General features: G+C 45.2%; 4 protein-coding genes across 5 annotated transcripts; 1 reads left to right on the plus strand and 3 right to left on the minus strand.

The window, feature by feature from the left end:
* Positions 1 to 447: 447 nt before the first annotated feature.
* On the minus strand, positions 448 to 38,281 carry hs2st1a (heparan sulfate 2-O-sulfotransferase 1a). Of its 2 annotated transcripts, none has more exons than XM_083659305.1 (7): positions 37,831 to 38,281; positions 8,725 to 8,987; positions 7,461 to 7,546; positions 6,978 to 7,116; positions 6,586 to 6,683; positions 2,604 to 2,761; positions 448 to 2,205 (listed from the first exon to the last, which is right to left on the minus strand). In XM_083659305.1, the coding sequence occupies exons 1-7, from the start codon at positions 37,952 to 37,954 to the stop codon at positions 1,982 to 1,984; spliced, it is 1,092 nt and encodes a 363-aa protein (XP_083515431.1). In that variant the 5' UTR covers positions 37,955 to 38,281; the 3' UTR covers positions 448 to 1,981. The 2 variants fall into 2 exon arrangements, with proteins under 2 accessions (XP_083515431.1, XP_083515432.1); XM_083659306.1 differs by having other exon boundaries at positions 1,959 to 2,200.
* Positions 38,282 to 38,788: 507 nt separating this feature from the next.
* Positions 38,789 to 47,924, plus strand: selenof (selenoprotein F). Its single transcript, XM_083659328.1, has 5 exons — positions 38,789 to 38,848; positions 39,993 to 40,163; positions 46,235 to 46,298; positions 46,847 to 46,896; positions 47,141 to 47,924. Exons 1-5 carry the CDS (start codon positions 38,801 to 38,803, stop codon positions 47,270 to 47,272), a joined length of 465 nt encoding a protein of 154 aa, XP_083515454.1. The 5' UTR covers positions 38,789 to 38,800; the 3' UTR covers positions 47,273 to 47,924.
* Positions 47,925 to 49,508: 1,584 nt separating this feature from the next.
* cldn18 (claudin 18) lies at positions 49,509 to 52,754 on the minus strand (the record flags this gene model as incomplete). Its single annotated transcript, XM_083659317.1, has 5 exons — positions 49,509 to 49,645; positions 49,808 to 49,921; positions 50,313 to 50,469; positions 50,763 to 50,927; positions 52,535 to 52,754. The coding sequence occupies 5 exons, from the start codon at positions 52,752 to 52,754 to the stop codon at positions 49,555 to 49,557; spliced, it is 747 nt and encodes a 248-aa protein (XP_083515443.1). The 3' UTR covers positions 49,509 to 49,554.
* A 1,721-nt stretch (positions 52,755 to 54,475) lies between these two features.
* Positions 54,476 to 55,168, minus strand: LOC310797041 (transcription factor Sox-14; the record flags this gene model as incomplete). The annotated part of the gene is made up of 1 exon (XM_083659316.1): positions 54,476 to 55,168. One exon carries the CDS (start codon positions 55,166 to 55,168, stop codon positions 54,476 to 54,478), a length of 693 nt encoding a protein of 230 aa, XP_083515442.1.
* Between the last annotated feature and the right edge of the window lie 1,585 nt (positions 55,169 to 56,753).

The raw sequence follows: 56,753 nt of genomic DNA on the forward strand, positions 1-56,753 counted from the left end.
CTAAGAATTACATTTACCACCCCCCCCCCCCCCCAGCCACCACTACAGCAAATACTAAGAAAACACTGGACAATGGCTGTTCTTCCATAAAGTATCTGAACGAAACGTTTTTCATCTTAACGGAAAGGACAGCACACACGCACACACACACACACACACACACACACACACACACACACACACACACACACAGTCAGTGGCAGGACAAAACCTGGCAGCTCTTTATCTCCCTCTGCAGGATGCAAGCCTTGAAATAATCCATCTTTAATTTCCACAGTACCAACTTTATCTCTCCTCACCACTCCGCGCCCTGCTGTAGCTAATGATGCATACACATTTGTACTGATTTAAAAAGCTAACCTACACAAAACAAAACACATGCATACATTGCAGTTTTCTTGAGTTTATGTATATTTTTGGCAATCAAAAGATGAAAAAGTTGTGACAAACATGTTTATGTTCCAGCCAACAAATCTGCAACACAGGGGCGAACCGGGTGGAGAGAAGGCACATAGAAACCGAGCCTTCAGTTACAGCCTCTGACTTTTTGGAAAATCTGGACCAGTTCATCTTTATATTCAAATTCAGCAGGAAGTTGTAGATGAGCGAAGTGTCCTTCAACAGATTTGATCGTAACACTCAAAAAGCTGTAACAAAAAACACTAATCTCAAATCTCAGTGAGTAAAAAGATCTTCTGCAACTCTTCGTCTTTTTGATTCCATCTTTCATACGAGAGCACCATCTTGGATAAAACAGAACTTAATTAGTTGAGTGGGTCACTTCATGTCATTGTGAGCGCTTTTCTGACTTGAGTCTGTGTTAGTCAGCAATTTAACAAGGGATGCAGTCTAGAATTTTAATTGGCTATCGAGAACTACATAAAACTAGCTTCAGGAAAACAGAGGAGCTGAAAAAAAGAGAAATTAGCAAACGTCTCATCAACTACATTATATATCTTATTATTTTGTGTGGACAATTGCAAAGAAAACAGCAGAGTTTTTAGCAGCAGTTTCACTGTGGCTCATCAATAGAAAAGAAAAGGCAAACATGTTCATTAAGAAATGAAAGAGTTGAAAGAAACACGCAAACTGATAAATGCACACACTTGTTATTTTACCAAGGGGTTTTTACACCAATGTCAATACGCTAATTGTATAACCAGCTTGCTGAAAATGAAAATGGACTGAAATTAGTAAATATTTACAGCAGCATCGTCATCACCACCATTGTTTTCCTCCACAGTTTATGTGTAAACACTTCCTCCATGATCAAGGAAACCCCCTGGGCAAGGATGCATTTACGTGAATCATAAAACAAAGACATCGAGTACCGTATAAAACACACGCTTGCCCCAGTAAATAGTCGATGGTCATAGGATTTTTATTTCATAAAAACCTCAAAAGTTCTCGTTCAAGTCCAATAATATAGCACAGTAGTCAGATTCTCACACTTCAAATGTCTTTAAGTTAGTAGTAGTGGCGAGGCGTGGGGATGGCATTTCACCATGAAAAATGTCACCGTCTTCACGTAAAAAAAAAAAGAGACCAGAATAGTAAGATTTAAAATACAACCAAAACACAACCAAACAGAAGAAGACAGCTGATGAAAATGCTTTGTCTGGATTGGAGGACAGCGGTCGCGTCCCAATCAGGGGCGGCGGTCCCAGAGGTTCCGGCTCGGCCGCCTCCGGCCGCGTGCTGGCCGTAGCCCCTCTGCGCCCCGGGAGGAAGAGCGGGAGACACGACCTCCAGACGAATACGCACGTTTTAACAGTCACATTCACAATCTGACGAGATCGCTCCGCAGGTCCACCTCTCAATCGCACAACGCAAACCAGTCGCACAGTCAACAGTAGTCTATTCCTTTGAAGTCGCACATCGCTCCCTCTGTCCTTCTCCTTTTCCTCCCCAGTGTGCACAACTGTGTCTGTACAAAGCCTTCGGCAAACACGCCCAAACTCTTTGATGGGTGTGCGTCTTTTTAATTTTTGGGGTAGATCTTCTCGTAGAAGAAGTTTTGTGCCAGCAGGTAGAGCTCCCCGTCCTTTTCCCTGACAGCGTGGGCCCTGACGAACTGGAACTGCTCCAGGGCAAACTCATAGAACTCGTTCTCCATCTTCCAGATGGCCGACTGCTGCAGCTTGGCGATGGACTCCTTGGTGGGCGGCTTCTTCTCGCTGGTCTTCCTCAGATGGGATTTCTTACCTATGCCAAGGGAAGAGGAGGTTTAAAGAGGCCCTAATCGAGGAATTCAAATTCCCCTTTATTTACATATGATCAAAGATGTTTAATGAAAAAAAAAAAAGATTTAGTTTGAGTCGTTTAATGTGAAGTTTGTCCGTTTTGTACTGTACAGGTAGTACATCATGAACAGTTTTCAGCATTTTTCCTTGCTAATAGGTCACTAGAAGGGAAATCAAATCATTGCAAAGTTTAGTTTTTGAAGATGTATGTTCCATAAAGTAACGTCGCGTTTAAATATGGAAATGACAAAAATGTACATTTGATTCCACTTTATGATAGTTAGAATTGAATTCCTCTATACTTTTCAGGCGAGAGGCAACAAACACAAACACACGTTTGGGCTGCTCCAGACAGCGTACCCGTTTTGTACAGCTCCGTGGCTCCTTTGAAGAAGCGTGGCAGCGCCGCCTCCAGCATCATCACAAAGTCCTCCAGCTCCTCCGTCACGCCCACCAGCAGGTACTCATTCACCAGGTTGTACTTGGCCTGCTCCAGCGCCCAGTGGCTGCCCACGTTCCTACAGAGACATCACCTTGCTTTTGTTATGTGGCTACTACTGTGACTTACTGTCTCGTGTGTTTCTCCCGGGAAAGACAGAGAGGAAGGGTGATGGAGGAGGAGAGAGGAGGGATGGAGCCCAGGAAAGGGATAAGGCGTGATAGAGCGGGAAGGACAAGAGAGAGAGAGAGATAGAGAGCAAACAGCAGAGGAGTGGGAGAGTTGAACAGTACAAGGAGGGAGGGAGGGAGGGATGGAGGGAGGGAGGGAGGGAGGGAGGGAGGGAGGGAGGGAGGGAGGGAGGGAGAGAGGAGTATGATTAAGCTTTGTGAACCGAGTCCAGACAAGGTTGAGGCGACAGAAGGAGCGGAGCGAGATACAGACGGAGGGAGGTAATGGAAAAAATAACAAAGGGAGCCGAGTAGGAATTAAAGGTGGCAGCCGGAGTGGTCATGGGCAGGAAATTAAATGATAAGGGGAAAGGAGGAGCGGGACAGAAGTAGTTTAAAGATATACAGCGACTTTCTTGGCAAAAGAGCGGTTTGTTTGCTCAGCGTTAGTAGCAGTGTCCCCACTTTGTGCCCAGCATTCATTTAATTTGCTATGTGCTGCTTTCTAATTAGGGCCGGGGCGATATGGACCAAAAAATAAGTTTTAGACTGAACGGCGATAAACGATATGCCGGTATATCTCGGTATTTTCTACGAAGTGGGCTAAATGTTGGTGCTTTCACAAAATATTTACACAATGAGATTCTTTTTTTATGTTTTTACCGGGGGGGTTCCTATCTGGAGGAAGCCCCAGTAAGGCACGGGGAGAACATGCAAACTCCACACAGAAAGGCCCTTTTTGACGAGCCCACCTGGGCAGTAGGCACTGAAGACATGGGGATGGGGACACACCCTCAGTGCTCACAGCGTCCCAGGCGGGAATCGAACCTAGGACCTTCTTCTTCTTGATATATTGTCCAGCCCTACTTCTAAGGCTTTAACATGTGTGCTTAGCGAAGGGCACAAGCGGGTTTAGTATAATCTCAAAAGCACTAGAATATCGTCTCAGTTGAAAAGCTCATACCTTGATGTAAAGAGCTACGAAACGTAGCCTTGCTTTTATCTTGACCACCATGTATTTGAGATATTCCAGTGGGGTTTGAAAGGATTTTTAAAAGCCTGAGGATTTTAGCGTTCTTCCCCCCTCAACCCCCAGAAGATGGAATCCCTCGATTGAAGTGAAAACATGAAGACCCCCAAAACTGGACTTCATGGTTTTCGCATTCAAGCAGCGTTACGCTCCACAGCCCATCTTCCATTTGCACAAATGGAACCACTAAACTATTTCAAAAGGGTCCCTTGACTTCCCACCTCGAGATATCTGAATGAAAATGGGTTCACCGGGTCCCCATGAGTCTCCCCTTTACAGATAACCTACCATTTTTCACAGCCTAACATTGGCAGGTAGCAGGTAAATAGAAAGTATGCATTTGAGTACCTATCGCCTGATCTCCGCCTAATGTCAATTTATGGACTTGTGAGAGTGAGCGCAATCAATGATCCCACAGAAAAACAGTAATATCAAATGTGTGTCCCCATGGAGACATTTAAATAGCATTACTAGTTTATGCAATGTTTTCTCCCCCCTGTTGTTGCTCATCACAGTTTGTCTCAACAAATGTGTTATGCACACAAATACTTCTGATGAGTAAGGGGGAAGAAACTGTTGCCAATCTAATCTAGCTTTTAGATATTTTGCCTCCATTTTTGTATGTGGGTGGATTATTAATTTGTTCTGCATTGCCGTATAGCCAAGTTCACATACTTGGTTTATGGAATAAAAAATATATAGGGAAATAATTCATCTTAGTCTCGAGTGTTGATCAGAGTTGTGAAGGGTTGGGTGGGCCCAGGAAGATTTTCAGATTTCAAAGAGGGCCATGGTTTAGTTCAGTGTGCTTATTTGCCAAAATGTCAATAAACCCCTTTAAAAAGGGTAGGCGGCGGTTAGAAGATCGATGAGACAGTGAAGGAGTGATTAAGGAGGGCGAGAGGAGGAAACAAAGGGATGAGGGAGGACAGAGAGAGAGAGATTGATACAGATCATCGTGTAGCGAGAAGGTATCAAGGCTAGAAGAGCCATTAGAGACCTTGAGAAGATGGGAGTAGCAGAAGTGATAGCAAAGCACTAGAAGGCTTAATGTAGCGTGCTATGAAAGTGAAAGCTCCTTGAGTTGGAGAGTCTCCCCTGAACTGTCTGAACTACCCGAGGTGTGCTCTCCATTCAATTTGCCACTTAAACACTTGAAGAGCAAGAAAAGTGGAAACATTACTTGAAGATGAGATAAACCAAGCATTCCCCCTGTTATTTCTATTCAGCTTCTACTATGACCTGCAGTGATGTCACCGCCATATTGGACTGCCCGAACAAAGGATCAGTCAGTGAGAGAGAATGTGCCGACCATCCCAAATATCACACTTGACTTGTTGAGTACCAATTACAATTCCTGTCACATGTTGTGCCTGCCGCTGTAATAATTGCCTTGGGATGGAGGTGGAGGTGGTGAAATATCACGTAACGTTACCTTAGCTTAGCCGCCCAGCAATAAGTCATTACTTTTTTTAAATTTGAGGATGAAGTACTTCATCAACCCTGAAGTGAAATACCGAAATGCATTGGCACATTGTATGTTTTTCTAAGGCAGGAATAGAGAGGCAAAGTGGAACGTCACTTCCTGCTTCAGCACTGTACCAGAGATTTTCATCCGGCATTTATTTTCCCATAGACATTTCGTAAAATGCGTATAAAATAGTTGTACTTCGTTGAACCAACCGGTTCAGCCAACGCTATAATCGGGAGAGACCATAGAACATTTCACTCGGACCAAAACTAAAAAAAACAACATCGAAAAAATATTTTTCTTTAAACCAGCATTTTTTTTTTTACGTTTTGGTCCCAGTGAAATGTTATGCGATCTCTCCTGTTTCGAAATATATCTGTACCGTTTGGTTTGAACCAGTAAAACTATTTTTATACGCATTTTACGAAAAAATAAATGGCGGATAGAAATCTCTGATACAGTGCTGAAGCAGGAAGTGACGTTCCACTTTGGCTCTCTATTCATTCCCACCAAACTATACACCAATATGATGATATGTTGTTGTGAATGAGATATACACAGTATATCATGACAAAGAGACACTGCATGAAATAGGCCACGCCCATCACGGGGGAAAGCTCTCCGTTCACTTCCATACACCAGCGTCAATTTCTTTGAAACATAGCTAAAAGCTGTTGTGTGGTGGGCTGCGCAGACAACAAATGTAAAAAATCGCCAATTAGGAGACGACATAGGAGAACGCCAGGATTGGGGGGGAGTTTTTGTTTCCCCCCGTTTTGGGCGTGGTTTCTGAATGATGACGCGCTCTGCAGTGTCTCTATGAAGCGAAAGAGAGAGTTCACTGAGAAGACTTTACCGGTGGCAGTCATGTTGGTAGGAGACAGTCGGGTCACAATCTCCAAGGACGTGAAGGACTTTTTATTTTAAATATCTTTCCTTTTCTTCTGAAGTCATGTGACACATTTTGCTTGTTGATGGCTGTCTGTTGTTTAGTCTGTGGTTCTAATGGAAGGCTGTTTTCAGAGACCGTTTGGGAGTCAACATGGCGGCGTTAAACAAAACACTAACACCACCGCAGGTCATGGATAGCAGCACCTACACGATGATCAGAAGCCCTACTGTAACTGTGGGATCATTTCCAACTCCACGTTGTCTGAATGGGGGGGGGGGGTCGGTGTTCTGGTTGTTGTACATGAAACCAGATAGTCCATTAAGGAGAAATGAATACATACCAGCATTCGGAGTAGTGACCACAGAAAAAGGGAATCTGTAGCCAGAGTTTCTCGGGGGCGCAGTCTGAGCCGCCGGCCGAAACACATTCATCAAATGTCTGAAACAGAGATACCCCGTTTAACGTTACTAGTCAGCGGCTTTTCATTGTCCTCACTATCAACATGTTCTCTGTACATTCTTAACAGAAATGACTTCTTGTTCGAGAAAAAGACGTGTTGTTAACTCATTGATACCTGATGCAGCATTTGCGTGTATACCCCTCATTTGTGTGTGTATCCCTTTAAGGTCTTAAAGGGATACACACACAAATGCTGCATCAGGTATCAATGGGTTAAACAGAGGAATCTAGGCCATGAATATGAGATCGACTGCAGGATGTTGGGATTAGGACCTTCTTGTCTCCTTGTTTCCTGCGCCTCAGGCCGGGCCGGTAGTCGTCCCCGAAACGCAGGAAGTAATAGTAGGACACCAGCCTTTCGATGGGGTCCCGGATCACGTTGATATAAATAGGCTTCCTCTTCACCCCAAACCTGAGGAGCAGATATAAAAAAAAACACTTGAGTTAGAAAACTCAATCAAACAGTTAAACTTCAATTAAACAGCAGTGATTAAGCTCATTCATATAATAACGATATAATAATTTCACATCATCGTCAGATTTAACCTTTATAATTTGCACCGTGTGCATCACAGTTCAAGAGGACCAAAATACATTCAGATCACTAGACTCCGCTGTGGGAATGATCAGTGTCAAGTGACCACAAGGTGGAGTCGACTGCTCAGAGCCACAGCAGGGTGTGTGAGTGAAGTGGTTTTTTACAGCGGTGACGCCTGCCGTCATGCACGTGCTACAAGAGGAGACTATGATCTTTACTTGGTGAAGTCGAGGAAGGAGACGTGTCCGTGGTAGAAGGCCGGTTTCATTTCCCTCCATTCGGTCACATTCTTCACAAACCGCACCTGAGGCCAAACCATACCAGAATTAATACAGCGGTTCCTCCAGAAGAACACACAGCTCATCAGTCTGCCAGTCAATCTGCACAGTCGACGACAGCGCATTTAGCATCAATGCTTTCAAACACAGAGCAGCTACTGTCAAAAATGACTTGAACGAGTTGAACGAATAAAGTTCAGTGAATAGAATAACACTACTCATTATGAACTACACGTGTCAAGATGATGGCGCGGCCTAGATAGGGATGTGGTGGAGACAATTGCATTAGAAATGAAAAGGGGGGAGTGTCTGGGTAATGCAGCGGTAGATTCCCTGCCTACCAACACGAGGGACGCAGGTTCGAACCCTCGTGTTACCGCCGACTTGGTCGGACATCCATGGAGGCACAATTGGCCTCGTCTGCGGGTGGGAAGCCGGATTAAGGGTATGTGTCCAGGTCGCTGCACGAGTGCCTCCTTTGGTCGGCCTCCCCTCTGTTCGGTGGGGAGGGGAACTGGGGGGAGGTCAAGTTATCCTTTATGTATCCCCATGGGGAAATGTATCCTCTGCATTTGACCCATCCTCTACTAGGAACCATCCTAGAACTAGGAGCAGTTGTCAGCCGCAGTGCTGCGCCCGGGGACCAACTCCAGTTCTTTTGCCAGTGCCTTGGTCAGGTGCACTGACAGGAGTAATTACCCTAGCATACATGTCTTTTGGTGGTGGGAGGAAACCGGAGCACCCGGAAAAAACCCACACGAACACGGGGAGCACATGCAAACTCCACACAGAAAGGACCTGGGACGGACCAGGGTTCAGACGTTCTTGCTGTGAGGCAACAGTGCTAACCACTGAGCCACCGTGCCGGAATATCATGATCCTTCCACACGCTACGTCCTGCCGGTGAACTAACTCCTCACTGTCAAAAGAAGTGACAAGAAACGGCTGGCGGCTGCTCATGTATCACATGTGCTAGTCTACAACTCTGCCCAGATCGGCAAAGGGGGTGGAGCAATGACTGGGGACAGCAGGGGGAATTGGCCAAGTAAAATTCGGGAGAAAAACGGGGTAAAAATCTGAAAACAAATATTTATATTTTTTTATTGAGAAATGAAAAGGGTTTGCGTGTCCCCCCAAAAGTGAAGCCCTGCTAAACATGATGGAAGAAGACTGCAGCGCCACATGTATCCTTGATGCGACTGACCTGGTCCTGTATGGACATGACGGGGTTGTTCTTGGTGGTGTTGATGTGCAGGACATGGTAGTGGTTCTTCCCGCACAGGTCGTAGGCGATGTTGGTGAAGGAGGTGCTGGCCGTCTTGGGCACGCGGTTGTAGATGATCACCACGTCGTCCTGCTCCGGCAGCGGCGCCCCCGCAGCAGACGCCGGCGCCTCGCGCTCCCGCAGCCCGTCCTGCGTGTGCCGCTGCTCGATCTCACGCACCTCGTGTCTGGCGATGGCCCGCTCTGCCAAGACGGAAGAGGGGGATTCGTTAAAAGGCGAGTTCAGAACGTACAAATCAATGATTGTGTTAGTTGACCCTGACCAGAGCACATGAAAACCTTCCCGATAGGCATCAAGAAAGCATGAAATTATTATCGTTATTATTATTATTATTATTATAGTGTAGACAGGCAACAAGAGGGGAACTTTCAAACTCAGCTTAGGTGTAACAACACATGAACACAATGATTTCCCATACAAGATCACTAGCATGGGACGTTATTCTCTTGGCTCCCAGGACTCATTCCTCCTAACTGTCCCTAAAGTCAGTTGCAAAATGACCTGAATCTTCAGGAGTTGGTCTCATTAGATGCGTGTGTTTTTCAATGACTTGGAAGCAAGCACATCTGGCTGTAGTAGATGTTTGCAATGTTGAATGTTTTATTGATATCTTAATTAATCCGTCATTTGTTCTTTGTTTTAATTTTAAATTGTATACTGTATGTTAGTCTTATGCCTGCAACCATGTTGTGCTGCTGCCTGTCTTGGCTAGGAGGATTCTCTTGAAAAAGAGATTTTTAATCTCAATGAGACTCCACTCCTCCAGGTAATATAAATAAATAAATGCATCTCCAAGCTCAAAGTCTGGACACTGGTTAGTGGTTAATGGTTAACATAACACATAACTATGCTCATATACATAAGAGGTTTGAAATATCTGCTACTAATTCAGAGTCAAATTAACTAAATGCGGTGAGCCTGGCCTTTATAATAATAATAATTGATTGGATTTATATAGCACCTTTCAAGACACTCAAAGCGCTTCACATATCAGGGGAGGGAACTCAACTCATCCACTCTACTCTACTCATCCTTTAAAGTGAGTAGCCTGTTAATGTAATAGATATATAAATATGTGCTAAAACTAATTTAAAAAGATAAATATGCTAAACAATAAACAATAAATAGGTTTAAAATTGATATCAATGCTAAATTCATGGGTTAAAATACACTCTTAATACGTTAATGTGCACTGAATATAAGAAAGATAAATGCAGTAGCCTATGTGTTGAAGTGCAATCATCAGTTTATCGGTAATCCATTGCTTTGGTATTCAGATGTGTTTTCATTGCTTTCTGGCATTTCAGCTAAAAGATAACAGTAGCTCACTGTAGCCTATGTGTCACTAATGCACTTTGGGTTGGTTTATTTCATGTTTAACACATTCACTGCCAACAACGTGTAAACACGTTTTCAGAATCCAGCTGTTGACTGCCAACAACGTGTTAACACGTTTTCAGAATCGATTTTTTTTTTTTGACGGTGGATCGTTGATCTGGCCCTTTTGCATCTTCTATTATACTGTTAGAGCCGCCGGGCGTGTGCAATCCATTCCGCCGACCCACTGAGTGGCGACGGTGCTCAGACTATTGAGTGTTGTTTGGCCAGAAACGCACGCATTCCAGCTGAGCTCAACCGAGGACCCAGAAGCGAACGAGCCTCATTCTCATACTGTAGGCGAAAACCTTTCACACGGGCGCACGGCGGTGGGGGGTTCCAAAGGTGGACTGGGTGGAAAGCACACTTTGAAGCGCGCAGCATAAAGCCTAGAGTCACACAAGGCTTCGTCAAAGCTCTCAACCGAAAATCCAAGAACGGATTAAGCCACATCCACGCTCGCCGACGAGGGGCCGCCAGAGAGGAAGGGGGCTGCTCACTGCTCAGACAGGCAGGAGAGACTGGCTTGTGACTGACAAACGCTGCTGAAATCCACCAGACACGCCCACGGAGGGAGGAGTTGTAAGGAGAGGGGGTGCGGGTGCTGCTATGGAGGAAATTACTGTTCAGAACTATATTGTTTATGTCTGATGTCTCACTGATGCCAAAAATAAATGGTTAAAGTGACTATTTGATTGAATTTCACAAAACTGCGATTATCTCAGCTTTTTGTCTCAGACGCTGAAACCATGCTGTACTCAACGGCTAATATCTACATAACTACTAACTCTACAAACTAACTCTTTTAGACAGAGAAAGCACACATTCTATTAGTACTTTTGTGAACTTTCTGTTCACAAAGTCCAAGCAGAAAATTATCCTTGGCTCTTGTAAAATGAGCCAGAATCCTCAAAAAAACCCTCTGGCAAAAGCTACCTACAGTAAAAAAAAAAAGCTGGCAGTGAATGTGTTAAGACAATGCATGTTGAATGGCATTTGACAATGTTTCTTTATTCACCCAAGTTCGGTTATCAGTTGATATTTCTCATCTAAAGATTTGGTTCCATTGCTTTGGTCTTGGTTCTGTCTGTAGGGGTAACTTGTCTTTGCTCGGCCATGACAACCGAGACTTGAGACCAACAAACAACGTGTCCTGTTCTCATTTAACTATTTCCCCTTTACAGGTGAGAATAATGTCTGTAACGTGGTGTATGCACAGTGTTTCATGCTTTCTGTATCACAAGGAACATGTTGGTGCTAAAATGTTCGTCTCTAAAGTGATTTTAGCAACTGTTTAAACATCAAAAGGCTTTGCCGACAGCAGTGTGCTCGCTAGCTTAACTCACGTAGACAGAGCGTGGTGAAGACGTTATGTGATATCGCCGTGCAGTAGAGAAGCAGGGTTTGACTGTGGTTGATAGTATGTGTGTTTATATGGTTAAATAGTGATGTCAGTATGTTTCAGTTCAAGAGATATAGTGGTGTTTAATGTATGTGTGTAGCTAATGTATGTATGTATGTATGTATGGCAAAGCTAAAGTAAGGGTTAAAGTCGAACTGAACCCGTATAGTCACGTGCATCGCAGTCCGGTCATAGACCAGAACTGCACATCCAAAGCGTCAAGGCCGCGCCCCTTTTTGGGGGATAGAAATAATGAATAGCGTTGTTGTGATGGTATTTTTGCCGTGTTTTTAGCTAGCATAGACAAAATACCAATTCATTAATTTCAGGTTCAAGTGTTTTTTTGGTTTGATAAACATGTCTACTAATTATTTTGCGACCTTGCCCGAACCTGAACGGTCGAGATATATGAATAAATTAAGGTTGACTGGACTGTCGTCATGTCCGTTCAGCCTGAGTCAAAGAGGATTTCCGCATTCCCCCAAAAAGGGGCGCGGTGCAGTGCGATGACGCGTTGCAGTTCTGGTCTATAGTATCATGTCGATGATTTGATTTGACAATTCTGTCGACTGGCTTTGGCATTGGTCAATCATGGCGTGTTCCACCGCTGCTTCGTGCGGGAGCGGACAATCCGATGAATGGGTGCTGCCCGCCCGCCTGGAATCTCCGAGGGCAGACCCCTGACAACCACGCTCTCAAATGCTCTCAAGCGCGCGCCTTTTACGCTATTTCTGTAAATACGATATCCCTGGAATGCGCGTTTTAACGAGCCAGTTACATTTCTTTGCATTCTTAGAGATTATAGTTTTTGTTTTGTGTTCATGTTTCTAACAATTGGCCAAGTTAGTAGTTAGTTTATGGGATAGGAATTCTGCCAGATGACAGGCACTAGGCGCCATTTTCGACTTCATTTGGAAGAGAAAATTATCCTGAAATGAAGATTTGATTGACAGCTGCATGTCGTGATATGATTGGTTGAAATGGGGTAGAAATTTGATAGTACTGGGTGACGTCAGCAAACTGTACATTACTGTTATCAATGAAATCTTGAAAAATTAACTTTTGATGTGAAAAAGTGTGAAAAACTAAAGAAATTAGACTTTTGTGATTTTGTTTGGATACATTATTAGATAGGTGCACTGCATACCCAGGCATTTGAACTAAAAGAAAAGAAAAGTACCGGTATATGAGTTATGAGTTCAGCTCGACTTTAAGTATATTTTAGTTATTTCAAAGGAACAACAGTATTGGAGAATGCATGCCCATTATATTATTTTAGTTAAGGAGACAATACATTATACGTTATTTTTCATAAAAGAGGTAATTTGGTAAAAGAATAATATTTTGTTTAGCTGTTTAAAGGGACAGTGCAACCTGTTTTGTTGTATGTTGTGTTAAGTGGAATTGAGACAAGGTTTATTGTGATTTGTGTGAGTGAACATGTTATGTATGTACCTGCTACTTACCTGCCTAATGAGCCATTACAACCGAGACTTGAGACCAGCAAACAACGTGTCCCGTTCTCATTTAACTATTTCCCCTTTACAGGGGCGTAACATTAACACAGGTTAACCCCCTTACAATTCCCACAATGCCTTGCTTGTCCGAGGCAACGCGTTGTGTAGAGAGTAGACCATACAGTAAGTTTATTATAGGTAACTTTATTATAGGTGGGTGAACAGCCTCTTTGGATAGTAGATGGCAAAACGTCTTCTGCTTCACACCAAGGAAGCAGAATAATGTGAATGAAGAATAGCAGTTACTCATTTCCTGCTTCATTTCACAGCGTAGTGCCTCGCCTCGTTCCCTAATCAGATTTGACTTCAATACCAGTCTCCTACCTTTACTTTCACTCTGCTCATTTCACTACTGGATGTAAAGACACAGAGTTGACAGAGATACATTTAACAAATTAACTGCTATTTACAATAACTACACATCTTGCACGTTGCTCAGGAGGGATGAGGAGCGGAGGGACATGAGACAGGGCGCAACAGTCAAGATTGAGGAGGTGTGAGAAACACCGGAAACTTGAAAGAAGATTAGGGATGCACCGATATGAAAATTTTGGCCGATGCCGATATCCGATATTAACATTGCTGTTATGGCCGATAACCGATATTTACCGATGTCGATATGATCTGTATAAAAACACATTTCTATGATAATAAAATTTTGTAGATACTGAAAAACACATGTAAAGACTGAATTTGAAAAAGTAATGCATTTCTTTATTTCCAAAACATTTGTAAAAGCCCATAAATCATAGATTTACTGCATTATTTCATCTCAATGTGAAGAATTTGGCTGATACCGATAACCGATATTAACATTGCAACATCGAACCGATACCGATATGTTAAAAAATGACTAACATCGGCCGATACCGATATGATTGCCGATATATCGTGCATCCCTAAAGAAGAAGAAGAAGAAGAAGCAGGGCCGTTTCTCAATAAGGGTTCATGTGTGTTCTTGCATTCTTGTGTCCCTGTGAAACGTCATCAGTCGCAGCCCAAGTACTGTTCCAATGCAAAGATCACATTTTGCCAAGAACGCTTAAAATTCCCGGATGCATTCTCGACATGCCCACTTTACTGAGGATGCTCTGCGTGGTGACTTGTGTCAACTTGGCAAGGCACATATCCCAGCATTCATTTCGGCATAAGTGGAGGCAGAACGCAGCAGAGAAGACGCCATAAGCTCCGGGAAGTTTTTTTTACAATTTTAAGTTTTATTTCATCACTAAATTAATTTCTGATGACTTTTGATGCCTACAAGCAGGGTAGTAGGTTTCAATAAGTGCCACTTTACGAACATTTATGGCGAAAAATGGCAAAAAGTTCCAGAGCACAATTGGCTGCATCTACATCAGCTGAGCTTTTTATTTGTGTAGTACTGCAGGCGGCCTCTGCGCTGGTATTGCGCAATACCCTCAAGAACGCATCGTCTCAAACTGCCAACAGCGTCATGTGTGCTTGTGACCTCGCAAGTTCATTCTTCCAAGAACGACTAGCAAGAACGTTCTCCCCAAGAACACAAGGACAAGAATGCATTCTTGGTATTGAGAAACGGCTCAGGTCTAGAGTGAGACCATCCGAGTGAGACCATCCAACTGAGAGAGGCAGCGATGTGCCACAAGGCATTCAGTCTGCCGGAAAGCCATTAGAAGAAGAAGAAGTAGCCCCCCGTGGGCGGATCCCCCCCCCCCCCCCCCCCAGAACCTGAAAGGTGTTTGGGCGAATCTGAGGCGATCGGAACAACAGCTGGGGAGATGTGCTCAAATGGACAGACATTTCCTCATTATAGTAAAGATAGGTGTGATGTAAATTGTCTATTATAAATATGTATATACAAAAACTATATATACATTATATATATATACCATATATATATATATATATATATATATATATATATATATATATATATATATATATATATATATATATATATACACATACACACACACACACACACACACACACACACACACACACACACACACACACACACACACACACACATAAAATGTGTATGATCATGAAGTAAGATGAAATATATTATAGGCAGGTATAAGCTCCAGAGTCAATAGCCAGCTTAGTGTGATGTAAATTGTCTATTATAAATATGTATATACAAAAACTATATATACATTATATATATACCATATATATATATATATATATATATATATATATATATATATATATATATATATATATATACACATACACACACATACACACACACACACACACACACACACACACACACACACACATAAAATGTGTATGATCATGAAGTAAGATGAAATATATTATAGGCAGGTATAAGCTCCAGAGTCAATAGCCAGCTTACATGTATATGGGCCTGTTGATACTGATTTATGATAATTATTCATCCGACCAAGCATCCTCTGCTGCTGAGAAATGCAACAGGTCATGAGGGTAAAGGTCAAAGGTGACAGGTTAGGCGTTGGAGCTGGGTAGCGAGGCGGTGTGAGTGTGGGGACGAGGGTCACTCCACACAGCTTACTGAACATTTACAGGACATCAATAATGTGGAGGAGGCGGGCGACGTCTCAATCTAAACAAAGCATGAGAACGAAAGCGCGGCCGGGCTACATTATGAATAAATTCACCGCAAAGAAGCCCCAGCCTTGGTTTCCCTCTGCTTCCTTTTCTGCGTCTCTGAATCCGTTTTCAGATTGACTGGTGCTGACAATGCCTCCGAGCGCTGCGCATGAAGGATGGAGAGAGAGAAGGGGCGAGTGGGTGGAGAGGGTGGAGGGGAGGGGAGGGGGGGTGCACACATCACTGGAGCACCTAATACCCGTGGGAGCTCTCTGTGGAGCCAGCGGGCTCCTAAAGCCCTGCCTGGCTACGCAGACGTAGCCGCGGCCCGGCTGAAAGCCCGGGCATCTGGCACCAAGCGCCAATTAAGATGTCATCTGTGATCCCCCCCCCCTCCTCCTCCTCCATCAGCTCCTTCAAGCAAGCACACACACCTACATCCACTCACACTCACACTCACACACACACACGCATTCCACTCACACACACATCCACTCCCACCTACACACACACACACACACACACAGACACACACACACACACACACACACACACACACACATCCATTCCCACAACTACACACACATCCACTCCCACCTACACACACACACTCCCACAACTACACACACACACACATCCACTTCCCCTCCGCCCCACACACACACACACACACACACACACACACACTCCCACAACTACACACACATCCACTCCCACCTACACACACACACACACACACATCCACTCCCCCACACACACACACACACACACACACACACACACACACACACACACACACAACTACACACACATCCACTCCCACTTACACACACACACCCTCCCACACAAATCCTCTCAGTGCCTCCTCTCTTACGCCCTCCTGGCGTCCCGTGCAGCTGTTAATGTTCCACTGATCAAAGGACGGATCCCGTTACAAACAGAGCCACGCCGCTTCCGCACGCTCGCCTCGCCACTGCTGCTGCTGCTGCCAGCTGTAACGGCCCGGAGACGGAGGCGTGCCAGGTGGAGACGGAGGCGTGCCAGGTGGAGACGGAGGCGTGCCAGGTGGAGACGGAGGCGTGCCAGGTGGAGACGGAGGCGTGCCAGGTGGAGACGGAGGCGTGCCAGGTGGAGACGGAGGCGTGCCAGGTGGCCGCGGCCCGTCAGGCTTCGCTGTGGAGAACAACTGTAACGGAGACACGTTCCCATGGCCATCCGAGACGTGCATTAGCCAAAAACAACAGCAATAACAGTTGCTATGTTGGAACTTTACCGCCGCGGATCCAATGTCCACAGTCCGCTTAGGATTATTTTTACGACAGCGCGCCGTGCAGAGTGACAGCAGCTCGGGGAGAGAAAAGGCATGATGATGACGAGCGGAAAATAGAGATTGGATGCGAGTCAGAGGGACAATGTGCTGAGCCATCATGACATGACTATCAGACGTCTGAGAAGACCGTGCAGGACCGTGTGAGACCTGACTCCCTGTCCTTCATTCAGTGCTGCTGACCGAGGAGTCGAGTGTTTTTCCTCCCCCCCCCCCCTTCTCTGTAGCTTGAGAACATCACATCTTCAGCGCCTATAGAGAGGTAGTCTCTTAAAACAGACTGTCTCATCTACATCCGGCGAATGCAGCTATACAGTCTGTACATTACACCCCCAGAACATGCACAAGGAAGTTGGGAAAAAAACCTTCAGACTGGAAGGAAGTTCTACGGAATCCGACCAATCACGACACGCGAATGCGGCATATTGGATTCTGTTTGGACTAATGAGCGGAAGACCCGCCTTTCTGCCGGCATATTGGATTCTGATTGGACTAATGAGCGGAAGACCCGCCTTTCTGCTTCCCATTCCGGTTGGTGCATGATTCTCCCCCATGAAGTACAGACGGTATGGCGGAAGCATTAGAAAATTGCGGAAGCCAACTCGTCTGTTCTAAGAGACTAATAGAGAGGCAAAGTGACCGCCTACTTCCTGCTTCAGCACTGTACCAGAGATTTTCACTGGGATCAAAACGTAAAAAGAATGCAGGTTTAAAGAAAATATTTTTCAGATGTTTTTTGTTTTGGTCCGAGTGAAATGTTCTATGGTCTCTCCCGATTATAGCGTTAGCTGAACCGTTTGGTTCGACGAAGTACAACTATTTTATAAGCATTTTACGAAACGTCTATGGGAAAATAAATGGCGGATGAAAATCTGAAGCAGGAAGTGACGTTCCACTTTGCCTCTCTATTTAGAAGAGGATGTGCATCGTCGTGTCAGCTTGAACTTCCTGTGTGGTTTTTGCTTCCTGTGTCCGGCGTGAACGTGAACGCACTTCAACGCCACACTGAGCTTTTTAGCGAGGAGGCCCCCCGGCTCGCAAAAGTAGCTTGTTGTGGGTCTGTCCCTCTTTGCTTATAGGGGTGGGAGAGAGAGAATGTGAAAGGACCGGGTGCGGGGGTCCCCTCCCCTCCCCCCCCTGTACCCCGACAACAACAACGGGCTCAAGTATGCGAAGGGGCCCAGAAAGCACTTGTTAAAGACACGGTGCTGCTCGCTGCCAAATTTCCCCAACAGTCAACAAGGAGGCGATGCGGGCGAGGAGAGGGCTTCTGAGGGCTTTGTCGTATAGAGACGCCCTATTCATTTGGCCCCACTGAACATGCTTGGCACAAACCATTGTATCGGAGGAGGGCGCCACACACACGCACGCGCACGCACACACACACACACACACACACACACACGCACGCACACACACACACACACACACAAACCTAAGCTTAGCGCTCCCTTCCCTTCTGAGGTCATTTAATTAGAGAACAAAAGCGTGAGTTTACTATGGCCACACAGCAGGCCTCCTTTCAGCGCACATTTCCGTCGCCGCCCCCCCCCCCCGGCCGTCTCTATGCATTAAAAGCTAATTATGAACCGTGACGCCAACACGGGTCTTAAACATTGTGACAACTACAAGCCTATTACTCTGAGTTTCATTCAAAGTGAGAGACGAGGGTGGGGGGGGGGGGGGGTGTGGGTGGGTGTGGGTGCTGCGACGGGACGGCGTCGGTGGAGGTTGCTGGAACATATTTACTGAAGCAATTTCGCGGCTGATTAGACGCAAAACCGTTTCGAAATCATCATTCATATTCGCCGCCAGATCCGCGGGACGTGACGGGCCGTCGTGTATTATGACTATCTCGTCAGATCTGATGGGATAATAAAAGCCTGTGTGTGTGTGTGTGTGTGTGTGCGTGCGTGCGTGCGCGTATACGTGTGTGTGCGTGTGTGTGTGTGCGTGCGTGTGCGTGTGTGTGTGTGTGTGTGTGTGGGGTGATCCTTTCTCAGAGCAGCTCATAAATCCATCATCGCTCCAATCCGGCAGTTGGGAGCCGGGTGTCTCTCCCTCCCTCCCCCGCGTCGCCTGAGAGGGTCAGAGCCCTCGAACCGAAGCCTAGGGCATGCTGGGTAATAGAGATTGGCTATCAGCGGGCGGACCGAGGTGTACGGCTTGTACGGTTCTGCCTGGATGATGCCGGATTGCAAAATCAATGAAGGATGACAGGGAGGAGATCTGGGTTGCTGCTATATAAAAATCGAGTTAGCCTGGTTTCCCCCCCCTCTCTCTCCTCCTCTCCTCTCCTCTCTCTATATAGTCTTGGATGCACGCTGCTGTTTTGCAGTGCCAGGTTTCCAGGGGGACAGTTACGCGTTATGTCACCACACTGCACCACTCAATTATACTGCACGCTCACCGACGTTCATTTGCATAAACAAAAACGCTGCCGTATTCCAAATGTCTAATTATTCTCATTCAGTCTTTGGATGCGTTTAGCGGGGAAGTGGATTATCAGGGGAAACAGGCATGTTTGTTTGTATGGGGGGGAGATTTAGGCCCGACTAAACGGAGCGGAGCAGAACCTGGAGCTCCTGCACGCCACGGCTACATTGTTATCCCGAGCGGTTGACGAGAAATATGAAAAGGTGCGGTGTGTGAGGAATCCATTGTGAAGCGTCTCCGCTGCAGGAAATTAAACAGACAGATAAACGAGAGCGCTTTTCATTGAGTGACTGCAAAGATGTTTGGCACGTTCACAATGAATTTGGGGGCCTTTCAAACAAACTCATTATGACAGGAGGCAGGCACAGAGACCACGCTAATACACACAACACACACAACACACACACACACACAAAACCCAAAGTGCTTGGGTTATGAATTGCAATGCACTACAGTACTTACTACCGGTACTTATTTGAGAATGTTTTCACTGGGCACATGTTTTACTGGCAGATAATTGAGTGAAAGTGCAATTCTTTTGGTGGTCTTTTTTGTTGGGGGGGGGGTAATTGCTAAAGCTGGGGGATTTCCCCCCCCGGCTTTGACACACAACTGCTACATTGATGCTCCATGAAAGATCTCATTCACTGGTCTGTCCTTCACAGTTCCAGACAGCTGAGAGAGGAGAGTGAGGAGAGGAGTGGAGAGAGAGGAGTGGAGGAGAGAGGAGAGGAGGGGAGAGGAGTGGAGGAGAGAGGAGAGAGGGGAGAGGGGAGGGGAGATGGGGGAAGGGGAGAGTGAGAGGAGGAGAGAGTGAGGGGAGGAGAGGAGGGGAGAGTGAGGGGAGGAGATGAGGGGAGAGTGAGGAGAGGAGGGGAGAGGAGATGAGGGGGAGGAGAGGAGAGTGAGGAGAAGAGGGGAGAGGAAAGGGGAGATGAGAGGAGAGTGAGGGGAGGAGAGAGAGAGGGGAGGAGAGAGGGGAGAGTAGAGGAGGAGTGAGTGGAGAGGAGAGGAGAGGAGAGAGAGAGGAGAGGAATCTAGGACTGAGTAACAAGGAGACTTTGCAGAAGATGGGGCCTGACAGTGTAATGGTGGCACACTACATAACAGTCAGGGAGAGGTTCCCTGGCTTCAACAAACTGTGCAGACAGAGACTGAAGGACGGGACGTGAAGCAGAGTCAACTCCAGCAGTGTCTCGTGTAGGAACACCAGCAGGGCCTGGAGCCGTGTTGTCTACGTCAGCCATGTCCAAACTCCCTGTCTCTCAGAATATACTATATGTGGCCCGCCATACACTATTGATTAATCAAGCAAGTTCACTTTGCGTTTTTTCCCGCTCACCTAACGATGATGACAGCACTATCTATCATACAGTTTGTAGACGAGCACCAAGTAGGAACTACGCAGGCGGAACTCATGTTTTCCAGATGGTTGACAAAATCCTTAGAGTAGAATTGTATTTTTAAATAACCCTATGATGTGAGAAGCAGCTCCCCCCTGGTATTTTCACATGATCTAATCTGGCCCCCATTCAAAAAGGTTTGGACACCCCTGGTCTACATGATACGCAGGTATACACCTATACCCAGTAAGAAAGCTCCAGGATTTCCCTATCACACCAGACACCCCCCCCCAATTATGTATATCCACACATGGCCATCTCTTCGTGGTGTATCAGAAGAAAACCTGGACAGTTTCTATCTGTTCTCTCCTGTGCGTTTATCAAACCTCTCTGTGGGGAAGTACCAGGAATGTTTTTTTATTGAATTTGCAATATGAGAGAAATATGCAACATGAAAGGCTCCATTATTAAAATTAAATCTGACAACACGTGCTCTCAATGAAGTGAAGTAGTGAAACTAAAGTCATGTCTGTGTGTACTGTACTGGGCAGGCCTACGCTACGCTTTGTAGACTCGGCTTCAAAGCCGCGCGACGAATGTGTTCAGCTCCTCTGCACGACTTGGGCCTTCTCTTTTGTGAGGCTCCATAAACACAGAAGAAGAAGCTTGTTGTTTTTATTATTAATAATATGACTTTTACAGCATCTCTGCTCTCGTAGAAGGAGGTGAGGAAGAGAGGCGCACACGGGGGATGGGGGGGGGGGGGGGGGCGTTAGGGTCATGAACCGGATTGCATCCCACATCGTTTGGGAGCGGGAGACGGACGGCGCTGCACCTCAGAGTTGAATTCAGCAGAAACTCTCCACGTTAAAGGTCACCTATCTTATAAAAAGACTAGAAATCACACATAAAATCCCGCCCCCGCCCCAAACAAGCTCAAAGTGTTGAAAACAAGCGTGTTCTGTGAGAGAACGCGCTCAAAGGCTCAAAGCATTCCTTTAATGGAGAAGAGAGACAAAACACTGCCTTGTCCGCGGTGACAGACAACACTGTGCAGACGGCTTTAAGTGCTTAAGTGGTTTTGGGGGGTCTGGGGGGTCTTGAGACCACCATCATTATTCCATTGAGCGTCGTTACGGAGGGAGAAGAGTGAACACCAGCAGGGTACCCTCAGAGACAACCCTTTTTTTGTTGTTGATGGAGAGCAGAATAAAGGGCATTTGGGAACTCTGGAGTTCGTGAACTACCGGTATAAATGAAACTGGACTAAAACTCAAGGGTAAACGAAATAAAACCCAGCCACATCATGTGCGGTCACATCGATAACTCCTTAGTATAAATGCGGGCCGTGTCGCTACGCTAATGACACCAATCCGAGATAGATGGAGATGCTAATCATCGTGGTTCAACCTGCCACTTCCTGCCCTAATATGTCTTTTGTGCGATCGAAGGCTGTAGTGCCGTCTGACAGGCCGAGCCGATAATGCGCCCGGGGAGAAGGCGAAGAGGAAAAGGGGGCGGGGCCACATTCTGTCTGGTTCATCAGCCAGCAGCCAGTCAGATGAGATTATGGAGCAATTTACACAGATGGCAGATCACATCATCATTCCCCTGCCTTGTTAAGTAAAAGGCGGCCATGACAGGTTGCCGGGAGGGGAGGGGAGGGGAGGGGGGGAGGGGAGGGGAGGGGAGGGGGGTGGTGGGGGAGGGGAGGGGGTGGGGGAAGAGGGGAGGGGAGGGGAGGGGAGGGGAGAGGAGGGGGGGGGGGGATGGGGGATTGATTTGAGCAGATCTCATCTTGGCACAGTCTGTCAATGACTAAGCAGTGGGAATTAGCCGACATTTTCACAGACGTTTTGCTCTGCGAGGGAAGGAGAGGGAGAAACGTCGTGATAAGTTATTGTGCGTCGTTGACGTGCTGCTGGGAAGGGCCGACGTCCACGACTTCCAAGCCGGCTGCTAAACGCAATCGCATTCATCCATGTGCTGCTGTTTTGTTAGAAAATCAACACTGGGAAGACAAACGATAAACAAACATGGACGGACGTCCTGCAGTTCAGCAAGCTGATTTGATGAACTTCATTCATTTAAACGAGTGTTAGGTTAGGCTGTCACTAATGGGTGCATGCCATGGGTATGTGTTTCCTTACTGTTGACTCCTTGCTGAGAAGATTCAAAGCCACCATTGCCTCATAACTCAGAAACTCAGGCAGCAAAAGTTTCTCAGTTTCCTACTTAAGGTAATTTCACAATGTGGATAGTTACTAACTATCCACATTGTGAAATTTTCAACTAGGAAATTTGTTTTTCCAATAGATCCAACAGAACATGAACGCACAATTATGTAACCCTAACCCTAACCCTAACCCTAACCCTTTGCTGCTTTTGTTATAATGAATCCTCCAACCACCAGAGCAGGAGGTTCTGCCATTGGTGGCCATTGATAAGATGCCTAAGCTGGTTCCAGTCAGGACTTAGAGGCCTGCTGCTTTTCTTTAGCTGTCTAATCAGAGCCTGACTGACCTGTGATGCAGGTCAATGCAATTCATTGGCTGGCGTGATGGAAAAGCAGCACGACTCCGGTTCCTAAGGAGCAGGATTTTTTTAATCTTTTTTCTTTCAGATAGATTTTTCTCCCATTTTCTCCCCAATTGTACTTGTACTGTACAATTCCCCCTGCTGTCCTGGTCGTTGCTCCACCTCCTCTGCCGATCTGGAACCGCATCTTTTCACCTGCCAGCCAGGAGTTTCACCGGCAGGACGGTAGTCGTATTGCGTGGAAGGATCACATCACGCTACCCCCCCCCCCCCCCCCCAAGTTCCCCTCCCCCCGAACAGGCACCCCCGACCAACAACAAGAGGCACTAGTAGTGCAGCAGCGACCAGGACACAAACCCCCATCGGCTTCCCCACTGGCAGCAGACACGGCCAATTGTGTCTGTAGGGACGTCTGAACAAGCCGGAATTACTGGTCCTGGGAATCAAACCGCCGGTCTCCGCAGTGGTAGGCGGTGAGTGCTTTTAACTCGACACTACCCAGACGCCCCCCTGAAGACCAGGGTTGAAAACCACTGGCCCGAAGCAATGGCCTTAATATCGTAACATCGCCTCGCCATAAGAGTCAGATGTGTTTTTCATAAAGTGGGAGGAAATGAACTGACTGAAATGAAATGCTCAGAGTTCCCTAGCCACTGCAACAGAAAGAAACAGACTACTTAATGCACACGGACGTCCAAGTCTTCAGTTTTGCTGTAAAGTATGCATGCATGGCCCTGCCCCTCACATCCTGATAGAACAAGAAAAACACAGTTTGCATAACAATGCAGATCTGGTTGCAAGCTACAACCCAGATATCTGATTTTCACTTTCTCTCTGTCGCTCTCTCCGTCTCTCGGCCCCCGTAGCATAATTAATAATGCATATATAGGCGTCCAGGGAAAAGTCCACACTCTATTAGGCAAAGCAGATGACAGCGTATATATAGGTTTACTGATGAGTGGGAGAGACAGGTTAACGCCACAGAGAGATCTACACGCAGGAACATGCTACAGCGCCGCCGCGGCTACATCGTTATACTGTCAATCAACTATACTAGTTGCTGCTATCATTTGATCTCTCCAGTTTTGGCTTATATCTTTGAATCTTTCATCTCTTAGTTCTTTCATCTCATTATATTTAGCATCTATCTCTCTAGGCTATCTATCTGCTAGCACGGGCTGCTGTGCTGTGCTCTCACCAGCAGATCGCTGCGATGGGTAGGAGGAAGAGGGAAGAGGCACGCATAATAACACACAACTGGTCTGAGGAAAAAACACATCAATCAAACTGCATGATAATGTGTAGCATCACTGACTGAAAAGCATGAAAAAGATCACGATATTAGAAACCATTTTCCATACTGTACCACGTGACGTGACGTGACGTGACGTGACAGGAGGAATAATGACATGTTGACAACACATCAAGAGGCATAAAAATAAGCGGAGACAGATGGACGGACAGACGCACGCTTCTCCATCATCCAGGCCTGATAAAAACTCATTAAAAACTTTACACAGCAGATTAGCCCTGCTCTAGTCATCAGCCTATCAGAACACTTTGAGCTTGCTGAAGCAACAGATACCCATCAGTGATAGGGAGGGGGAAATCGGTAGTATGTTTCAGTTTGATTTTTCATAAGAGAAAGCACTGGGGGTATCGAACGGCTACAAATAAGTACTCTATTGTATCCGACTATCGGTTTCAAATGTTTACTATCGATAGTTATCGATAATTTTGACAAACCATCTTATGCCAAGTGTATGGGGAGAGAAAGAGAGAGAGAGAGAGTGTGTTTGGGAGCTGGATGCAGCAGCAACCAGATACTTCGAGACACTAACAAGGTACTGCAACACCCACACGTAGAAACCCTTACTGTTGATTGGTGTTTATTTATTTATTTGTATTCCTTCTGATTGACTCTAAGTTGTAATTAGACACTTTGTCAGTGTTGTTGTTCACACCGTTCATACCAATAAGGTATATGAAATTATGTGACAGACACACGGATACATAAAGAAAAAACAAAGAGAGAGAGAGAGAGCGAGACCAGCAGAAAGAAAGAAGGGCAGAGCGAGGTAGGAAGAGAGAGAGAGCAGCAGAGGGAGAGAGAGGTGGAGAGGGAGAGAGAGAGCAGCAGAGGGAGAGAGAGTGAGGTGGAGAAGGGGAGAGAGCAGCAGAGAGAGAGAGGTGGAGAGGGAGAGAGAGAGCAGCAGCAGATGGAGAGAGAGAGAGAGGTGGAGAGGGAGAGAGAGAGCAGCAGAGAGAGAGAGGTGGAGAGAGCAGCAGAGGGAGAGAGAGAGGTGGAGAGGGAGAGAGAGAGCAGCAGAGAGAGAGAGGTGGAGAGAGCAGCGGAGGGAGAGAGAGAGGTGGAGATGGAGAGAGGTGGAGAGGGAGAGAGAGCAGCAGAGAGGGAGAGGTGGAGAGGGAGAGAGAGAGCAGCAGAGAGAGAGAGGTGGAGAGAGCAGCAGAGGGAGAGAGAGAGGTGGAGATGGAGAGAGGTGGAGAGGGAGAGAGAGCAGCAGAGAGGGAGAGGTGGAGAGTTAGAGAGAGCAGCAACAGATGGAGAGGTGGAGGGAGAGAGAGAGCAGCAGAGAGAGAGGTGGAGAGAGAGGGCAGCAGAGGGAGAGAGAGCAGCAGAGAGAGAGGTGGAGAGAGAGGGCAGCAGATGGAGAGAGAGCAGCAGATGGAGAGAGAGAGCAGCAGAGAGAGAGGTGGAGAGAGAGGGCAGCAGATGGAGAGAGAGCAGCAGATGGAGAGAGAGCAGCAGAGAGAGAGGTGGAGAGAGAGAGCAGCAGAGGGAGAGAGAGCAGCAGAGAGAGAGGTGGAGAGAGAGAGCAGCAGAGGGAGAGAGAGCAGCAGAGAGAGAGGTGGAGAGAGAGGGCAGCAGAGGGAGAGAGAGCAGCAGAGGGCAGCAGATGGAGAGAGAGCAGCAGAGAGAGAGGTGGAGAGAGAGGGCAGCAGAGGGAGAGAGAGCAGCAGATGGAGAGAGAGAGAGCAGCAGAGAGAGAGGTGGAGAGAGAGGGCAGCAGAGGGAGAGAGAGCAGCAGATGGAGAGAGAGAGAGAGAGTAGAGGTGGAGAGGTCTGACGAGGACATGAGTAGAAAAGTGTAGTAGCAGCAGCAGCAGCAGCTTGGTCCAGGAGGAGGCGGTGTGTCACTCTGTGTTGGATGTGTTACAGAGAGAAAAACAGGATAAAAGGCAGCTTAAAGACAAATCCACAACTAAAGCTGCAGCACGGGCTGTGATGAAACTGGTGGTAAAAATCTGCACTTGTGTTGTGTTGTGTAGGAGGGGCTTATGATTTTCAGCAGCCATGCAGAGGCTTTCAATAATATCTCTCTGTCGCAATGGAAATTAAATTATCTTTAATTTCCTCTCTCTCTCTCTCTCTCTCTCTCTCTCTCTCTCTCTCTCTCTCTCTCTCTCTCTCTCTCTCTCCTCCTCTCATAACACCTTATATTACTTCTAAAGCCAGCAGCAGATATTCCCGTTTCGGGCGGCCGTCCAACAGTCTTAGTGAACGTCGTCAGGGGGGGTGGGTGCGTCGGAATATGAAAAAGGAGGCCTCGGCATGCAAATAAAGAAGTTGTTTACAGCTATTGATCCAGAAGGAGCTGGATGAGAGTAATATCATTATGAGTTATTATTACAGCGGACTCCTCTTATTGAAATGATCACTGTAAGCGGAGTATTGATCACGATAAAAGCAAATTATTCAAACAGCATGTGTAATAGGAATGATTCGGGACCCACCTTTTTGATCAAGATCAGCGGTTGATCACTATTATAACCATGATCAGTGTAAGTGGATTCCACTGTATTAGGGTCGGGTGATGTCTACCAAATTGGCATATATGATTATTCACTGATTCAGTGAAACATCGCGTTGGACGATGATATGGTTGAGGAAAACTGAGGAAACTGACACTTGTTTTCGTCACACCTTAGCCTAAGCACGTCTACATTTGTTCTTCGTAGTAAATTTATTCGAGCGCATAGATCAAGCAAAAACTGACTGATTCTTTTCAAAACCATTATCAGAAATAAAAGTCACATTCGGGGGATCAGGGGAGCATTCAAGACAAAATGTTCCCTCCAAGCTGCAGGTGTGGACATTTTGGTGCCAGTCTTTAATAGACTTTCTTTAATAGTGGGATAGTCTTTAATCTTAGATAGATCTTTAATAGTGGGATAAATTGCAATTACTACACTGATGACCAATTTAAAAATAAATTTGATTTAGAACATGGAGTATCGATCATACACTTTAACAGCAGAAGCTTATATGCAAATTTTCAAAAAATAAAAGATTATATAGGACAATTCAGCACACCTTTTAGTGTAATAGCCATCTCAGAAACCTGGCTGAGCCTGGAGAAAGGGGTGGTTTTTGAACTAGAAGGGTATGAATTAAACTTCATTAACAGAGCCAATAAAAAGGGAGGTGGGGCAGCTTTGTATATAGATAAAAGACTAAAGTATAAGATCATTAACCGCATGACCGCTGCCATTAATGATGTGTGTGAATGTATTTCAATAGAGATTATCATGGAAAAAAAGAAAAATATCATTGTCAGCTGTGTTTATAGAGCTCCCAACACTAGTGTAGAAACTTTCAAGGAAGTAATGGAAAGTATGTTTACAAACATTGAGCAGAAGGTCACTTTTATTTGTGGTGACTATAACATAAATCTATTAAACCCAAATAATCTACCATTGATTGATGAATTTACTGCTGCAATGTATAGTATGGGCCTATATCCGATCATTACTAAACCCAGTAGAATAACATCCCAATCAGCTACAATAATAGATAATGTATTTACTAATAACCTGGAAGACAATATGACCAGTGGACTACTAATAAATGATATAAGTGACCATCTGCCAGTGTTTGTTATTTATGATTGTGAATATAAAAGGCTTAAAAAGGAAAATGTAGTAAGACAGAGGAGAATAAGAACGGAGAATACCCTTGAAGTATTGAGATCTGAACTGCTGAGACAGGACTGGAGAAAAGTATATGAAGCAGTGGATGTTGATCCTGCTTATGACTCTTTCTTGGAAACGTTCTTGACCATTTATGATAGAAGCTGTCTAAAAGCCCTGATAAACCATGGATCACAAAGGGACTACTAAATGCCTGTAAAAAAAAGAACACCTTGTACAAGGAATTTATAAAACACAGAACTAGAGAAAAAGAAACTAAATATAAATTATATAAAAACAAATTAACTGATATCCTTAGAAAATGTAAGAAGGATTATTATAATAGAGTGTTAGAAAATAACAAAGATAATATTAGGGGTACATGGAATATATTAAATTCAATTATTAGAAATAAAAAAACTAGCTCCTACTTCCCAGACTATTTTATAGAAAATGGTAAAACAATCACTAATAAAAAGGATTTGGTGGACGGCTTCAATAACTTCTTTGTAAATGTGGGGCCCCGACTGGCGATGGAAATAAACCCTCCACAAGGGGGAGGTGTTGAAAAGTTCCATGGAGAGAGGAATCCAGCCACCATCTTTTTGAGAGAGACAAATAGAAATGAAATAATTGATGTGGTCAATAAATTTAAGAATAAAACATCTACGGACTGGAATGGTCTCGACATGACCTTAATAAAGCAAGTAATTGATACTATCGTAGACCCCTTAACATACATCAGTAATCTGTCATTCAACTTGGGCTGCTTTCCTAGCAAAATGAAAACTGCCAAAGTGACACCAGTATACAAAGCAGGAGAAAAAAATATTTTTACTAACTATAGACCAATCTCATTACTCTCCCAGTTTTCTAAAATTCTGGAGAAACTCTTTGTTGCACGGTTGGACAGCTTCATTGAAAAATATGAATTGCTTACAGACAGTCAGTATGGCTTTAGAACAAACAGGTCAACTGCCATGGCTCTAACGGATTTAGTGGAAGAGTTAACAAGTACAATTGACAATAAGAAATATGCAGTGGGTGTTTTCATTGATCTGAAGAAAGCGTTTGACACAATAAATCATGATATTCTAATACAAAAACTAGAGAGGTATGGGATCAGAGGGGTGGGGCTAAATTGGCTAAAAAGTTACATTGAAAACAGAAAACAGTTTGTGCAGGTGGGCATTACAACATCTTCTCCCTTAGAAATTACTTGCGGTGTACCACAAGGGTCGATTTTAGGACCAAAACTGTTTATACTGTACATTAATGATATATGCAATGTTTCAAAAATATTGAAATATGTAATTTTTGCTGATGACACAAATATATTCTGTGTAGGTGAAAATCTTCAGCAGCTGTTAGAGGCTGTCACAGTTGAATTGGGGAAGCTAAAGTTGTGGTTCGATGCAAATAAACTATCATTAAACACAAAAAAAACTAAATTTATGATCTTTGGCAAAACCAATAAACATCTGAATACTCCCGTAGAACTAATGATTGACAGTGTTAAACTAGAAAGAGTACATGAGAACACATTTTTAGGAGTAATAATCGACCACAACTTTAGCTGGAAACCACATATCAGATATATCAGGTCCAAGTTAGCAAGCACTGTGGGGATTCTATGCAAAACAAGGCACTTTTTGAACATCAAATCATTGCAAACACTGTACTGTACACTCTTCTTACCATACTTGAATTATTGTGTTGAAGTATGGGGAAACACCTATAGAAGCAACTTAAAGACAATATGCAACATGCAAAAGAGAGCAATAAGGATAGTGAATAAGGTAGGTTATCATGAGCACACAAATGTACTGTTTCATAAATCAAAGACGCTGAAGTTTTGGGATCTGGTGGAGTTCAAAACCGCCCAAACTCTGTATAAAGCGCGACATAATTTACTTCCTGGTAATATACAAAAACAGTTCAGTGATAGAGAAGGTGGTTATGAGCTGAGAGGGAGATTGAATTTCAAACAACCAATTGTTCATAGCACTCTGAAGAGCATGTGCGTATCTGTCTGTGGTGTGAAACTGTGGAATAAATTACCTGACGAGATCAAAGAAAGTAAAAATCTTGTGCAATTCAAAAAAAAGTATAGAAACATTATTCTGGAGAAGTATAGACGTGATGGTACATAATCAGGACTTATGGGTCACTTGTATTTCCTGTAGTATGTTTGGTATTAGCTATGTATGTGTAATTATATGTATATCTGGTAGGTAGCCTATGTGTGTATAGGCATGTATGAATAATTAGTGCTATTTGTGTGTGTAAATCAATGCATGTATGTATCCATGTGTATGCATATGTACTGCATATCTTTACATATAACGTAAAGGAATAAGGGTAAGGGCATTTAATAAGCTAGCTAGCTTCAGCCCTAAAACCCTTTCGGTCAGCCTTATGTATCTTTTGATTTGTTTTTCTGTTTTTTTTCTATTCTGTGAATATTCTTTTCTTTCTGATCGAAATAAACTAACTAACTAACTATATGAGATGCTGCCTGGCTGGACTTTACCCATGCGTTGGGTTTAGTGATTCGCCGCCTCTGCCCAGTGCCCACAAGTGACAAGACATGAAGATGGAGGGGGGAGTGAGAGAGTGAGAAGGTGTGTGTGTGAAAGAGGGAGAACCGGAGGGGGGGGAAGGGGGGGTTTGAGGGGAGGCTGAGGGGGAGAGTGGTGGTGAGGGAACAGGGGTTCTCCCAGCACGCGCTCCAATTACACCCGGGGTGTGAAAGCGTCCATAACACCCTGATTAGCCCGTCTGTCATCTCGCTGCAGTAGCTAAACGCCGCGCGCGCTACCCCAGCTGCCGCCGCGCGCCACTTTGCAGCAACACCTTCTCTGTCAGACAGAGAGAGAGAGACAGACAGAGAGAGCGAGAGAGAGAGAGAGGGGGGGGGGGGGGGGGGGGCACAAACACACGGCCCAATCAAAACAACCCCCCCCCCCACCCCCTAACCATCCGCCTCTCGCTACAATCCATTCACCACACCTGCGTTCAGCTCCATGGTGGGCTCCCCTCCATTAGCCGCTCAAATGGCATGTTGTGGAGCGGCGCCGGGTGACGGAGCGGGTCCAGCGCGCGCTGAGTGACGGAGCAGGTCCAGGGTGACGGAGCGAGTCCAGGGAGGGGGGGGGGGGCGTTCAAGACGCTACAGGCTGCTCACAGGGGAGGGGGTGGGGGTGCATGCCAGCCAGCAGACTGAGACAGCACATGACTCATACCCCCTCACAGGGAGGCTAAAAACAGAGATGCGACGCGAGGAGGGGTGTCAAGAGGAGAGTTCAGAGGGAATGTGAGCGGCGTGTCAACACATAAAGTGCAGAGAAGAAGAACAACAAGAAGAAACGCTGGAGGTCGCCCCGAGACGAGGAGGCTGAGACTGTGCAGAAGAAACAAGAGTCTACGTCAAGTCAACTGCTGCTGGCCTGTCACCAATTAGCTCCTATAGACACACTGTGCAGAGTCTACACACAGTATGTCTACACTGTCTACACTCAATGTAGACAGTCCTAGAAACCAAGTCCTATTCTATACTAGTTCTGCTGCACTTGTGATGAACGTGGAGGTGAAAAGTGAATGCTGAACCAGGTAGATGTTTAGATGCAGCATTAAAATGTAATTTCACAGGCACTCAGTTTGCAGCACAGGGGCGTGTGGGCCACAGCCAGTGTTGGGCAAGTTACTTTCAAAATGTAATATACTACATATTACTAGTTACTTTCATTTGAAAGTAATCTGTTACTTTGCAATATTGCAGTCTGTGTAGAGTAACTGGTTATTTATTACACTACTTTTGCATTACTTTCGCTGTTATTACAGCAGTAGCAGAATGACATTGCCGCCCCGGGAACCATCCCGAAAAATAATTTCAACCGTCTTGGAGTCAGTGTAAACCGTCCAAAATTCGAAATGTCATCCTTTTCCTTTGTTATTGTCATCTGTAGTGGTTATTTGGATAAAAACACACAATTTGATTAGGAAATGATTGTATCTTTATTTAAATATGTGCTTTGATTTTCTTTTTAAAGTAACTCAATTTGTAACTTGTGTTACTTGACAAAGTAACTGGTATAATATCACTGGAATCCTATTGAGTTACTGCTAAAAGTAGTATATTACATGTAATGTGTTACTTTTGTAATGAGTTACCCCCCAACACTGGCCACAGCATGCATGTCTGTCTCAGCAGCTCGAGGGGTCTCCAGTCATCCAGTCAAAGTCCATGTGTTGGACGAGTCATGCCCGCCTGACCAATGTCCTTTCAAGAGCAAATTCCTGGCCGTCGCGCAGATCCCTCTGCGGCGCGGCGCGCGGAGCACAGAGCGCCTGCTGGCATTACAATCCCAGGCAGATTCAGGGCTGCATGCGGCAACAAACGAAGGCTTGAAAGACATTCTTGCGTCAGCTCTCCAAAACACAGATTCACAATGAGCGCATGCATCCGGCCTTCCTCTCTGCATTCAACAACAGCTCCTCTTCTCCTCTCTTCTCTTCTCTCTCTCTCTCTCAGCCCTGCAGGGTTTACTACAGAGTGGCTTGTGTCTGTAACTAAATATCACGTCGTTAGTCATTTCTTTAATTAGCCAGACAGAGCACACTGGCTAGCTGGAAAACAGGACGTCTACAATATCGTGAGAGCGAGATGGTTGAGTGGTTCCCTCCCGCTGCGTGACATGTAGTCACTCACATGGCCTGCAGGGGCAGAGAGGTGAGAGGCCATATGCTCCAGTTACACGGGCCATGAGGTGACAGCTTTATAAGCCACGTTTCTATTTACGCAGCTCTCTCGGTATACCATAGCTCTCCTCTGGCATTAGCCTACCGCTTACGTAAAAGGGGTATCACGCAGAACAACAGCTATTTGGTGCCATACCGATTTTTGGTATTGACGTTCATTTTAAAGCATCAAAAAGTGCCGAAACCCTTCTGCAAAGCTGGTGTTTATAGACATCCCCGCCCCCCCTGGGGAAATCAACCGAGTGTGGTCTCTGAAGCTATTTACATATGGCAAGGACAAATGTTCCACAATACTGATTCTGATTGACTCGATTGCATAATGAATGTGCCTTCCAACGCCAAAGAAAGGAATAGGAAAAAGTAGCGTTTCAGAACCGGTATCAAAATGTGTGTGAACTCGCAGTGCTGCACCCACGTGAAAACATTTGCAACGCCACCTCGCACTGGGCAGGAAGTGCATCATCGTCCTCCGCGCTGAGCTTAACCACGCCACATGATGTCACATCCTCTAATCTGACTTTGACTTCATTAATTTACTAATCAAAAGTGGCAGCTTTGCAGATTGAAAGTAATCTAATCAGCAGCACCAGCCCAACTCACTCAATCTACATACGGCATATCAAAGATGACACGGTCGTATAATCTATCATTTATTATCACAACTAAATCCCTGCACACGTCTACATGATTCCCAGCATGAAGGAGTGCACAATCACCATTATAATCAACTAAGTATTGTTTTAAAAGGGTTTGTTGCATTTTGAGTTTCTTAATTGGTTTGGGGGAAGATGCACTCACTCTGTTGAATTGAAGTCAGAGTGCTGAAATCAATTCAGACGATCCTCTCCTGCTTGACATCATTGAGGCATTATTAACCAGGAGTCAGCGACGCTTTCACACTTCATAATCAAGTGTTGGTTGTGGAATTCTAATTCAAGGTCAGTGTCGGTGGCAACTGCCTGAAATTGCTTGAAACGAGAGCGAGTCGACCGCAGGCCTGATGGGGAAAGTGGCCTTGAATTGTGGCCGTTTATTAAACAAACTGATTAGAGCTGCAACGACGAATCGATTAAGTCGATCGACAGAAAATTAATCGATTAATTGATCATCGATTAATTTTTTTGAGTACAATTGTAAGAGAAAAGGTCGAAATTCTCTGATTCCAGCTTCTTAAATGTGAATATTTTCTGGTTTCTTTACTCCTGCATGACAGTAAACTGATATTATCTTTTGAGTTGTGGACAAAACAAGACATTTGAGGGCGTCATCTTGGGCTTTTGGGAAACACTGATCGCCGTTTACTACCATTTTCTGACATTTTATAGACCAAACAACTAATCGATTAATCAAGAAAATAATCGACGGATTAATCGATTATGAAAATAATCGTTAGTTGCAGCCCTTAAACTGATAACATTTCTAATCCATCCATCCATCCATCTGCAGCCTGTCTGCTGCATTTGAGCCAGCCAGTGGCGATGCAGACTAGCACCCAGAGAGAAATATGGTCACAGAAGAATGGACTAGGCCAACAGCGGGGTGCACAACTGCATCCTGATTGTAATGCAGGAGATTTCTTCTCTGGAACGTCGGGACGACGATTAGCTCAGAAGCAAATCACACAGCTTGTCTGGCCTGCGGGGAGGGAGGCAGCTAATGGCTGACATGATTCAACCCACTGTGAGGAGAGAGGCGGTCACTCCGGCCCGTGTGAAGTTACTCGTAAAAACACCATTTAGAAGAACTGTTAACTGTGTGTAACATAAGTGGTTCATCTAAAAAACGTCTGTCTCGTGAGTGAGCGTGGAGGAGGGGATTTGGGGCTTGGGTGCAGACCAGGGTTTGAGGCCTTTCATGACTTGAATTGGGAATGCCGTGCATCATGCATGGCCAATTCCAATTCAATTCCTGGAGTTGGAATTGGAACTGGAATGTCACGCAGCTCTAAGGAAACAGAAATGAATGAAATGATACTTGTAAGAGAGGCTGTCCTGACTCGCTAAACAATAAACATTATGAATCAAACATGAAACAAATAAAAGACAGTTAAACTAATCCAATACAGTCACTCGTAATGTACACAGTACAGTATATGTATGTGTATGTACAGTATGTATGTATGTAGGTATGTAGTATGTATGTATGTATATGACATGTTCTGCATCAAATCCCACCTGAAAGGAACCTTGAACATTTTATGATGTTCAGTATTGTGTTACACACATATATGAACACTATGTAATCACAGTTATGTGGTAAGAAAGATTTTTTTTTTTATTATATTCAATTCCATTTCTGTTTCATGTAGTTTTTTCCCCAAGATGAGTTAATTCATGAATTGAGCACCAACCCTGGTACTGATGACACCAGACACCAGCCCATGTTGTTACACTGCTGTCACGCTGCGCAGATGGACCTGCAGCAGGTAGGCTACCTGGCTGGTAATCTGAGCGGCCTGTCACACTGCAGCAGGTAGGCTACCTGGTAATCTGAGCGCGCTGTCACACTGCAGCAGGTAGGCTACCTGGCTGGTAATCTGAGCGGGCTGTCACACTGCAGCAGGTAGGCTACCTGGTAATCTGAGCGGGCTGTCACACTGCAGCAGGTAGGCTACCTGGTAATCTGAGCGCGCTGTCACACTGCAGCAGGTAGGCTACCTGGCTGGTAATCTGAGCACGCTGTCACACTGCAGCAGGTAGGCTACCTGGTAATCTGAGCGCGCTGTCAGTACCGGGCCTCAGACCTCGGCCTGCGAGAGCCTCAGTCACAACTATCTGGCTATGCAGCACATAATTCAGGGCTCCAGTATACAGACGTCTGCTGGGTCCAGCCATCCATCAGAGCACTTTTGCCAAGTCAACAGATTCTCCTGGTGGTGGATAGTCAGGGGCTCTCAGGTTCGGCTTCTGCATCGAGCGAGTGTGTGTGTGTGCGTGTCGTGTGTGTGTGTGTGTGTGTGTGTGTGTGCGCACCCCAGGAGAGTTTTGATTTTGACTCAGTGTAATGTATAACGTTTTTTTTAACAGCAGTCACAGGCTGATATAAGCACCTACCCGCCTAGGACTCTTGATAGGACTAACATGTCAAAACTCACCGGGCTGCCCGGGGACCTAATCCAATTAAGCTAAGTGTTAATCATTCAATTCAGATTGAGATTCCCCAATGCAGTCTCATTAGTAATGTAACTCAAACGCATAAAAAGCATGAATGACCTTCCTACAGGCCCCTGGGTCAGTGGATTAATTTGTATTATATATATAATAGGGGGGTTTTTACCTTAAAAACCCCTTAAATTCAAATTGCACATCACAAAGCTACCTAGGCTAGGAGCAAAACTTTAAAATACATAACAACTTAAATGTAGCTGGCTGCTCTCTCCCTCATCCTACAGTTTTGACGGTGGCTCACACACGGCACCCGAGGCGGTGTGTGTGTGGTGTGAACCCCTAAGGTACACTCTGCTGTTCCTTATATAAAAAGAGAAAAGAAAATCCCCACGTTGGAGGCACCGGAGAGATAATCCTGCAATGTCCCAGATCTTTGTTGGGAGTGAGTGAGCCCCTGTTGGGAGCTGGCAATGAGATGTGAGCACAGGGCAGGCCACGTCTTCATGAAAAAGGACAGAGTTTGGGACAGGCAAGGGAGGACTTTCAGCAGGGGTGGCGTCCCCATGCAGGAGCCTATATATACTACATATTACTGAGAAATGATGTTGTTGAACCAAATCATTCCCATTTTTTTTTATTCAATTGTAAGAGAATAGCTATAAACAGTCACTGCATTTTCCAGTCCACGAACCTCTGGCTGATTTCATATCTCACCAATTTCCACCATTTCTTCTTATTCGGCACATCGATTTTTAATCTCCCATCCTAACTGCATGTAAATAATACACAACGTCACACTTTGATGCTGAGCTTCCTCTGGCCCAACCAGGGTTGCTGGATTAGGTCTCCAGCAGGCATCTCCTCCATCTCACACTCAGCCAGTCCGCTGACCAGGCTGAACCACCCACGTACAGCAGCCAGTCCGCTGACCAGGCTGAACCACCCACGTACAGCAGCCAGTCCGCTGACCAGGCTGAACCACCCACGTACAGCACGAGAGGCTGCCACTATCCGAGGGCACGGTCAGTACATTTCTACGAATACTAGCAGGTTCAGGATCATTAGTCACACCATGGCCATGCAAACGGCTACCCTACCACTGCTCCCAGATCAGCATCCTGAAGTCTGAACCAGTGAGACCTTTTTCATATCAAGGACCCCTATATCAAGGACCACCAATTTAGTCCACATTGTGGCAAGGGACCACCATTTGATGATAATGTGTCTCTCTCAGACACAAATCTGAAGAGATTTGATTTTGTCCAGAATTCCATGACTGTCTGTATTGTAGGTACAGCAATAACAGTTAATACAGTCATTCTTTTACATTATCATGTAAATTAAAAAAGTGAAATTTAAAAATTCGTCAATTTGCTGGGGAGCCCATGAAACCCCCTCAAGGACCCCCTGGTGGTCCCTGGACCCCACGTTGAGATCCACTGGTCTGAACCATTACGATGATGAAGCATGATGGCATCTTGCGTGTGGTGGATGAGTTTCAAAGCATCTCCTATATTGAGCTGAATGCACTGACTGGCTGCACAATGGTGGTGCTGTGATGCCAAAGCAGCCCAACATGACTCATTCAGCCACAAAGACAGACACCTCTCACACACGCTATGGTTTCTCCTGGTTTCGTGCAGAATGGAGTGGGCTGTGTTGTAGTGTGGTGGGCAGTGGAGTGGAGTGGTGTGTGGTGTGGGACCGCAGCCCCCCAGCAGCTCACCCAGCTTTCCCCGGGACTCCTCCAGCTTCTGGATCTGGTTCTCCAGGAAGAACATGGCCACGGCGAACGCCAGCAGCGCCAGAAGCTGAAACTTGGGCGGCATCATGACTCGAAGCAGCCCCATCAAACAATCCCGACGGACTGGGTCATTCCATGTTCAGGGAAAACACTGAAAACACGCACACACACGCATATAACACACACACTACAGCGCGACGTCGGTGGTTACAAAAGAGTGTCTGTGCATGGCCCTCTCTCTCTCTCTCTTCTCTCTTGGTGTTGATATCTCCCACCGTCCAAATCCACTGGTTACTTCAATGCAATCTGTTCCATTATGTCATAGTGATGAAGCCAATTCCCTAGAGGCGAACGCAACGAAGCTCCAGAGCTTTCTCTTTGTGCTGAATAGTCCATGCAAAAGAGTAGGACCAGCCGCTGTCTGTCGCTTGTGTCCCCCATGTAGCGCTGTCCCATCACTGTGTACTGTTCACCACCACCACCACCACACCGCGGAGAACTTATTAGTAGCAGACAGGCCATTGGATGTATCAACAGTCCACCATAAAGATGAGGCTTTTCATTCGTCGACAGCTACTGTCTGTTGAAACGGGATTGGACGGTTTTTTAGCAAACAGGCCTAAACTAAACAGCAGGGGGCGGTGTTCCTCCTTGGATTGGAGTCGATCATGAATTGGCGGACAACACGCAGTCGAAGAAGAAAAATAACGAGGTGGCCGTGTTTTATGCAAACACATAAAAGCAAATGTAACGCTCCGAATGAGCCTTTTGACTCAAACTTGTAGAAAATAGTACATACAAAAGGTAGAAATTTGTATTTTCGTGCGCTAGAGAGACGAGTTCGTGAAGAAACGTATCGTCCATGTTACATTGAACAGTCAGGCGCGACGCGGCAGCCCTTCTCCTCAGTAAATGGGTCCTCTGGTTTTCCCCTAACAAAGCAGTCTGCAAGATGTCGGGAGAGGTGTATATCCTGTGGCTTCTGTCACTCGTACAATCGGTGAGTTTATAAACGTCGCATAACAATACCCACCGCTCTACAGATTATTGATTATCAGTAGTAAGCTTAATGGTTGACGACAAATCGATTACCTATAACGTACATGCAGTTTTGTCAGCCGCATTCCGCTTACAGCCAAGCCGCATCCTGCTTTCCTGGTAGCTTGAATGACGTGGCTTGTCATCATCAAATTTCACAACATGTAATGTTTTACAATCAATCGTTACATTATTTGCAAACGGACACTTTTGCTGAAAACTGTGTTTTGCCGGAGCTACACGGTTCACTTTAGCTCGTCAGTCGTAACAGCTGAGTGCGTAAAATAACAGATAGCAAAACATAATAGATATTAAATATACCAGTTTATTATTTCATCGACTTATTAGCTTTCGTGTCCATGGATAGGACATCATTATGACAAAACAAAGTATCTGCCAGGCCGGTGTCATGCCGAGTTTTGCACCCCCGCCTCAGTTTCGGCGGTTTGTACCTGCCGAGATTTGCACCCCTGTTTTTAAGTTAAAACAGACCCGAAATGTGGTGGGGATGCAATTCTCGGCGGGGGTGCAAAACTCGGCATGACACCGGCAACATCAGCTGAGTCTTCACAGTGATCCATCCATGGCACTGTTGGGGCAGCTTTTAATCATAATACAGTTAAAGTTGTTGGTCTAACCGTGATGTGAATGACTGTGAACCAGGATGAGAAAGCATTGGATGGATAACATTAGATGCAATAATAGAAAGTGTAATATGATGCACTCAACACACACTGAAACCAACTTGTGACTAAAAGATATGATTGATCCAGGTTCCTACCAGACAGCACAATCTCATTGCTACTCTGTTGTTACGGGCCATTAAAAATTGATCATACATTTGTAATGCAATACAAGGAAGTTCTCAGCATTGCACTAGAATCACCACAAAGTAATATACTTAAGAGGAAACTTTATAACGAGTTGTTGTCCATCACAGTTTACGTGCATCCCTAGTTTAACACAATTCATCTGAAAGTCGATTCCCAGTTTCAGGCATTTATATGACTTACTTCCTGTTCCTTTGTCCTTCTCATATTTCTGCTTAAAAGAACTGAACTGAACAAGCCTTTTGTAAAAGCGACCGTTTTCAACCCTCTCCCCAGCTGTCGGTGTACGCAACTGACCTGTCGTCGGAGACATGCAGGGACGTGGGCTTCTCCAGCAGCTCCCTGCTGTGCAGCTCCTGTGAGCTGCTGGGGGAGTTCAGCCTCACCCAGCTCCAGCCCGTCTGCCGGCAGTGCTGCCAGCAGGAGGCCCAGATGGAGGCACGCAAGGTAGGGGGTCAACAGAGCTCCTGGGATGGGTGGCCAGGGGCCAGCAACGTTTACTATCGGAAGAACCGTTTTTGGAAGAAAAAAAATCTGTCTGGAGCCGCAAAACATATTAGAGTCTTTTAATGAAGGTAACACAGCCGATTAGGTCGTCTAAATTAGCCTATCAACGTTACTAATAGGTCTAAATGAGCTTGACTCATCGCAGGCAATTAAGTATGCTGGAGCTGAATTGATGTCCTCGATTTGCTGACTGCTGATGTTTGTTGCCATTTTTATGGCCCTGTCTCTGCCAGTCTGACTCTTTGCGGAGAGGGGCATCTCTTTAATTTTCGGAACTATCTCAGTTTTGTTTTTGAAGTCTGAGAATTGATGCTGTGATATTTTAATGGTTCTTCTTTCATGTATTCACCATTCGTGAGCGGCGCTTTCCTGAAATGTTAAAACATGTTGCTTTTATTCGGTGAATAGGCTACACATTTTTACAATTGGAAAATGTAAGAATCACTTTAGGGCCTACAACAATGATAAACGACAATCAAAATGTAAAAAAAAAAAACGTGATTCATCATGTCCTTATAATATTTTGTCAATGCCACTGGAGAGGAGCTATATAGATGCATGCGGCTCCAGAGCTGCAGGTTGCCTACCCCCTTTTCTAGGCAGACACTAGTCATTAGTCCTTTTCAGACATGCATTGAACTCCCGAAGATATCCAGACTATTCAGATGGGGTTTATGTGTGAACACAATTGTCCGTTTTGAGCGCACGCCCGTGCAAACAGATCCTAAACACCTGCACCCCTAGTGCAAACAGATCCTAAACACCTGCACCCCTAGTGCAAACAGATCCTAACCACCCGCACCCCTAGTGCAAACAGATCCTAAACACCCGCACCTCTAGTGCAAACAGATCCTAAACACCTGCACCCCTAGTGCAAACAGATCCTAAACACCTGCACCCCTAGTGCAAACAGATCCTAAACACCTGCACCCCTAGTGCAAACAGATCCTAAACACCCGCACCTCTAGTGCAAACAGATCCTAAACACCCGCACCCCTAGTGCAAACAGATCCTAAACACCCGCACCCCTAGTGCAAACAGATCCTAACCACCCGCGCCCCTAGTGCAAACAGATCCTAAACACCCGCGCCCCTAGTGCAAACAGATCCTAACCACCCGCGCCCCTAGTGCAAACAGATCTTAACCACCCGCGCCCCTAGTGCAAACAGATCCTAACCACCCGCGCCCCTACTGCAAACAGATCCTAACCACCCGCGCCTCTAGTGCAAACAGATCCTAACCACCCGCGCCCCTAGTGCAAACAGATCCTAACCACCCGCGCCCCTAGTGCAAACAGATCCTAACCACCCGCGCCCCTAGTGCAAAGAGATCCTAACCACCCGCGCCCCTAGTGCAAACAGATCCTAACCACCCGCGCCCCTAGTGCAAACAGATCCTAACCACCCGCGCCCCTAGTGCAGTGTCATGTTTACAGTATATTGTCCGGAGCGAGCGAGCGAGTGGGCATGTTGATGATGTTGGTGTTTATTCTGTTGCGCGTCCCATTATATTAAATGGCACTTTTACAAACCATTCATGTTTGCGCTTATTCCCGTGCAGTTTCATTTCATGAAGGATAGTTACCTTTAGTTAGTTACCTACCTTCTCTCTCTTTCTAAAAAAACAAAAAAAAACTACTAACCTAAACTAAACTTGTACCACTGTTCCTTCAGAAGTTGTAGTTGTCATAGACTGTGCTCCATAGTTGATTGCTCTATTGCTGACAAAAATGTGTTATTGTAAGTCGCTTTGGATAAAAGCGTCTGCCAAATGACGTAATGTAATGTAATGTAGTTACGTGGCTGGATTATTTGGAAGAGAAAACGTTTCTTTTCCTCCCGGTCTGCCTGTCTTGAATCGTGAAAATTCAACAAGGAGATGACAGTTGCATTAGGCTATATATCTGAGCAATAACTTTTGTGGGGAGAAATAAATTGAAAATGGGTCAGATATGACTTGAATGCCACTTGTCAACCTTGCTGTCAAATCAGCTGTTCCTCGTTTAACTTAACGTTACCCCGGCCGCTTTTTGGCAGTTCACTTTTTAAACAACACTGGCAAGCTTTAGTCTACATTTTCTAACCCTATCGCCAGAATAATGCGTTGAAGGTTTTTCATGTAGTGGAGATGAATAGCTTTCTGAAAAAATGTCTGATGGAGTCTACATTGAAAAACCTAATTGAAAGTCTGTCTCACATAAAAAAAAATTAATTTCCGCAACACTTTCTACTGCGTCATGCCCTGCCCCCCTGCACTCTCTACACAGGCGCTACCCCTTGGCTAAACCACACAGAGGATGTCCTCCTGTGAAAACAAATGACATGGACAATTGCCTGTTGTATGAAAGGACAACTCCAGCGAACGTCCGATTCAACTGACATAGTCCAGAGTTCATGTCTGAAAGTGGCTATTGTTGGGCCGAAAGGTAGAAACTGGTTTTAGGAAGTTGGATCCTCGTCTCAGGGTGGACAAACTAAAAACTTGCCTAAAGATCTAAAGATGGGCTAGCTGCAAAGGAGTAGCCTACGACATTACCAAGATTAGATATAGCCTAGCCAATCATGTGGGGGTGAAGAAATGGAGGCTTGCATGGTATAGAACAACAGAGGTCACTTCATAGGTGAGCAGATTTGGGTAATTTTGATATTTAAACTATCTCTCCAGTGCAGGATAACAATGGAGAACAAGAAAGCATTGACTTGACGACACCAGAGAAAGAATTGGAGGAATAGTAACTGTAAGGCTTAATTCTGTGAGTGGAACAAGTTGTGAAGACCTTACAAGTGGTAGGCGTTAGTGAAAAGAGCAGTGTTAAGAGTAACCAGACACAAGTTTAACAACACTACATCTAATAGGATGCTAACATGGAAGGCACTGATTGTTACCATTACTTTCATGACAACATGCGAAAAATACAGAGGTCTGGTGATGCCCAACAGACAGCTTTTGAATTGTGGTTACTTGAGGTTGTGTGTGTGGTGTGTGGTGTCTCTCGTTAATTCATTTGTTGTAGCTTGACAGAAGTCAGGCTACGTAGCGGGTTGTAGTAGTACCACTCAGACTTCCCTGTCAGACAGGATCGTGTCCTACACCACAGAATGGCTACTATAAACAGCTTAGCTTTAGCCTAGCTGTCGCCAGGTGTCTTGACACGGTGTTTGCATAATGTAATAAAGCAGCTGTGCGTTGACTGCTTGGCTGCCTGCTACACACATTCACTCACTCAAACACACACACAAACTCACACACACACACACACACACACACACACACACACACACACACACACACACACACACACTCACTCACACACACACACACACACACACACACACACACACACACACACACTCACTCACTCACTCACTCACTCACTCACTCTTACACACACACACACACACACATACACTCTCACAGTCACAACACACACTGTCTTTGTCGGTCTGTTTTTAGCTGTGCGTCTGTCTCTCGCTAACCCTAAACCTCTCCCAAATTAAAATATGGTTTATTGGCATGAATGGTAAACATTTAATATATTACCTATATAGTATTCACCTTATGTAGCCCCGCCCACTTGACCCAATTGTGTTATGACTTCCTGTTCAAAACACCGTCTGTTTTACCTGCTCACTAGTACTGCACTGTTACAGGAAGTGTAAACACAATAGGAAGTAACTGGCTGACCCCTGTGTTGGAACATAAGGTGAATGAATATACTGTACAAAATACAGTATATACTGTAAAAGAAGGTGCAATTAGGTAATTAATTAAATGCATTTGAATGCCTTGTATTAAACAACAGAGAAATATAATCATATAAAAAGTAAATAATCAGAATCAGAATTTACTAACACTCAAATCAAATATCGCCATAAAGGTGAAATACAACTTAACATGAATTATTTTCGCTCGAGGGAGTGTTAGATCTTGTGCGGCTAAATGTGTATTCTGGTACCTCTCCTAATTGATGCTCCCCGGGGGGGGGGGTCGACGTGTGTAATTTTAGCAGTAACAACCTCTCTGTGAGCAGTGAAGAGGTGTTATTGTTGAATTGGCCATTTCTGCAAATCCAAGAGGAGTCCCCCCGCTGCCCTGCGACAAGAGGAGTCCCTCCCCGCCGCGCTGCGACAGGCAAAAAAGTTGGCTCAAGTGCGAGTGGAAAAATAGTGTAATTTCCCTTGATGAGCGCGCGGTGCGGTATCCTAGCAACGGCACCTTGAAAAGTGTAGCGGACAGCTCATTAAACTTCTTGATGATAACTCTGTTTCAGACAGACACTTTGGAGAGGAGACAGGCCTATTCTCCCGCCGCACAGTTGGAGTGAAAATGTCACTTGGAAGAGCAATTACCTGTCTCCAGCTGCTCTCTGAGGAGAGCAGCTTTGAAAGGCCGGTGTCACTAAGCGCACGCTCTCCGGCAGACAGCAACAATTATCTGCCTGGAGAATTCCTTTTCAGCCTCGCAATTGACATCACTGCCGTGTCATTAAATCCCCGTGCGAAATGGCTTATTGAGCGGCCTCGTCGATTTATTAAGATTCACTGAGCACGAGAGGACATTTCGGTTAGTCAATTTTACAACGCTACAAAGCACGCGTGGCGAGCCCGAGCAGCGCCGCCAGGGGCGGGGCTCTGTCCCCCGGGGGGGGGGGGGGGGGGGGGGGGGGGGGGGCAGGCCAACCTTCCTGTGAGTCGAAGAGATGTGTGCAGTCACACAATAACATGACAGGCTTGCTCTTCAGGGCTAAATCCACGCAGCAATATTCCCCATCTGAAGCTTTCCCAGAAATGTTGTTCGGAGGCGGTTGTTTGTGTTAAATGTGCGGAGGTAGATCGAATGATCGAGAATAATCCTCGTTCAGGGAATGGATAATTGAAAAGGAAATACTTCAAAAGCGTTTGGCATTTGAAGCCATCATTATGGTTCCATAGTACATACAGTACATTATATCTGATTGTGACCCTGATCAAATTTCAGCAGCAGAACGTGTTGGTTTTGTCAGGAGGACTTGGTGTTTCTTGTTCCGTGTCGGAGTCAACCAGATTAAAAAGAAAAAATCCCCCTCACCCTTTTTTTTTTGGCTCTGGTGATCATAGTTACTCACTGCCTCTACCTGCAAGATTGCTTCATACAACAGGCTAAAGACACTACATGGAAACTATTGAGGAAAGAATATTTTTCTAAAGCTTTTGAGTTCATTGATAAGCAGGGTGACCAGCTAACTAATCGCTTATAGCAGAGCTGTGATCTCGCTCCGATCCATCACGTGTGGTAAAATGAAAAGCATGAAAATGTAATTTCTGCCGCGCTTGATTGTTTTAGCGAGAGAGAGGAGGGGGAGGAGGAAGTGATCGTAGCTTTTTGCATGCGTAATTTAATTTGCTGCGTGAACCAGCCGACCAACCAGGCCATTTACCACCACACTCTCTCTCCTCCCCAGTTAACGGGCGAGCAGCAGGGCGCGGCCTTGAAATACTGCCGCGACACTCCAATTTCCGCTAACTTATTGTATATCGCTGCTCGAGGTTTGATTACAACGTCGCCCTGCACAAACGCCCATCAGTCAGGCCTGCTCCATATGCACCGCCTCACTTGTTTAATGACCCCCAAGGAGTCGCCTGGACACGTTTATGAATCAGACCGCCTGCATCAAATGACTCCTCCAGGCCAGGCGGCGTCCCACCACCACCAGACGGCCCTTCTGTCTCTCTCTGCGTGTGCGGGCATTGATGTGTGTAAAAAAAAAAGAACAGTCGGCGTCAGTAGGTGGTTGTAGAAATTTGTGACAGTTGTTCACAGAAGTCGTCTGGATAACAAATGGGCGTCAGTTCTTGGAACATCTAGTTTGTACTCGAATATAGTTTTATCATAATGGCGTTTGCCTTTTTGTAGTATCGTTGGCACTCAGTGGGAATTGAACTTGTGAGCCCTGGCGCTACACAGAGCCCTGGCGCGGTACCACGGCACCAGACTGCTTCTGACCCGCTGCCAATGTGTTTGTCTGCACACAGCTCTACCCTGGGGCCATCCTCGAGGTCTGTGGATGAAAATTGGGGAGGTTCCCTCAAGTCCAAGGTGAGTTACTTTGATTATAAATTGATCTGGTTTTGTGACGTTGGCTTTCCTCAAAATGAGCTTGTGCTTTTGTCTTACTCGGTGGTCATATATCAAAAATGCATCCTTTGAAGTCAGTGGTTAAGGGGTCGGCAGCCGCCTGAGGGCTAGCTGCTGTAGCAGTCAAATGTCCTTTTCCCAAACGCTCATTTCCTGTGTCTTGGGTCTGGACCACCCGCCTCTGTTCGGCGCAACATTTGGTTAATTCAGTGTCGGGTTACGTTGACGTTGTTCTTGCAGCCGGCCTCCACATGGGGGCAGAACGCTGGAGCCCGGTGGGTCGCTGCCATATGGCCGTCATTTGTTGACTTCAGCTGTTAGCCACCGTGCGTTCTCACCTGTCTTCTCCTCTTCCTCCAATTAAAGCTTCATACTCTGGAGGATTAACAGTTGTCACTAATTAGGGCCCGCTGCGGGTTCCCGAAATAGAAAGGTTAATTGACTGATTCATTACCAGCTGCAATAATATGTCGACATTTTTGTCTCACCCGTGCTCTTTATCTCTTCAGCTTTTGTCAGGAGTGACAAGCCGAAGATGTTCAAGGGCCTTCAAATCAAGGTAATGCCGATGAATTATGTTGTTGATGATCTCCTAATGAGACGCATCACTGTATAAGGTCATTCCTCTGGGAGAAAAATACAAAAGAATGTGATGTCGTTGTGAGGAATCTGATTGTTTTTATCAGCCATAATGAAATCAAGCGAATCACAAAAATGTTAAATCAGTATTTCTCATTCTGTCAGCAGTGTTTAGGACAGCATGTAACGCCCCACACCTCTCTCTTTCCCACACTTGTCTTCAGTACGTGCGAGGCTCAGATCCTGTACTCAAGCTTTTGGACGATAACGGGAACATCGCTGAAGAACTCAGCATCCTCAAGTGGAACACAGACAGCGTGGAGGAATTCCTTGGCGAGAAATTAGCCCGGATATAGACACTTGAATCATTTTTTTTCTCTTTTCATTTTTTTCCAGTTAAATATCTACCAATTTGTATGCAGCTCAGACTTGATAGTTGGTAGTTAAAAGACTGCCTTATATTACGCGACTGTTTTTCTATCAGAAAATCAAAAAACTTCTTGTTTAGACTTGACCAAATCATAGCATCTACAAGAATGTAAAATGGCATAATGACAAAATCTGAATTGATGATCAACATTACAGACGAATCTTAGTTGAAATTGTTTCCATAAGGGCGAAAGTCTATAGATCATACCTACACATTGTTTACCAGTCTATTTTTTTTTTCTACGTTTGGACATTTCTCCCTCCCCCCTCTGTTTGTCTGATATCCTTTGTATAATTATTTTTTTATAATGCTCAACATTGTCAGCGAAGGGATTTATACTTGGAGTGAGTGGATCCTAGTGTCTCTCCAGCGCGGATGTCTCTGCTGAGGCACACGTTAGTGAAGACCTCACAGTAAACCAGTTTTTGGGATGTGAGGTTTGATGTGCATTTGTGCTTCTGCGTACATTCCGCTTTGGAGAGAAACTCGATTCATTTTTGGATTCATTTTTGGATGCTTGTTTTGGAGCGTGTGAGGTGGGGGTAAATATGCAACAATAAACAAAGTCTCTCATGGTCTTTCTAGTATTGAAATGTGTTATTTTATTTCATAGAACTTCTCAGGCACAAATACATGTACGATTACATGAAGCACTTTTGTAATGGGGCTATCTTCTTACTGACAACTGCTGTGTGTGAGTCCTACCATCAGCTCAGATTGATTTGAAATTTGAACCCAAACCTGTATAATGCATGCCTGACATGACATCTAGTGGACTGAAATAGTATTGCAAATTGTTTGGCACACCATGACTGTATCTACTATATAAAGTACAGTCATTGGCTTTGCAAGTTACAAAACAGATTAGTCACTGTTGGGTTGTAACTGTTCATGTAATCCTTGGATTATGTCATCACATTACCACAAAGTGAACTCAATATATAAAAAAAGGAAAAGATATATTACAACAATATCTAGAGCCGATTTTATCATGGAATTTTTTAATTGCATTCTTCCCAACCCCCCAAACGTCATGTTCCAAACCTGTAGAACATAATTTGGCCATCTTTTTAGTGTGCTGAACTTACCTCTACAAATAAAACAGTTAGCCCCTCTCTCTCCCTAGCAGGACTTCTCCTTTCAAAGATAAGAATAACTGAAAACCATTTGACTACTGCTTCGGTTCCCTTTATATAGGGGATGCAGCATGTTTTAAAGGAGCTGAATACAAAGACTTTGATCACATTTAGCTTTCCTGAGCCTATTGCAGCTATAGCTCCTGATTTTACAGTGTGTGTTGAGAAAGTCTAAAGGTTAGCTTAGCTGCACTTAACCACACGTAACCCATATACTGTACATTGGTATAGGGAATGGCCTTCAGCAAATCTGTTAACGCATGTAGCCTATATGTGGGTCCTAAAGCATCAACTTTTGCCCCCTACCCCTCTAAAAGAAAATTGGTGCATTTACAAAATTTGGGGGCACAAAAATACACACTTCAGGACCTAAAGTGAAAAAAACAAGAACTGATTACTTTCAGGTCAGAAATCAGCAACTGTACTTTTCATTGAAGTAATTACATTCAGAGCTTTACTTCACACAAACGTGACAAATCAAGGTTATTTTTTTTTAGCACATACAAATAAAATGATTTTACAAAACGTAGAGTAAAAAACAAAGCTCCAGTTACAGTAGCTGAACATTCATAAATAAGCTAAACGTGCTTGTGAAAACTATTTTATTATTTGACCTGTCCTAATTGTTGAGTATAGGCCTAGTGGTGAAGACATGAAAACTGTTCTATAACTGAATCCCATAGGAGGATAGTATGGTTTTAAATGCATGGCTCCATGCAGGCACATGAGACAATCTACAAGCCTCTAGCCTGCCAAGCATACTGTATGAAAAGACAAAAGCAACATGCCTGAGCAAACTGGTCAACTCAAAGCAGGGTTTGGGCCTGGTCAATTCCAATTCAGTTCCTGGAGTAGGAATTGGAATTTCACCCAGCTCAAAGGAAACAGAATTGGAATTGGAATTGGAATGACAGGAAACAGAATATTAAAATTCATGAAATTTCCAATTCAATTCCAATGCTGTTTCCTGTACCCCACCCCCTTTCCAAATCGCAATCCCTCAGCTGAATTAGAATTGAGTTCATCCATGAATTGACCCCCAACCCGGACTCAAAACAGTGAGTGACAGGAGTTAAACATATTTCTGGTCTCTCTTGCCCACTGAGTGGTGATCATCATCAGGTTTGCTGTGGGACTGAGGCTTGTAAACCACCCCCGGGTAGCTGAAAAGCAAGAGGCAACACGCGGATTAAGAACAATTCTCTTCCTCTGCCAAGCCAAATGCTCCAAAATCAGTGACTGTGTTATTTGAGGTTGCAGAACAGAACGGTCTACATTTGGAAGATGGAGCTGATGAAGGACTCATCACTATGTGTGGGACTCACCTTGGTTTCTCATCTTGCATTATTGCCCTGAAAGCCAGAGATTTCAGGATGCCGCCCACCACCAGGACAGCCCCTCCGATCCAGGCTACGAACAGCGCCGGGCCAAATGTGTACCTGACGGTGACGAGAGAGAAGCACCACAAGTCACTCAAGTAGGATAATGAGCCCAGCTAAAAAACCCTTGTGGTTGAAAAGCTGCTTTTATCCGGTGTGCCCTTGCCTCTATCTCAAAATACACTCACTAGAGGAGTGGAGATAACGGAGACCGAAACAGTGTGGAAGGTGAGAAGAGGAGATCATCTGTTATCTGTTATCCCAGATGCCAAGAAAGACTAATGAGATTTGGTTCTCATTTCAACTCCTTGATAGCCACTGCTTTGTGAATAAACAACAATTGTTTTTATGCCATTGCTACAGAAAAACTATTATGATTTATTGAACCCCATTCTTACATACTGAGAAATGGGAATATGAGCAAAACAAGATGCTATGCTATATATCCTACCTGGGCAGCATTCCCATTCCACCTCCCATTCCTCCCATTCCCTGCCCCATCATTCCTCCTTGGTAGCCTCCTCCATAGTTGGGGTTATAGGTGGTCATCTGGAAACTCGCCACGATCTGATTGGCATAGACAGAAGCTCCCGCAATGCCACATATGCCTACGGAGGGAGGGAGGGAGAGAAATATAAATTGAAGGTATGGGTGACAAACAGATGAACTCAAAATGACTTATTTCATTTTTTATTTAATCTCATAAAATGAGGTTAAATACAAGTAAACTAGTAGCCTACTTCCGGAAGGAACTGACTCATATCTAGTGGTACAAAACCTTTGAGGAAGCTTGTCTGCGTCAGCCAATAGTGACAAAATGCACATGTTGTCACATCTGACTGACTCACAAGGGAAGTGAAAGCTGCAATACTTCCTAGAAGATACGGCAGCAGTGTTTTACCGGCAATGATGAACATGATGCCCGCGGTGAGGCTCATCTTGGCCTTGGAGGTGTCTGCCATGCTGTTCATGGAGAGGCACTTCAAGGAGAAAGTTGATAGCAGCGCCCCAAGGCTACTCAGCACCGAACCCACGACCATTAGGGCACGCACAGCCTGGAAGCTGCCTAGGGAATAGAGCACAAATACACCATGTCATGTGTGTGTAGAGACATTGGATTTGACAATCTTACCAAACTACTGGATGGTTTGGTACTTCCACTGGACCAACAATGGGTTGTGGGTCTATTAGTGATGGGTCCATTTGAATAGAGTACCAATATGCTTTAATGACTATGGTTGCATGACTGAAGAACATAATTTATATTGTACTGTTATGTCACAAGATAAAAAAAAAAAAAAAAAAATCTTCCACAGAAGATGATGTTCATCAAATGTATTCAATATAACAATGTGGCGTGTATTCTCCTGGGTGTGCTATTTGAACCTGCCCTTTGCGTCTTGTTTGTTCTGTTTCTGATAAGCGTGTTGTTGACTAAGCCTTTTGGCCTGGCTGTCCATTACGGTGACCAGAACGCACCGCTGCTAGTGTCAATACTGATAGGAGCGGGCTTGACACCTGTCCTGAACAACAGTTCGAGGAAAGAGGACAGAAACTGAGAACAAGAGTGATTTCAAATAATGCTCTGGAGAAAAAAAAAACCTGGCATCAACAATAAAAAAATGTAAGCTGTTAATTGGGGGGGGGCTTATAAGGTTTAGTTCTACTGAGGAGACGTGCTTTCTGCTCTTGGCCTCCTCTTGTGGACAATAATCTGATCAGACATCCTTTATGAGAGGAACTACTCACACATCCAAAATGACTGTATTGTTAGGTTTAAAAGGGGGATGCTCCCCCAGAACTGTAACAACACCCCTCCATGTCTCTATTATAAGTTTTTCAAGCCAAATAAACGCTATGCTAGTCGAATACATAAAGTCTGTTTCTCTGCCTGAAAGCTTTTAACCCCATAAGAAATTTGCCCAAAATGCATTTTGCACTCGATCAAACTTGTTGTTTTTTAATCTCTTTTATTAAAGCCAAAGCCAATCATCATCACAATAGAGGGGAATGAAAGATGAGAGGAGTTGAGCTGCCATGTTGGTGACACATCGACATCATCGCACACACCAAATCCCACTGAACAATGAGCCTCAACTCTGCACCTTAAAAACCTCTTGTCTCCTCACCTGTAATGAAGAAGGTATACACGTCTATATTTTGCTACTAACCTCTGTGCTGAAGAATAATAAAAAAAAGTATGCCTCCTCATTATTCCTATGATGTTCATTTAGCATTTAACAATCTGGGCTAAAACTACAAGTGAAACTACAAGTGAGACAGTCAAGGATCTCTTGGTAATATCGACAAAGGAAAAACCACATTGCGTCTATCTGTTGACAGCGAATAGGAGACCATCTCTGGACATAGCAATGTCGCCTGGGTGATTTTGCAGTAATATGGCCATATTTAATGGCTTGTAATTATTAGGACAATAATGAAATGAAACTCATTTGGATGTAAACTGTCAAGCAAACACTCTTGGTTCAATAAAGCCAGTGTCCCATTCATTGTCAATGGAGCAGCTCCATGCTTTGTCTCAAGATTAGAGCCTTGATCCTGCACTTTCTAACCTTCTGAGACAAGTATTCACATTCATATATTGACTTGAACTACAGGATCCTGTGAGGGACAACAATGCAAATTATTTTTGGAGGTCAACTGTGCTCCTACCTGAAAAGCCCAGCAGGCCGTACATGGGCCGGCACTCTGTGAGGCCCGAGGAAGTGGTCTCACAGTCCTGCCAGAGACCCTTGTAGGTGTAAACGGACGCCACCAGGTCCCCCTGCCTGTCCTTGACGCTCCACTTGTTCATGGCGGTGGCGGCGATGAGGGCCGCTGCACCGATCACACCTAGAATGAATCCACCAATCTGGAGAACCGCAGGCGCCATTGTCGTCTCCTCCTCAGGACGTTAGGAAATATGTGTGCCCGGGGTGTGTGTGTCTCTGCAAGGCGGTGTGAGCTCAGTTTAAAAAATAATTAAGAGACTAAATACTCTCAGAATAGCTGTATGTGTGAATGAGTTTAGTAAGTAAAGGCGGACCACAGGTGACGAGGTGTGTGAGTGCGCGGGCAAAGTGGCGTGTGGAGTTGATGAGGTGGTGGCAGTGATGGTGCGTTGGGTGGGGGCAGTCGGGTTTCGCCCTGTTGGTGATACGGCAGCATGGGCTGGGCTGCCCCATGTGCACGCTCATCATGTTCACGTGCACGCTCCTGGTTGTGTTGAGAGGTGTGGACACAGTCACGATAGGCGCGCCTGCATGGCACCTTTCATGAGAACGAACTGTTAAGAGTGTAAATGTAAATACGGGAAAGTGAATCACTGAGACCCCATAGGACTCTATGTAAAACCACCACCAGCGGTTGGTGGGTGAGTATGAGGCGGGACAGATTAATTTAGAATGAGGATGGAAAACACACATTTTTGACTTTCCTCCTCCACAGAGATGTCAGAGGTCAAAGGTCAGCTACAGAGCAGCAGCAGTGTTTCGCTCAGGTCAAGAGTCCTCTGGGCTCATAAAGTGATGGATACTGTGATCAGCGGTCAAGTTACAAGACCATGTCGACTTTACAGTCACTTAAAGCAGTGGCTCTCAACATGGGGTCCGGGGATCACCAGGAGTCCTTGAGGGCATCCCAGGGGGCCCAGCAAATTGATGAATCATTAACTGCATCGACTTCATTATTTCACTATAAGACTGATGAATACACTTCATGTCCACACATGATGTCATGCCTTACACACACTTACACCAAGACTAAGGCAGTTTCAGGGTGAAGACTCATTCCCTCTTATGACCTATGGAACAAACACCTGATTTTATTTCCATGATTCAAACTTCTCTCCACCTTATCGCTTTGTCAACAGTTGGGGAGGAGAGAAGTTTCTATTCTTCTCTTATCTCAAGTCTCCCTCTCTCTTTCACTCTCTCCCTCTCACAAGCACACATGCACACACATGATACACTGAAAAACTTGTGACGATAGGCTTACACATTTTAAGGTTGCTGCATTTATCAATGTTTTCCGCAGTTGATAGACTTTTGTATTATTTTTTGCTTTGTCTTTTACTTTTGTGTAGCTAGCCTATACAATGAATACATAATCAGATTGGTATTGGACTGGTATTTGATGATGGTTTGATTTGTAGCAAGAACAACTTCACTTTGACATGTTCACACAAAACAAGCACCAACTGATTCATTCATAAAAACGGACTTGTACAAAATTCAGTGTATTGATATAGCCTACACAAAAAAGAGACTCGTACATACCTTTAATTGACCAATTTATTATTTCCAATCTCAGTTAAAAAATAAAACATGTTTACATACTGTCCCAATAAGATGAACCTAACAGTGCAAAATTAGAATTAACTCATTTTCTTCAAACACTGATGACTCTTGTTTTGCAGGTTTCCTTTATAGAGTCTACACTTTTGCTGTGACATTTGTATAGTATCATTCTAAAATAGGCTATTATAGGATTATTGTAGTTCTTATACAGGATATTACCATATTCGACATAAACAAAGCAAGCCTCCTTGTGCGCAAAACCCTTTTCCATCGTGACCGTGCCTGTTCAAAACGTCCAAGTTCGTATTTAGCAGCGTCACACACTTGAGCTGGGCGAGGTGTACGCGTCTATGCCCGCCCTGGCCACGCCGCCCGGGAACAGAATATAGGCTACCTGAGGCTGTAAACTGGCTGCAGACCATGCGCTGCAGCTACACGGAACCATATAGCCCGGATTGGAGGGGGGCGGGTGGGTGTGGGTGTGCTGTCCGGGACAAGCCAAGCCCCCAATCCCTCCAGTCTGGTATCCAAACGTGTGCGCGCTGTAGGGCAAGGCGCTGGCGGCCAGTGTGTGCTGGACAGCTCCGGTGCTGAACTGACCGACCGGGTCCAAGAGCGAGTATGACGCGGACACGGGAGCGAGGAGGGCTCGGGCTTTCTCATAAGAGTCCAGGGAAAATCCTTTCAGGTGCTCGGCTGCGTCCCCGAGCAGAGAGGCAGGCAGCGGGAACACGAAGCGGTCCCTCTTCAGTAAGTTCTTGGGCTTGCGCCGGGGTCGGTACTTGTAGTCCGGGTGCTCGTGCATGTGCTGAGCGCGCAGCCGCTTGGCCTCGTCGATGTACGGACGCTTCTCGGGGTCAGAGAGCAGCTTCCACTGCGCGCCGAGTCTCTTGCTGATTTCGGAGTTGTGCATCTTTGGGTTCTCCTGGGCCATCTTTCGCCTCTGGCCTCGGGACCACACCATGAAGGCGTTCATGGGTCTCTTGATGTGATCTAAAGGTTTTGCCATTTCCAAAACACGACACGACAATACACCAAAAAACACTCAGCAAACCTGTTCTGAGTGAGTGTTCACCTCTCCAAGAGGCTCATGCTCCTGCGTCGTGCGTAAAAGGAAAGGTGGCGCACCGGCGGTCAAGCAAGTCTCAAAGACAGATTCACTTAAATGGTCTTTGTTAGGAAAACATTTCAAGCCTTGTATTCCAAAAGGACTTGGAGGCATTTACACAAAGTGGAAAAGAAAAGGCACCGAAGTGCAAAGCGAGGGCGCATGAATGGGAGTCACACAGAGCAAGTTGGAAGCTTGTTATGTGATGGTGCGGGCATGTCAGCCACACATCACCACTCCACTGTCACGCCGGGCCAAGCCAATGGGAGTGAGAGGGAGCACTAATCCCTTCACAAAAAGTAACTGTAGGCAACAACATATCTGAGGAATAGCCTCCCCCCCTGCCCCCTCCCTCCCCCCCTCCTCTCCAACAAGGCACGCATGGAACAACAAAAAAATGAAGATAGCAACATGTAGCACATAGAAATATAAAAATAAGCAAACTAAAAAATCTTTAGGAATTCAAATGTTGATCTATAAGCCACTTTGCCTGCAGCGGTCCATGGTCCTGTTATAATCACATGCCTCATTTGCTCAATGATGAACTTCACAAGTTGAATTTATTGGATCGGAGAGGAATGGACTGCATGTTTTAGTGCTGCTCAGCCAATTTATTGGACAGAATTAAAGCACAAATTAAGCCTGTGGCATGCATGTGTGTGGGCATGTGGGCTTTGACGTCGTCTGTTGCTGCAGGTTCAAATCTGATTCCCAATCTTTGATGCATTGCATAATCACCCTCAAGTTTTAATTTCTCAGTTTACCAACAAAACTGACCAGTTGAACACAGAAAGCCACAGACATTCTTGGCCATGCCGTGTCATTTTCCTAATACTGCAGCCTATGTGTATGAGTGGCTCGCCTCTCCCTCATCCATCACTTCATAGGCAACAAAATCAATACTAATCACAGCCATAATTCACTGGGCCTGGGTGACTCCATTGATTGTTAGAGTTTTCATAATTATATCCCTTATCTGATCAAATATATATTTTGACCATCTTATCTGACTGTTATTGAAATGACATTGATAGAGAAATACCTGAATCGCATTGTCATAATAATAAGCAGCCAACTTATACATTACACGTGTGCACTGGTCTGTCTGTCCAGACGATATTTATAAATTAATGACGGAGGGGATTATCTAATAGATTACTTCAGCTAAGGTGTTCATTTTAGGAGAGTGAATTGTCTTTCTGGGTGCAGTTGGTTGGGTGTCTATGTGTAAGTGGAAGCCCCTCGGCCTTCACAAAGCCACCTAAAAGGATTATTACCATGACAGAAAAGCATGATGTGTTTCTCTGCAGACGGACCTGTGGCAGTGAGCTGGAGCCGCTGCTGCTGGCTCTGGTTAGAGATCAGGATACCTGCGAGGAGGAGGCCTTTATTTCATTCAGCAATGGCCTCTTCAAACGCAAAATAAATGGACATAAAAGATCCAGTGGCGCACATCGCGTCAGTGGTGGAGACGATAAGACGCTTT

This window comes from Poromitra crassiceps, assembly GCF_964638095.1.
Source record: "Poromitra crassiceps genome assembly, chromosome: 23".
NCBI classification, from domain to species: Eukaryota; Metazoa; Chordata; class Actinopteri; order Beryciformes; family Melamphaidae; genus Poromitra; species Poromitra crassiceps.

What these genes read in the sequence shown, in the direction of transcription:
- hs2st1a (XM_083659305.1), bottom strand. Translation starts at nt 37,954, where the DNA reads ATGGGGCTGCTTCGAGTCATGATGCCGCCCAAGTTTCAGCTTCTGGCG. An exon ending in GGAAACAAGGAGACAAGAAG is followed by an intron (nt 6,684 to 6,977) that starts GTCCTAATCCCA and finishes TCTCTGTTTCAG; the next exon opens with ACATTTGATGAATGTGTTTC. An exon ending in CACGGAGCTGTACAAAACGG is followed by an intron (nt 2,206 to 2,603) that starts GTACGCTGTCTG and finishes CCCTTGGCATAG; the next exon opens with GTAAGAAATCCCATCTGAGG.